Source organism: Ictidomys tridecemlineatus, chromosome 1 (assembly GCF_052094955.1).
Source record: "Ictidomys tridecemlineatus isolate mIctTri1 chromosome 1, mIctTri1.hap1, whole genome shotgun sequence".
Lineage (NCBI taxonomy): Eukaryota > Metazoa > Chordata > Mammalia > Rodentia > Sciuridae > Ictidomys > Ictidomys tridecemlineatus.
In genome coordinates, this window is record NC_135477.1 from 129,880,361 (window position 1) to 129,931,084 (window position 50,724).

Consider the following 50,724-nt stretch of genomic DNA (forward strand, 5'->3'; position numbering starts at 1 on the left):
ATTAAGTGCCCCTCCTTCGTCCTCCCCTGGGGTGCGCCTGTCCCGACTGCACACACCAGGCATTGAACTGTATAGTTGCTTGGTAACTGTCTTTAGCCCCGCAAGCTGTGCGGGCAATCACCACATCTAACTCCTCCTTTTATGCCCCCACCTAGCCAGATGCTAGCCTAAAGTATGGGGCTCAGCAAGGATTTGTTCAATCCGTGAATGATTGAATGAATAAACCAATGACAACTCATGCCAGGTTCATGGGTCCTAAAAAAAAAAATGTGTGAAGTGAATGAGTAGATAACTGGAAGTTCGGGTGCAGCCAGAGATGTAGATTAGGGAATTCAGAGAGGAGTCAACCCTGTCGCAGGCTCTAAGAGAATTACCATGGAGGGCAAATCTCTTCAAGAAGCCGCCTAAAGGATTAAGAGGGTCACTCCTACAATGGCCGGCCCTGGGGGTACGTCCATGACCTGACACGCCCCCTCACCAATGGGAGGGCTTGTTGCCCAGGAAGTCTCCGCCCCCTCGCCTGCCTGAGCGGGACCCGTCACTGCAGGGAGTGAGACTACACTTCCCGGCGCGCCGCGCGGTGGGGACGAACGAGGAGCCGGAAGTGGGACGCGCGAGGTCTAAGGGCAAGAGGGAAGTGGCGGGCGGGGATCGTGGGGGCGGGGCGTGCAGGTGAGCCGGCTGGCCCGGGTCGCGGGCATGGCTGAAGCCAGGAAGCGGCAGGAGCTGCTTCCCCTGATCTACCAGCATCTGGTGCAGGCCGGATACGTGCGCGCGGCGCGGGCAGTGAAGGAGCAGAGCAGCCAGGTGAGCTTTCGAGGCCGCGTGCAAGATCTAGAGCAGCAGTCCGCGCCTCCTCCCCGGGAGACCTGGTGGACGGCGGGTCCCTGCAGGGCTCGGGGTCGAGGGCCAGGGGTGGGAGAGAGGTAGCCTCTGTCTCCCCTCTGCGACTTCCAACCCACTCGGGCCTCAGTTTCCCCATCTGAGCAGTGGGCGGGCCAGGACGTGTGATCCCACGCTCAGGACTTTGTAATTCCCGCGCCCTTTCCCTCCACCCCCTTTCTGGTAGCGGCGGTTTTAAGTTTCCCGAGTCTTTGGCCACGTGGCTCAGCGCGGCCCCCCCTAGGGCGCGGTGGTTGGTGCTGGTCTCGGAAAGGATTGCGATCAGCCCCGTGTTAAGCACCAAGAGGAGGGAGTCCTTACCTCTTGTTCTAGAACTCAGACCCTTGGCCATCCTGGGTACTGATCACTGACGGACAACTTTGGATCACCAACTCCTAGTGCAGTCATTTCTCACTTCATTCATTGGGCAATTTAATCTTGTGCTCAGAAGATAGAGTGGTGAACACGTTTCCCCGACCTCCTGGAGCTTGCAGTCTGGCACAGGAGACCAATCAAATAATCACAAAAGTAACTGCACTTAACACTAGGTAGTAAGAATGAGAGATACTGTGCTAAAACCGGGGTTGCAGAGTGCCTTGTTAGAAATATCCAGGACTGCTTCCCTGAGGAAGTGGCAGTTAACTTGAGAGCTGAAGGAAGAGAGATGGGTATTCCAGGCAGAGGAGCAAATACCCTGGAGTATGTGTGTGTGGCAGGGAGGGTAGGAATTTGCAGATGCCTTGGCCTCTGGAAAATCAGCTGTGGCCTATGTATGAAATCCTGTCGCAGGGGATGGAGGCATAGATTGGCTGGAGCTGTTCATAGACCTGAAGAGTAAATTGTTGGAGAGTTTTAAACTGATGAGAGGGATATTGACCTGATGGGTCAACATCACTTTGGTTACAGTAAAATCTTTGGTCCTAATGCTTGCTTGCTGGACCTCCTGGAGGGACCAAAGGGTGATGGGCCTAAGACATTATTTGTGATTTTCCCAACCCTCCTTGGACCTCATTTGCCCTTCTTACTCTGGTTATATTACTTACCAGATAAGAGAAGCAAGATACAGTACCATTTTCATTGGAGTGTGTGCCTAAGTAAAAGTATCCAGCCCTTATGAAACATATGTTCTAGCAGGAACAGATAGTGACAAAGACAAAACAGATGCTTATGATGTAGGGTATCCAGCTGATGGTAGGTGCTGGCTATCACAATGAGGCAGCCAAGGGGCATAAGAAATGTCAGGGTTCCACTATAAGTAGCACAATCAGGAAAACCTCATTGAGAAGGTAGCATTTGGGGCAGACAACTAAAGAAAAGGAAGGAGTGAACAATGTAGTTAGCAGGGGAAAGAGAGCACTCTTCCAGAAGGCAAAGCTCTACTGGGGGCTGTTCACCTGACACTTGAGGGCAGTGAGGAAGCTGCTATGCTTAGAGCTAGGAGGCAGGGGGAGCAGAGTGAGGCTGATCCTTGAATATCAGGGTTACCAGCTCATTGTGCTGTGCCAGCACCTGTTGTCCCCTTCATACCTGATGCCTTCCTAGATGGTGAGTTTTATTATCCCCATGTTAAAGAAGGATTCTGAAGTTTGAAGAAATAGTGTATCCAGCTAACTGAAGAGTTCTGCCCGACTCAAGTGTGCCTCTTGGCCACTCTGTTCAGATTGCCGATACTCTGTGTCCTTGTCTCATTGCTCGTTCACCCTCCTTAGAACACATGACAGTTTGGGTTCTTGACATTCACAGAGAAAGCAGACCCTCTGGCCTTTGTTCCAAGGGTTTAGATTCTACCTGCTTCCCTCTTCTTCTTCCAGAACCCAATACCACATGGGCTCAGTCTCTTCCCAGCAGACCAGTGGGCTACACTCATGCCCTGTGGATGCCTGAGTTTCTGGGCTGTGGTTTGTGCTTTGGGAATTGACTGGCTAGGCCTTTGAAGGCCTTCTAAAAGGTCAGGGGCAGGAAAAACCCTGTCTTGTGGCATCTAAAAATGGCTAGTACCAGGGAGGCTGAATAAATGCTAGCTTGGAATAGTTTAGCTTTAGCCTCACAAAGGTGCCTCTTACCATCACATTGTATCAAAAAGGTTTCCCACTGGAATTACTTGCACTTCTCATCTCTGGAAGATTGGCAAGGCCAAGCAGACATTTGTCCTAGGGCAAAGGACAAATGTCTGAATCACCTGTCTATGTAAGCCCTAAGGTTAAGGAGAGGATATTTCAGCCTAAGGAGAATTCTTACTGTGTCAGGGGATAATTGTGGGTCTCTTTTTTCTTCTCTGTAGAAAAAATTCCCGGTTCAGCCTTTCACACTTCTGGACATCTATACACACTGGCAACTGTAAGTTTTGTGGAGCTAAAGGTTTAAATAGGGATACCTCCAAGCTATCATTTTGGAATAAACAAGGTTATTAATCTTGTCTAAGACAGCTCACTGTGGACACTGTTAATTGCTCCCAGGAAACCAGATCATATCACATGTGTGGGTATCTGGCCACTAGTGGGGTGGGCATTAGGTAAGAGCTTTAATCTGTTAAGACAAAATGTCTCACAAGTTTGTTATCCACTTGATCAACAAATTTTGTTTGTTTGTTTGTTGTTGTTGTTGTTTTTTGGTTTTTTTTTTGGTACTGGGGATTGAATCCATTGACACTTAACCACTGAGCCACATCCCCAGCCTTTATTTTTATTTGTTTGTTTATTTATTTATTTAGAGTCAGTGTCTCTCTAAATTGCTGAGGCTGGCCTGGAATTTACGATCCTTCTGCCTCAGCCTCCTAAGCTGCTGGGATTACAGGCATGCACCACTGTGTACAGGTCAACAGACATCTATTGCGCCAGGCACAATGGCTTATACCTGTAAGTTCAACAACAGGAGTCTGAGGCCAGAGGATCGTAAGTTAGAGGCCAGCCTCAGCAACTTAGCAAGACCATGTCTCAAAATGAAATAAAAGAGGCTGGGGATGTAGCTCAGTGGTAGAGCACCCCTGGCTTTAATCTCCAGTACTCAGCAGCTCAGGAGACTGAGGTAAGAGGATCATGAATTCAAAGCCAGCCTCAGCAACTTTGAGAGGACTTAAGAAACTCAGCAAGACCCTATCTCAGAACAAAATATGAAAAAGGGCTAGGGAAGAGGCCAGTGGTTAAGCACCCCTGGATTCAATCGCTGGTACCAAAAAAAAAAAAAAAATTGGGTGGAGGAGGGGATGGTTGTGTTCTGTCCCTGCACTGGCCTGACCATGGCTGACTGGGGAGAGGGGTGCTATGACAGTCCCATGAGGAATGATAGGAGTATTAGGAGAGAACTGAGGAACCATTGTCTGCACATCTTTGAGGACAAAGGGAGTGGGTGTAGTGGTCCCACATGCATACCTGTGCAGGAAGAAGATAGGTTTCATTTCTGAAGACAAACACTTGAATATCCGGGAAGTCCAAAAATTAACTAAGTGATAGAGTAGTGAGCTTCCTATCCTCAGAGGTGTGTGAGCAAAGGCAGGAACGGTCTGGGAGAAATCACAGCCTCCCAGGAAGAGCTAAGGTCATTGAAAACCCTGCCTGCCCTCAGGTCTTGGTTCCCCTCTGCTGCTAAATTGAGCTCAGAGCTCAGATCACACCCCATACTTCCTCACCCTGTTTGTCTGAGCCAGGTGTGTGGGTGTTGCTGATAGGACTTCCTTCCCTAGAACACCACATCAGTGAGCAGCTGTAAGCCCTTCCCTGCCTTGGGCCCCTCTGTGGGTGAGGAGTACTACTAAGACTCCTGTCCTTTAGGCAAACTAGCCCAATAATTCCCTGCAAATTTCAAACCCAGCCACCAGCCATTTGGCCTTGAGTAAGTTTCTGCCCTCCCTGAGTCTGTCTTCATGTGTAAAATGAAAACATAATTATCTCATTGCAGTTTGAGGATTAAATCCAATAGTCCTTAGTAAAGTGCTAAAGCTGACAATTGGAGGGGTCCCCGCCTACCTTGGTGCTTATTGGACACCCACTATAAGTCAGGCACTATTGATATAATAGGGAACAAACCAGAGAGACTCCTTAGTGTTTCAGAACTCACATTCTGTTGGGGGGAGAGAGGCAGAACAAGTGGATAAATGTAGTCAGTGAAGCCTCTTAGCAGGAGATTCCTGAAAAGTGCTCCCCCTGGGAAACAAGGGACCTGTGCCACACATCTCGAACTGGCAGAGCAGTGTCCACCCCAGCTGGAAGACATGGGGCATAGGTAGACTCCCTGGAGGTGGGAAGGTGGGTCAAAAGAGGTGATAACAAAGTTCAGGAGACTCAGGCATCTGGGTGCTTCTTCTATCAGTGCCCCAAACTTACTCCTCGACCTGGACAAGTTACTTAGTGTGCAAGGCACTGAGGGGACTATAGTGAGCTGCCAGTCTTCCCACACCCCCAGCCCTTTCTGTGTAGTTGGGGGGTCAGGCCAGAAGCAAGTAAAATCATAGAGAAAGGTGCTCAGAAGGAAAGGAAATAGGATGACAGGGCAGAGAATGCCTCAGGGGAGGGGACATCAGTGCAGGCTGCTCTGAGGAGGCTGGATTAGAGCTCAGGTAGAAGGGACAAGGACCCTGGTTCAAGAAGAGGTAACAGCTCGTGCATTAAGGGCTTGCAGTGGAGGAGCGCTGTTAGTTCTGCAAAGTGCCTACATGGGACAGCACCTGTCACTGACAGTTAGCTGCTCCTGTTCTGAAACATTACCGATCATTCATGGTTATTTTCAAGACTGACTGAGAACTGGAAAGGCACTTTACAAAAGGAGTGAAAAGGCAGAATACAAATTGTATCTACGCTGTGTTCTCATCGCTGTTTAAACCTGGTACACATTTCCTTTGAGGGCTAGGAGGATGTGGTAAGGACTCTCTTCCCAAATCTTATGGAGGTGTGCTGTCATCATGTTGGTATAGCCAATCATCCTTGTCCTGCAGGACTTCAGAGCTTGGCCGGAAGCAGAAGGCAGAGAAAGATGCAGCCCTGCAAGCCAAGAAGACCCGAGTGTCAGACCCTGTCAGTAGTTCAGAGAGCTCAGAAGAGGAAGAAGATGAGGCAGAAGCTGAAACTGTCAAAGCCAGTAAGAGCCCTGCATGTGGGGTGCTGCTAGGGGACTTGGGCCTCCCAGTCGAGTCCCCATCCCTGGTGCCGGTGAGGGTCCAGCTGGGGGCCTGTACCATAGGGAAGGGCCAGTGGGATAGCAGATTGCTCCAGGGTGGAGCCTTCCTCCAGTTTCTCCCCTAGTGTGAGCCCTGGGAAGACAGAACCTTTTAGTGGGGAGATTGGAAAGCCATCACAGATCTGTTTGAGCCTTTTAGCTGTGCCAAATGTTGTGTCCCCAATCTTGGGGATCCAAGGGTAAACCCCAAAACCCAAGTGGGTCCGTGCAGCACATAGTCCTTCAGAGGGACCCAAGAAGCTGCATTTTTACAAGCTCCGAAGTGATTCTGATGGGGTGGAAAGAAGACCACATTTTCAGAAGCGCTGCTGGAAATGCTTTAGAAGGCTGCTAACAGACCCCTCTACTCTGTGTGTCCCTGGGCGCTGCTTCAGGAGTGCTTGTCCCCCACTCATTTTGGCAGTGTGCACATTGGTGCTAAGGGCTGTGCCAGGCACTGGTTTCCGAGCATTAGCAGAGTGATCTGTGCAGGTTGCTGTTGCCCCTTCTCACTTCAAGCCTCCCTGTACTTTCTCAGCAGCAGCCATAACCCTCCGCTGTGTCTCCTAGGCATTGTGTTACTTTTTTTTTTTTGCTTACATAAAAGACAGTTTCTTAAATTTTTTTTCAGTTTCTTGACTTTTTAAATATAATTTTTGATTGTAAAAGAAATGCAAGATTTATTATAAAGTATTCATTATACTCTTCAGGAGGCTGAGGTAGGAGGATCACAAGTTCAAGGCTAGCCTGGGTAAGACCCTGTCTCAGAATTTACAAAAAAAAAAAAATGGACTGGGGATATATAGCTCAATAGTAGAGCACTTGCCTGGCAACCCTCAGTACAGAGGAGGAGGGGTATAATATTGAGAAGGTTCTTTGAAAAAGAAAAGGAAAAAAAAACACTCATTCTTGCTACCTATAATTCAGCAAATTATTCTTTCATTTATTTTTCCTGAGCCTACTTTGAGAGATGTTTGAGATCACACTGGATATATATTTTATGTCTTGCTTAATCTTCTTAAATTATAAATGCAAAACAAATTCACTTTGAACTAGACAAACTATATAGAAGAAAACTGGAAGGTTTCCTGTTCTCCTCCCCTGCTTCCTTTCATTCCTTGCATGTGTCTATTGGTGGGTGGCCTGTAAAACTTCCTGCCTTGCATGCAAGGTCAAACAAATATCCACCCTTACATGCATATGTGCACACCTATACACCAAACAGAAATGGTCAAATTTCAAAGTGACTGGTTATGCAACTTTTTTGTGTGTGTTGGGGATTGAACCCTGGGGCGCTTAACCACTAAGCCACATCCCTAGCCCTTTTTTATATATTTTATTTAGAGACAAGAGTCTCTCTAAGTTGCTGAAGCTGACTTTGAACTTGCAACCTTCCTGCTTCAGCCTCCGGAGCTGCTGGGATTACAGGCATGTGCCACAGTGCCTGGCTTGGCTGTGCAATTTTTAAAGCTGTGATAATGGAATTGTAATTATACTTTTTAAAAGAGTCCTCATTGAGGAAAACAAGTTGAAGTATTTGTGGGCAACATGACAGAATGTCTGGCATTTTCTTCAAAACAAGGCATGATGGGGAAGAGTGGATGAGACAAAAGATGAAATAAGATTGGCTACAAGCTGATAATGGTTGGAGCTGGGTGGTTCAGTATCCTTCCCCTGTACTTATGAATATGTTTAAAATGTTCCATCATTACAGAAAGGAGAGAGATGGAACTAAGTGCCAGAAAAAGAATTAGATCATGCATTCATCTCAGTAACATTCTTTTTAATAACTTAGAAATCTTTTCCTGTCTGAGATCTGAGGAGGCTATACCTTTGTTCAAAGCACTAAGAATCTATAAATCTCAACATCTGACTGGGCCTATGTCTCATGGTTCAGCCACTTCTCCATTAAAAAGACATTTGAATTCCAAGTAGCTTTCCCTGTGGACCCAGGGCTGACCTTCTGTCTATTGTGCCTTTTTTCTTTTCCTGGATGTGTGGTGGGGGGCTGTAGGGAAGCTGAGGTGGAACCCCAGGGCCTCAAGAATGCTAGGTAAGTGCCCCCTGACAAAAACTGCATTCCCAGCCCCCACTGCTGCTTCAGAGGCGACTTTCAGGCCTGTAGTATGGTGGCCTGTGTGAATGGTACCCACCAGAGTTGTGCAGTGCTTGTGGTAGTGGGTGGCAGGGACATGAGCCAGTCCTTTCCTTCTGGGGCCTTGCTGTTTTGTGCCACACAGGAGCTGGGAGAGCCTCAGGATGTGGATACAGAGCTTCCATGTTCCTTGATAGACATGGCTAATGGATCGTAGCTCTTTCCCACTTTTGAAGTCAGTGTCAGCTTCTCGCAGCAGCCCCAGGCAGTCAGTACCAACTGAGTTGTTAGTTGAGATGAAACCCGCCTCCCATTCTTCTAGGGGAGGCCCATCTGGTTCATCCAGCAGTGTGGTGTTTGTGTCTTGCAGCACCTAGACTTGCATCTACCAATGTCTCTGCTGTGGGAGCGCATTTGCCATCAAGCATGAAAGAGAAGGCCAAGGTGAGTGGACCGCTTTCCACACTGTGCCTGTGGGAGTTGAAGTGTCCTGTAGGGAACAGTCCCCTATGTCTAAAAGTTGGGGTTGAAATAGCCCAACCTGGATTCAAATTTTAACTTGTGTTAGTGGCTGTATGATCTTGGTGAGTCCCTTCACCTCTCTGGGCCTGTTTTCCTTTCCTGTAATTGGGAGTGATGCCTACTACAGAGAGGCATCACAGAGCTCCCCATGTACCTGCAATGGCCTTCATTCCTGTACTCACCTATTCACTGAGGAGCTCTTTGCCAACACCTGGTGTGTCCCAAGTACTGTGCTGGGCAGGGGAGACGCCATAGTGAGCAAGATTCCAATGCTTCTGAAACTAATGGCATTTTTAAAATCAGAAACTGCTTAGAAAGTCGGATATCATTTTCTGATAACCCATAAAATGCGGTTATAGACCTATAAAGGGTTATGTTCCTGAAACTGGAACAGTAGCAACAATATGTAAAAGTAATTGTGAAATAAGCAGCAGTTTGGTACAAACGTTTGGTACACTTGACAAGGAACCCTTTTGGCCCCAGGATTGTACTGTAATTCTTTCAATGCCCCGGGGAAGGCAATTTCAGCCCCACTGTAGGAAAGAAGAAGTAAAGGTCATGGATAGGGGACAGTTTGCTTAAACTTGCGCACTTCAGAAGTGGCAGTGGTAGGTTCAGTAGTAGGCGGGCTATGCTCCTCACACATCCTGCCTCCCATACCAGGTGTTCCTGACCTTCTTGTTCTCTGTAGGCAAAGACCAAGAAAGCAGGCAAGACTGTGAACTCTGTGCCACATCCTCCCTCAGCAAAGGCAGTGGTCCATCTCCTCTCTGGAAAGTCACCCAAGAAGTCAACAGAGCCCTCAGCAAATGCCACTTTGGTCTCAGAAACAGAGGAGGAGAGCAGTGTCCCTGGCCACAGAGCCACTGCCAAGCCTGGTGAGAATCCCCACCTCTAGTAGCCCAGCACCAGGTTTGGGCTGGGGAGACCAGCCTGGGCACTGCTTTGTTAAAGCTCTGGGACATTTGGAATTCAAAGGTTTGTCTCCATGATAGCAAGCGTAGATTAGCTGGGGGATGTCACTGTCGCTTTCTGTAAACACCCAAACAACCTGGGTGGTGGTCGGAGCATTTTTTTGTTTTATCACTCTGGTGGATTGGAGACTCAATAGAAAGGCCTGGGTTTGACTGTTTCTTAAGTAAAGTGGGTATTTGCCCTTCCTGCCTCCGAGGGCATCGTGGTGAAGGGAGATACATGAACTCTCAGGTGCTGGTGCATGTTTGTGGGGTCCTGTTCTGGCCCTTACCATATCTGTGCAGGAAAACAGTTAATGATGGTTCCCATTTCAGAATAGGAGAGATTTTTGTGCAGATGAGGAACTAATCAGTGCTTAGCAGCCAGCATGGGGGCAGGCGAGTAGATAGATGATGTTCATTTCTACGTTCTTCTCTCAGGGACAGTGTCAGCCGGTCCAGCTGATAGCTCCAGTGAGGACACCTCCAGCTCCAGCGATGAGACAGATATGGAGGTAATTGCTACTCATCCACAGGAGTCACCCTCTCCAAGCCTCTGACCTTCCCAGGGGCCTGACTGGGACTTCAAATACCAATGGGCCCAGATCAGTTCAACAACTGGGCCAGGATCTGGCGAGGCTTTTTGGTGCATGGGGATTATAGGGATCCCAGTATTGATCATAGCTCAGGGTTCACGTAACTAGGGTTAGGGAAGGAGATGGGGTGAGCTTCCTGGGAGATGTGGCCTTGGAGCACAGTGGAAAGGGGGGGCATATTCCAAACAGGAAGAGAGGTAGGACCAAGGCCCCTGGGCAGAAGTGTCACTGTCATGTGTGGCCATGGGTGAGGCTGCTGAGAGTATTCCAGACCACTGGTGAATGCCCACCTAGGGCAGGACTCTGTGGCCTTGTCTCTTCTCTGAACTTTGACCTGGGAGAAGTCCTCAGAGGTCATTCCCTATATACTAAGTGTCAGGCCTTGGGAACACCTGGTGAGCCTGCCTCCACCAGGAAAGAGAAGGTTCCCAGATGTTTAGGCATAATGGGATCCATCCGTTACTTGAAGGGGAAGTGGAGAGCCATGAGAGCAGAAGCAGGAACCTGACCCTGATGAATAAACATGGGCAGAAGGGCAGCACATGCAGAGATGGAGGCAGAGAAAGCTCATGCTTTAAAGAATGTTGACCTGCAGCTTTGTGAGTGGGGGCCAGAATGTTACAAGATGCGGTCACACACAGGTGGGCAGGCCAGATCCACTATATGACCTGGAAGACCACCATGGGAGTTTAGGTTTTATTGCAGGGACTATGAGAGTCCATTACAGTGTTTTGGGAACAGAGGTTAAGGTGGCCTGAGTTATGTCTGCTCTCACAGGAAGACAGCCAAGGGTTCCAGCTGGGGCCTTTGTATAGACAAGCTGGGGGGCTGTTGGAATAACAGTAGCAGAGGATGCTAATGACTGGGATCAAGGTATCTAGTTTGAAAGCTGTTTTAGAGGGAGGACCAGCAGGAGTTAGGGGTGTTTTGTTGTTGTTGTTGTTGTCCAGGGTGCCATCCTCCATGAAGATTGAGGCCACTCCCATCAGCCCCAGGCCTGACCCCAAATTCCATCCTCACCAGGCCCTAGATATAGTCAGCTATAAGGATGCTCCTGATCCCATCACCCCAGGCTGGTCAAGGGAAAGGGGACTGCTAGTATTGGCAAACCAGTGCTGAGACAGGCAGCCTAAGTGGTCCAGGACCAGTGCAGAAATCAGTGGCAGTGAGGCAGAGTTTGAGACTGAGGACATGAATGACCCAGGGTCAGGTGGGGTCTTACAGAGCATAGTGGGGGCACTCCTGTAATCCCAGCAGCTTGGGAGGCAGACTGAGGATTATAAATTCAAGGTCAGCCTTGGCAACTTAGTGAGGTCCTAAACAACTCAGCAAGACCCTGTCTCTAAATAAAATATTTTTAAAAGGGCTGGGGATGTGGCTCAGTGGTTAAGCTTCCCTGGATTCAATCCCCAAAAAAATTTCTATCAGAATTTTAGAAATTAGAATTTTTAAGCTCACAGAAGGAATGTGCCCCAGCTGTAAGCCAGTGGCAAAACTGGCATTCAGATCCTGGCCCTCAGCAAGACCATGTCATCAGCAACATTAGATTAAGGGGCTGACGAAGATCAGCTCTCCTGAGAGGCTGGCTGCCCCTGTCCAAGCTGGAGCCTACGCATGCCATGTGCAGGACAAGCGTGGTGCTTGAGAGTTTGCCCTGGTTGGACACCAACCAGGAAAGACCCCTCCAGATGGGATTCCATCCAAGGCCTTTGTATTGACCTTGAGTGATTTGTATCTACCTGGAAAATGGGAGTCAAGATAATATCTGCCTCAAGGTACTGTTTGAAATTCAAATGAAGCACCTTCTGCACCTAAAGGGAAATGAAAGGGTTATTATGTATTTCCTCAGCCTCTGGGCTTTGGCCTAAAGGCATCACCAGAGGATTCTGTGTGTTCCAGGTGGAAACCTCTGGAAAACCAGCCCAGGTCAAAGCCTCACCAGCTGCCCCCAAGGAGTCTCCAGCAAAAAGGGCAGCCCCAAGGCCTGGGAAGATGGGGGATGTGACACCCCAGGTCAGAGAAAGTGCCCTGACCCCAGCCCAGGGGGCCAAGAAGCCAAAAGAGGAGTTGGAGAGCAGCGAGGAGTCATCTGAGAGTGATGAAGAGGTCCCTGCAGGGACACCCAACCAGGTGAGGCCCTGATGCCCACGGCCCCCAGTTTCTGGCAGAGCCACTGGGTGATGAACACCTCTGCCAGAAAAGACCCATGTGGAGCTGGGGAGAGGGAAGATAGCAGGGTGTTTGAGTTGACGGTCAAGGACAGCTGGGTAGCAGGCTTCAGCACCTGTGGACATTGCCCTTCTGGCCCATGCAGCACCCTAGAATGGCTAGTTCCCATAGATTGGGTCCTGCATCCTACTTCTGCCAGTGACCACACCACTTGCCTCAGTTTCCCTGTCTGGAAATGGGCTGTTGTCCTCATCTTAGCTAGTCCTGCTAAGAATGGTCTCTTTTGTAAAAATATTTATTTATAGACTAGTTGGACATAATACCTTTATTTTATTCATATATTTTTATGTGGTGCTGAGGATTGAACCCAGGGTCTCACATGTGCAAGGTGAGCGTTCTACCGCTGAGCCATAACCCCAGCCCAAGAACGGTCTTGAGCCCTTTTCAATTACCTTGTCCTCTGGCTCAGGTCAGAGTAGACAAATACCATGTTAGCTAACGGAATCCAGGTACCTTCCTCTGCTGCTGGGACCTTTCCCCTAAGGAATGGCCAGACCTACAGCCCCCAAGGCTCTGGACACATCCCAGGGGCAAGGTGGAGGGTTTGCAAAGCCCTTGGAATCAGAGCAAGAGGAAGACAGGAGAGCAAGTTATGTTAGTGAAAGGAGGCTGAGGCTAAGAGATTGCCTTGCAGACAAAGCCCTGGGTTCAGTCCCCAGCTCTGAAAAGAAAGGAAAGGAAGGCAGGGCACATAAGAATGACAAAATCAAATTAAATGGCTCCCAGGAGGAGAGATCTGAGTCAAGACCTAGCTTGAAGAAGGACATCTTCAGGAAGGAAGGTCATTCTAGGCAGGAAGCAGAGCCTGTGCCCAGGCCTCGAGGTGGGATTAGGAGTAGGAAGAGACCGGTCTGAGTGTGCCTGCTGCTGCTTCCCAGCTCAGGGCCCTTCCTCTGTGCCCAAAGACTAGTGAGGACCACATGGCTATCCACTTTTCAGAAGGAGCCCAGGTGTGTCTTTTTTACAGAAACTACATTCTCCTTGTTGGTTCAAAAAATTGAAAGGAAGTGATCCAAACAAAGGCCACCTGGAATAACTGGTTCTTAGATCAGAGCCACCTATTTTCGGGGGTGGGCTGGGGGGTTGACCCAGGGCTGCGTGGCCTGGACATTTCATGGGGAGACAGAAAAGCCACCAGGCAACACAGAGAGAGCCCGAGAGCAGAGAGAAGAGCAAAGATAGAGGAGCCACAGATGGGGAGGCAGGCTGGGGGTCTCAGCAACCACTGGGGCCTCTGGGCTTTGGCCTAAAGGCATCGTCAGAGGATCTTTAGAAGAAGGAGAGTCACCTGCCCCATCTTGTTCACTAGGTAAAGGCCACTGAGAAAACCCTCCAGGCTAGAGCTGCCCCAGCCTCTGCCAAGGGGATCCCCGGGAAAGGGGCCACTACAGTAACCCCAGGGAAGGCAGGGCCTGTTGCTACCCAGACTAAGGTGGGAAAACCGAAGGAGGAGTCGGAGAGCAGCAGTGAGGAAGAGTCTGACAGCGAGGAGGACAACCCAGCCGCCACTGCCCTGCTTCAGGTACAGCCGAGGAGGGACACCTGGCAATCTGGGCTCTCCCGAAGGTCTCCATGGACTTATTCTCCTACCCTATGCTGGGCTTCAGCCACTTACCATCTTGCCCTGTGGTGTCACTGGCCTGTCAGTTCTTCCATGTACACACCCACACCCTGACTCTCCCCACCACTGTCTCACTGCAGGCAAAGCCCTCAGAGAAGAGTCCTCAGGTCAGGGCTGTCTCAACCCCTGCCAAGGAGTCTCCCAGGAAAGGGGCCCCTCCAGTGCCTCCTGGGAAAACAGGGCCTGCTGCCATCAAGGCTTCGGCAGGGAAGCCAGAGGAGGACTCGGACAGCAGCAGTGAGGACTCAGACAGTGAGAGGACACCAGTAGCCATGACCCTCACTGTGAACCCTGCTCAGGTGAGGCTGAAGGACACCCTGCCTAGAAAGATCTCCTGTAGACTTGTGCATCCCCCTCAGAGCACCTTTCCCTGATCTTGTCCTTTGTCACTCCCAGGCAAAGTCCCTGGGGAAAAACCTCCAGATGAAACCTGCCTCAACTGTGGTTCAGGGACCTCTAGGGAAAGGCATAAGCCCGGTAGTCCCTGCAGCCCAGGTGAAGAAGGTGGAGAAGGCTTCGGAGAGCAGCAGTGAGGAGTCGGACAGTGAGGAGGAAGCCCCACCAGCGACTTTGGCCCAGGTGAGGTCCATCTGCCAGGCCTTTCCATTCTCAGTGTGGGAGCCTGCATGGCCTGCCATCCCCTGTCCCCTGTCCCCTCTGCTACGACTCTGCTTGCTGTCTTTGTCTTTGCACACATCACCCCTTGGGCTCCCTCTCCTGATCCCATGTGTCTCACTCAGGCCAAGCTCTCCGGGAAAACCACCCCGGTCAGACCTGCCTCAGGTTCTGCCAAGGGACACTTGGGGAAAGTAGCTGCCCCAGCACCCCCACAGAAGGCAGGGCCTGGGGTCAGCCAGGTCAAGGCTGAAAGGTCCAAGGAAGACTCCGAGAGCAGCGAGACATCTTCTGACAGTGAGGAAGAGGCATCGGCAGCTGTGACTCCAGCCCAGGTAAGGCTGGGCGCTGAGGCAGCTATTCATCCTGACTGGATCGCCCTGACCTCCAGCCTGCAAGTCGGCATATGGGTTCTGGCTGGCGCAGGGAAGAGCAATGGGGCTGTACCTCAGAATCCAGGAACCTTCTCTAATTTATCTTCATTATCATTGTCCCCACAGGCAAAACCAGCTTTGAAAACTCCTCAGACCAAGGCTTCCCCCAAGAAAGGCACTCCCATTACCCCTGTATCTTCCAAGATCCCCCCAGTGCACGTGGGCACCCCAGCTCCCTGGAAAGCAGGAACCATGACTTCCTCCTCGTCCCCAGCTGTGGCCTGGAGTACCCAGAAGCCAGAGGAGGATTCCTCTTCGAGCAGTGAAGAGGAGTCGGAGGAGGAGGGGAAGTCTGCTTGTGTAGCAGCCGTGGCACAGGTGAGACCCGTGTAGGCCTGCCAGCTCAGGGCTGGCCCCGTGGTGCTCTCTGGGCTCCTGCGAGACCCCTCTTCCTTCCTTCATTCCAGGTGAAGTCTGTGGGGAAAGGCCTCCAAGCGAGAGCTGCATTGGTACCCACCAAAGCGCCCTCCGGGCAAGGAACTGCCCCAGCACCCCCTCGGAAGACAGGGCCTTCAGTTTCCCAGGTTAGAGCTCAGGATTCTGAAGACTCTGAGAGCAGTGAGGAGGAGGCTGCCACTCCAGCACCGGTGAGGCCTAGGAGGAGCCAGTGGCACCACCTGCCCTAGGCCCAGGCCAGGTCTAAGGGTGGGCTCGCCTGGGGCCACTCTTGCTCGCTTCTCGCAATAGCCCCAGGATGGCCTCCACCAGTCCCACTCCCCACCAGGCTCTCCAAAGCTTTTCTGCCCAGCAGAACTCCAGGGTCTCTGTGGCCCTGTGAGCTCCCATAAGGTTCCAATGCTTTTCCACGTGCTATGTCGAGTACCCACCCTGCCAGGAGCACTCCTGGGCTGGGGTTGCTGAGGCCCTGGCCCTGAAAGAGGTCTCCCCCACCAGCAGGGTGTGGACATACATAGGCACGTGTCCTTCCAGCAGGGTGAGGCAAGGTTACAGTAGAGGATGTGTGCCTGGACTAGCAGAGTAAGGAAGTTACATCCGGGGGTTTTCAGAAATGGCATCTAAGCCAGGGGCTAGAAGTCGCCCTTGAAGTGTCGGGTAGAGGATTCTGGACAGAGAAAGCAGCCTGTTCAAAGACCAGATGGGGAGGTTAGGGGAGCACACCTGGCTTGGGTACTGCACATCTGTCTGGTGGCAGGGGTAGATGGCAAGGGTTTGGAGCCACACTTCCTGGTTCAAGTTCCAGCTCCTGTCCTAGCATGTGTTTTAGTCTATGGGGCCTCTCATTGGACTACTGTGTGTCACCACCAGCCCTCCCGGATGGGTGAGACGGGGTGGATCTCACCTGCTGCACCCAGCAGAGCCCCTGCATCTGGCAAGTTCTCACCTGGGTTATGTGCAGGTGGCCAGGCTGATGTGCAGCAGAATTCAGTGTGGCCTCCCGCCCCAAAGAGTGGGAAGCAGTAAAGAGTTCCTACCCCCTCTACACCCCCACTTTTATTATTTTTCATTGTCGCTCTTGGTGTTTTTCAATAATCACTCAGATATTAGTCATTTCTTCTTTTTCTGTACTAGATACATTTATTTAATCTTCTGTCCCCTGCTTACTGTTGACTTGTGGCACCCAAGGTCCCGGGATTCCTCCACCGTGGTTTCAGGCTCTGCAGGGGTCCCTTCCAGGGCCAGCAGGCTCCTCCCCTTCCTCCTAGCTGCAGACACGTTGCAGATCCAGTGCCTCCGGGTTTCATTGTGCAGATCGCTTAAGTATTTGTCTTCCCATTTGAGCCTCCCACCTGTACCATGAGGTGGGCGTTTTATTTTTATTCTTTGAACCATGGGTTATTTAGAAGTGGGTTGTTGAATTTCCAAATATCTGGGATTACCCAGGTTTCTTTCTGTTGTTGATTTCTAATTTGATCGCACTGTGGTTGGAGAACAGATTTTGTATGATTTCAGTCCCTTTTTTTATGTGTTGAGACTTGTCGGGTCAGGGTGGCCCTTGCAGCTTCTGTCCTTTTTCTCATGTCTGTATAAAAGCCAAGACCCTCTTAGGTGACAGGAGCTCTGTGCTGGTGAACTCTCAGCCTGAGGAGCTGGCAAGCTCTCACCTGGGTTATGTGCAGGTAGCCTTCTCCTTTCTGAAGTCCTGACTCTTCATTCCACTCACTTTCATGCACATGAGGGGCACTGGGGTAGGGTATCTTCTGACACTGACCAGATGACATCTCTGAATGAGCCAGGGCTTTGAGATGCTGACAATGCCAGGCCTACTGCTATACTTCTGGCAAGGATCTCTGGAAATTTCCTTTATCACTCTCTGTAAGATCTGCATTTGCCCAAGACCCAGACAGACATTTTGGAAATGGTTTCTGCCTTGTTCTATTATCCTCAGTACCTGGCTCCCTCCTCATAGATTAATATGGCTGCTCAAACTCCGTTTATTACTTCAGCATTCCAGCCAGCAGGGAGGCAGAGAAATGTTACCTACCCTTTATGGTCCTCAACTTTTACCTAACTGAAAGGGAATCTAGAAGGCACCTTGGTTCTAGATAGGCTTATGCTTAGTTCCCACAAAGAAAAATGCTTATGGTAATGAATTTGAGTGTTTCACATGTGCCAGGCACTATGTCAAACAAACACAGAATTTCCTACTTAATCTCACAATAACCCTATAGGTGGGGTTATTTTCCTCATTTTACAGAAGAGGAAATTGGGGCCCAGTGAGATCAAGTGCTTTCACATTCACACAGCTATTAAATGAAAGAACCCAAATCTGAGCTCAGGATCTGACTACAGAATGCACATTCTGCCTGCGCATGTCACCTGCTCCTGTAACTTCCTCTTCTCCTTCCAGGTGAAGGCCTTGGGGAACACCGTTCAGGCCAAAGCCAGCCCAGCTCCCATTAGAGCGTCTTCAGCCAAAGGCACATCAGCCCCCGGGAAAGTGCTTACTGCAGTTGCTCCAGCCAAACAGGGGTCCCCGGCCAAGGCAAGTGGGGCCAGGAGCCACAAGAAGTATCAGGAGTTAGGGCAGAAAGGACAACCAAGCAGTGGCCCCAGCCTGCACAAGGCCCTGCCTGGGCAGGGGTGACCTTGGGAGTCATACCATGGGGAACTGAAAGGAGCTATGCTGTTCCCCTGTGTCTCCAGTACCATAATCTCCTCCCAATTCAGGGGAAGCCATCAGCGAGAACCCCCCAGAACAGCACCGTCACAATGAAGGGCCAGGCATCGGTGGTCACCACGGGAAAGGCAGTGGCCGGAGCAGCCCAGACCCAGAAGGGGTCCGTTGGCAGGGCAGAGGAGGAGGACTCAGAGAGCAGCGAGGAGGAGTCAGACAGTGAGGAGGAGGAGGTGGCACCAGCACAGGTGGGCCAGGGTGCTGGGTGGGGAGCACCCCTGTGCTTTACTGTCTGTGCCAGGAGCCACAGGCATGCTCCAAGCCCAGCCCCTGCAAGGGCCACAGCCCCTCTTTGCCCATCCACCTCCTCATCTTCACACATTCCCTGTCTCTCTGCCCTCCATCGCTCTCTCACTGCAGGCGAAGCCCTTGGAAAATAAACTCCAACAAGTCAGGAATGCCTCAGGCCCTGCCAAGGGTTCCCCCATGAAAGGGGCTCCTTCAGCTCCCCCTAAGTCTGCATCCGCCCAGGCCCCACCGGGGAAGCAGGAGGATGATTCAGACAGCAGCAGCGAGGAGTCCGATAGTGAGGGAGAGACACCAGCAGCCGTGACCCCGGCCCAGGTAAGACCTGCAGGCCTCCAAGGCACCGCCATCCACTCCTCAGTTGGAACTCAAGTTCAGGGCCAGGTGGAGAAAGAAGAGCACAGTAAGGCTCTGGCTCTAGGGTCCCTTCCTTTACTGCTGTCCTCCATGTCCTTTAGATGTCATCTGCTGTAAATCCCTCAAACCAAGGTCTCCCCAATGAAGGGTGTCCGAGGCTCGAGCAGATATCTGTGCAAGTTCAGTTCAGCAGCTGCTTTTAAGGCACAGAGGTTTGGACTGTGGTGCAGGGATCATGAGGTCTGGCGGGGTAGAGGAAGTCATATCCTAGGCCTCAGAGGCAGGTGCGTCTCCCAAGGGAAGTCCCAGCTAGCTTAGTGTGGAGCCTTGGTCCTGGGGAGTTGGGAGAGAGGAAATGAGAAATGACCTTTTATCAGGACAATTTTCTCTGATTATAGAAGGCAGCAGGACTAGCTATGTCCTACAGAAACTTAAGGTGACAGATTCTAGTTAGGGCTCAGGCACGTTATGGAAGTGGTTGACACTGGCCTGACAGAAGTGTAAACGATGGCAACTGACGCTGAGCCTTGGGAATAGGAGAGACCATAGGTATGTAGCAAAATTAGAACCAACTGGAGGGACGGCCCTATTATAAAACTACCAGTTGTGACCTTGTAGAAATGTACCCTCATTATGGCCAAATCTTCCTTTTCTTGAAGGAAGCCAGAAATCACTCCTGGCCAAGTTTCATCTCTTAGATTTCCATTTTCTTCATAAGTAAAACAAACATCAAGAACTGTGTTAGATGCTCCTAGGTTTGACCTCTGCCTTTGTGAATGGAAGGCATTGGCCCTCCCCTCAAGGAGCCTGTAGTATGTAGGGCGAGACAGGTGACTGGATCATGGAAGAATGTTCTGGTAGTGCTCTTATCTTCTGGAGTGAGGAAACAGGTCTGTGAGAGGCCAGAGGCAAGTATGGTTGAACTGAGCTAAAAGGAAGATCAGACATGCCCAGGCACAGGTGGAGATGTGAACTTCACAAAGCAGTGTGTGCAGCCGATGGACCCAAGGGCAGGTGGTCAGTAAAGGCACTGTCTCACAGGCAGCATCCTTCCTGTTGCTTGCCACTGGTAACATACATGGAGGGTCTAGATCCCAGGCGAAGACATGGATCCCAGTCATATACTGACCTGTGCAGCTTTTTGATTCATAAGTTTTTGGTGAGTTGCTGTGTCAGTCATGGTGTCCCAGGCTGCAGGAGAAAACCCAGTTCAGAAGGGCTTTAGCACTAAGGGACCAGTTCTTCAGCTTCCCTGATGACCCACTAGCCTCTTGGTCATAGCAGGGCTGAAGCATCTCCTGAAGAGCTGCAAACATTCCTAGCAGACCCCTTCTCAGGTCTCCTTATCCAGATTTCAGGCTGGTGGTGCCCAAGCCCTCTCCCTGATCATTGATGAGGGGCCTGTAGTTCTCATGAGCGCCACCAGAGCAGAGTCAGAATCCGTAAGGAAGATTGATAGGCATCGCTGCTGGGGAAGCAGCGTGTTGTAGTTGCCCCATTTAAAAATTGGGAAGCTGGAGCCAGAGCTGTTAGTACATACCCATAATCCTAGCAGTTTCTGAGGCTGAGGCTGGAAGATAACAAATTCAAAGCCAGCCTCAGCACAGTGAGACCCTAGCAACTTAGAGAAATCCTTAAAAAGGAGTAGGAATATTGCACAGTGGTTAAGGACCCCTGGGTTCAATCCCAGGTACCCCCCCCCAAAAAAAAAAATTGGGAAGCTGGGTGCGGTGGCACATGCCTGTAATTCCAACAAAGGAGGCTGAGGCAGGAGGATGGCAAGTTCTAGGCCAGACTTGGCAACTTAAATGGCAATTCAAAGATGAAAAGGCCTAAGGACAAGGCTCAGTGATAAAGCTCCCCTGGGTTCAATCCCTAGTACTGAAAAAGACAAAAATAAGAAAAGTTAAAATTGGGAAATGCTTCATACAAATCAGGTTCTTTTAGCTCCTCCTGAGGAATCAAGGGCTCAGGCACACCCAATGCTTCTTGTGGCTGAACTGAGTAATGACAGATAGAGTCTCTATCCTGGTAGGTAGCATGGAGCTGCCCTCTGGCCTAACTGCAGGGCCCCTTCAGACAGCCCCTCATGCCTGGCCTGGCCGGGAGGGATGGCGGCCAGCAGGCCACTTTTAGCTGGGGGTGTTAGAACCACATATGAGCTGTGCTGAGACCACTGACCTACAACCTCGCCCCAGGCTACAGGCCACCAGCACCACAGCCCCCAGGTTTTAGCTGTGACTAAGTCATACACACCTTTCCAGTTCAGAGTCAGGTCTGGAAGAAGGTAAGTAGATGGAGATATATGTCCAGTGGCTGTGGGGCATGCCTGGCCAGCAGGTGTCCCCTTTGTGTGGGTATGCAGAATGGAGTTGTGCCATCTTCCCCAGAGAGCCAGAACACAAGAGAGGCATTGTCACTAGCTGTGTTCCCCCTCAGCTCATACCCCTTCCCCATCATGTTCTTGCCTCCTCAGAAGGATGGTACCTCCAAGACTGCCAGAGGCAAGGCCCTGACCTCAGGACCCACTGAGAATGCAGAGGTGTCCTCAGACAGCAGTGGCGAAGAGCTGCCATCAAGCCAGGTAGGCAGCACCTGGTCCGAAGACACGCCAGGCCCAGCTCAGCAGGGGTGGTGAACTGGGGGTGGGGTGCAGATCTTGCCACAGGGAAAACTTGCCACTTTTAAACGGCACTTCACAGTTTCCAGAGCTCTCTCTGACACATTCATCTGGACAGTAACCCCATGAGGCAGGCGGCAGAGAAAGTTGAACACACAGGCTTCCAAGCAGGTTAGCGGAGGGTAGAGGCCAGGTCCACTCCTACAAGCCCTAGGCCCCAGCAAATGCTTTGACCTTCCTGAGGCTTGGCTTTTCAGTAGTAAAATGGATGGGGTCATTAACGGTGCCTGTCTCCTCATCTATACTGATGCAAGTACCTCAAGTCCTTGGCACAATCCTCTGCCTGTGCCAGAATGCCTGTGATTGTCAGGAGAGCAGGTGGCATTGCCCCATTTGACACTTCAGGAATGGAGGCCCTGAGAGTTGAAGCAATTTCCCCAGAGTCTCAGGAAGACGGCTGAGAAGGGCACAAACACTGGCTCCTGGCCCCTGTGTGTTCTTGTCCTGGCTTGGGACCTGAGCTTCTCAGGGCTCATCAGAATTCCATGGCCTCGCCCAAGACCCCAACCTGAGCAACTGTGGCACCTTAGCATGCTCTGCTGCACCCCTGGTGTTCCTTAGACAACATCCCCAAGGGAGGGACCAAACCCATCTTCTCTCTGACTTCAGAGGCCAAGGGAGCTTGACTGCTGGGGCCTAAATTTTCACATGAACCCAGGCCTTTCTAGCAGCCTCGCCAGAGCTGCTGGAATCCTGCAGCCCCCACACCAGTGGGCCTGCTTCACCACTGTCCTTCTGTATCAGGTGTCAGTCTGTCACTGAGGTTCTCCTGACGGCTGCTTGCACACCTTCACCAAAACCATGGTGAAAAATTAATGTTTTTGGTCCCTCCCTGTGTGCCAGGGATTGTACTGAACCCCATTTTGAGTTATTCTGTTTAATCCCCACAAGAACTCTGAGGGAAATTCCTTTTGTTATTTGTATTTTAAGGAGGGGAATGAGACTCAGAGTTGAGCAGCCTATCCCATCCATTTGAACCCAGGCCATGCTCCCTGGCCCTGTCTGGACATTTCTCTGGGGCTTGGGCTGTGCCCCTGGCTCGCTGTGGAGCTTTGTGAAGTCTCCTTCTTGGGGGCTCAGAACAGCTGGGAGGGAGGGGCCCCTCTGCGTTTCCCTGCGGGGGCTGGCTAACACAATTAAAATGAACATCATGCTTAAACTGAACCATTTAATTGGTACGTTAGTCCTGAAGATTCTGGAGCCCCTGTTTGAAAAGCAGAAGGGAAAATAGTCGGCAGTTTGTGCATTCCCCAGGGAAGATTGGGAAGACAGGCACTTCCTGGGGAAGCTATGGCCTCCGCCTAGCTGGGGGACGTTAAGCTTCTCAGTCCTCAGTCCCTTAATTATGATTACTATCATTATTAAGCATTTATCAAACATTTTGCTATTGGCAGTTTTTGCTGTTTTTCTTATTAGCCCACCAACCTAGCAAGAGCTTGATACCAGGGTTGTGGGCTGAGCCCCAGGCTCCAATCCCAGTCCCCTGGCTGCACCTCTGCCATGTTGTGTAGAGCAGGGGCCTCGGCTAGGGCCTTCGCTGCAGCCTGGCTTGGGTGCTGATTAGAAGGAAAGTGGTAGGTGTGTGAGGCAATGCATGCATTAAATAGCTCAAGGGAGCCATTCCACGACACATGTGTGTCACGGCATGGATGTGCACCAAGAGCATATGTGGTTTTTACCTACCAGCTTAATTAATTTTTTTGAAAGTGTCACTTTATTATTGTGCCAAAACAACAAAAGACATAAGTCCTGCCCTCAGAGTTTCAGAGAGGAGAAACCTGTCAGAAACTAAGGGTGTTAAATTAAAGCCTGGCATGCTGGGTACTAGGAGGAGCTCCTGGCTGGTCCCTAGAGAACTAACTTCCAATTCTGCATTTTAGAGCATTTTGCTGGTCACCCTGAGCAAAGTCTTTGGACCTCAGCCTTTTCAACCTCTGGGGCAAGGCTCAAAACTCAAAATTCTCAGCCCCAAATAGTGGCATTTCTTAGTCCCCTAGGGTAGGACTGGCCCAGATTCTGCTACCTGATCCATGGACAGGTTTTTGTGTTGTTTTTGAGGTGCTGGGGATGAGCCCAGGGACTCCTGTGCTCAGTACTCCTCTTACCAATGAGCTACACTTCCACTCCACAGGCAGTTTTGGCAGGGACTCCTGGAGCAATCATGCCTTTGTGACTGTGTCCCATGCTGGGGTCTGCAGCCTGAGCCACCAGCCCCACCTGGCCCCAGACTTGCTGAGTGAGGACACAAGCTGTGACCTCCACTTTAACAGGCCACAGGTGCTGCCCAGGAAGCCTCTGGCTTCTTCCCACGGGCACCAGAGCATGAGTGGGAAGGGAGCCCCTGGACTCCTTCTGGTCCTTAGTATGCTGCACCTATAGGTGCAGCCATGGGCTCGAGCAGGACAATGACTCTCAAGGAGCTTCTCTAACCAGAACAGGAGCCCCTGCCTGAGCTGATGTGCAGTGCCCCCATCCCAGTGAGTGACCGACAGGGATTACTATTTGTTCTTTCAACAGGTGAGAAACTAGGTCTCCGGGCTTCTGTGGCTTGACCACACAGGGTTGTCATGGCAAAGGCAGGCACAGAAAGGGGTGTCCCCTGCACCCTTGGTGATATAGCCCTCCTCTTTGAACTCTCCAGACCTGATTCTTGCTCTCCTGCTTAGAATAGTACCGGGCTGTGGGCCCCTTGTGGCCCAGCCGCCCTCTGCATCCGGGCCCCTGCACCACCTCCCTCCCACAGCCCAGCGGCCGGGCCGGGCCAGGCCGGGGTGGCGTGGGCCGGTGGAGCTGGGAGGAGGCTCTGCTGCTGCGCTGCTTTTAACATCCCGAGACGCTATTGTTTGCCTCAGTGGGTTCGTTGCCTCTCTTGGTCCCCGACAATCTGTTCTTCTGTCTTCTCACATATATATAGAACCCCCTCCCTCCACTGCAAGCCTTCTCCCACTTTGCATCCTTCTCTTTTTCATCACGTGGGAAGGAAGGCTCTGGAAGTGGCAGATCAGAGCAGCCGTGGGGGAGGCTGTTTGGCAGGGGTAGGAAGGGCCTAAGCCCAGCAGAGCTTCCACCCTCGGGCAGGCACCTTTCTGCTTACTTTTTACTTTACCTCTCTCAGCACAGCACCTTGAGGGATACAGAATGACAAGTCAGGCCCACGAGGTGGGCAGCGTGGTGTGTCAAACAGAGACCCAACCCAGCCCCAGGTCTAACTGCCCCTCACCCAGGCCTCAGGCACCTCCCCCTCCTGTCCTGAATTGCCCCACTAGCCAGAGCAGGAACAGACCTTAGGTTAGTGCTGACATTTCCAAAGTGGAAAGTAGGTGTCCCCGTCCTTGGCTCATGGCTCTCCCTGCTCTCCTTAGTTGGGGGCTTTTAGGAGGAAGCAGACCTGGATTCCCCTGGTGTACGGGTGGCATATTCTAGGAGCTGCAGTTCCTAGCCAGACTGGCCTGCACAATACCAGTGAGCTGCTGTTGCTACCTGCTTTTCCTGTCACTCTCTCATTGGGACATTGAGAGCCCACCCAAAGGTGAGGCAGTGTAAAGAACTCCACAGCCAGCCCAGTCTCTGCAGTCACACCCACTGGTCAGGCTGGCTCCGAGCACATCCCCGCTCACCTCCCAGCACCCTGGCCACTTTGAAGCTGGTCTCAGGCCTGTCATCTCATCCACTAGGATTTCAGTGTGCCGGTCTGAATGAGGTCTCTTTTTTCTTCCTTTTAAGCACAACCATGATTGTATATCACAGCTAAAAAAACTGACCTATCCAGACAAGCGTTCTCATTTCCCCAATTATCTCATGAATGGTATTTTTTATATTTGATGTGTTCAGATAAGATTCCAAATAAGGGCCACACGCTGCATTAGGTTATTAATCCCTTTAAATCTTAATCCCGTCGTTCTTTCCCACCCAACCACCCTTGTTTTCCTCATGTATTTTATGTATTGAAACTAGGTCAGTGTAGCTGGGGCTGTAGCCTGGGCCACATCTCAAGGACGTGTCAGAGTTGCTGCAATGGGGAGAGCTAGACTCTAAGCACCTTCCTGGGGAACCTTACATTATGGCCAGGTCACTGTGGAAAAGACTTTAGGGCTCCCCCTCACCAGGTCTCTAAAGTCAGCCAGGGAAAAGAAGGCTCAGTTGAACACTGTGGCCCTGGCTTTGCTTCTAGCAGGCTATGATGGTGGGCACTCCTTCCCTTTCTGGACTTGTAGCTTGTAGACCTCCCACCTGTGAGTGTAACTGATACTGCTGTCCTCGGGGGTTCACTGTCAGGGTCAGGTGGGCTCCTGTGAACTGTGAAGTGTTGTGCTGGGTCTTGGAAGGTGCCCTGGGATGGGTGTGGGCTGGGAGTGCCCTAGGCAGCTAGAGTGGCCTCTGTGCCCAGCTGCGCCTGCGCTTCTTGGACCCCTTTGCCTTACAAAGTTCCTGTCTTCCTCTTTCCCTGGCCAAGCCTTTAATCACCGGGGGGTGTGTTCTGTTTTTGTTTTTCAAGGTGATTAAACCCCCTCTGATTTTTGTCGACCCTAATCGTAGTCCAGCTGGCCCACCTGCTACTCCTGCACAGGCCCAAGCTGCGAACACCCTGAGGAAGGCCCGGGTCTCAGATGGCACTGCCCGGCACTCCTCCTCCGAGAGCGAGGATGAAGACCTGATCCCCGCCACACAGTCCTCCACTCCTGGTGAGTGCCCCGCACCCAGTGCCGAGTGCCCTGCTTCACCTGCCAGGCTCAGCTGGGTGGAGCTGCTGGCAATGACCCCATTGAGGCGAAAGGGGACAGAACTCTGGTCGAGTTGCATGGCCAGGGATTGGTCAGGGACCAGGTGTCTAGGCCCTGCATTGTCACTCTGATGAAGGGCTAACTCACTATCAACAGAAGGTAGGACCAGATCTGGGGTGTCCTTGATTTAAAAGAATCTGTGATTTTATCAATAACAATAAAAAATGGCTGTTACTCTTTTTTTTTTTTTTTTTTAAGAGAGTGAGAGAGGAGAGGGAGAGAGAGAGAGAGAGAATTTCTAATATTTATTTTTTAGTTCTCGGCGGACACAACATCTTTGTTGGTATGTGGTGCTGAGGATCGAACCCGGGCCGCACGCATGCCAGGCGAGCACGCTACCACTTGAGCCACATCCCCATTACTCTTATTGTTATTATAACACTTTAATGAGGAAATCATACCTAATTCTGGAAAGGTAATTAAGAAATGATATAATGAGCTGGGGTTGTGGCTCAGTGGTAGAGTGCTTGCCTAGCATGTGTGAGGCCCTGAGATCGATTCTTAGCACCGCATATAAATAAAAATAAAGGTCCATTGGCAACTAAAAAATATATTTTTTAAAAAACCATAATATATTTAGCACAAAAGAAAAACTACCAGCTAGGCACCTGGTACCCACCTATAATCCCCACTATAGAGACTGAGGCAGGAGAATTGCAGTTCAAGGCCAATTTGGGCAACTTAGTAAAACCCTGTCTCAAAATTTAGAAGTCTGGGGATGTAGCTCATTGGTAGAGCTCTTGTCTAGCATATGTGAGGCTCTAGGTTTAACTCAGTACCACAAAAAAAAAGGAAGAAGAAAAAATATCACCTATAACCCCACTGCCTGCATCTCAAATATTATTACTTCTAACGTTTCTCTGCTGCTGACTTGACTGAAGCCTAAGACACACCTGTGTTTCTAAAGTAGACCATACTGTACATAGTGCTTATCATCTCCAGTGGGTATGTTGTGACATTGAAGGTTTGTCAGTACATATTTATGGTGTGGTTCCTACTGGTTACAAGACAGTACCACATTCCACTCTGCCAGCACCATGTCAGAAGAGACAGGGGTTTGTCTTGGGCTCTGACAAGCTGCTCTCCGGTGAACTCTAGAACAGCCTGTGCAAATATCTGGGTGACTCTCAGGAGAGACCATTTTACATGAGGAGTCTCTGGTACCAGTGTTCTAGCACATGGCTCAGTTGTAGCAGCCTGACTGGCCGAGAGGAGAGGACATGAGGAAAAAGTGGGGGTCACTGCCATAGCAGCCATTGGATGTCCCTGAGCTGTGTCAGATGACAGGCCCCTGCCTGGAATGCTTGGAGTATGGAGTGAAACCTCTTTCTGTGGAAGGCCTACGCACAGCACTGGGTCCCCAGATGGGCTGGTGACTGGGTTGTGCCACCACTGAGGAGGCCATGGGGTTTCTGTATCCTAATATGCTCCTGTCCTGTATTTCAGCTATTAAGACCAATGTGATTGTGCCCACTGCCCATGCACGGACGACTCCCAGAGCCAACAGCAGGGAGGAGTCCAGTCGGACATCAGAAAGCAAGAAACAGGAGGCAGCAGCCACTCAGGTACCTGATGGACCGGGAGGAAGGGCAGCTGGATTCCACTGCAGTGGCTATCTCCCACCCCCAATAGCATTGGCCTCATAGCCAGAGGCCTTCCTGGCCTTCAGACTATAGACCTGATGCCAGATTCCCTGGCAAGTCATTTTTGTATTGTTAGGAATTGCTTTTATAGGGTATGGTGGCACACACTGTAATCCCAATGAATCAGAAGGCTGAGGCAGGAGGATCACAAATTTGAGGCCAACCTCAGCAACTTAGCAAGCCTCTAAGCAGCTTAGGGAGACTCTGTCTCTAAATAAAAATGAAAGGGGCTGGGGATGTATCTCAGTGGTAAAGCAGCCCTGGGTTCAATCACGAGTACCCCAAACAGAAAACAGAATCAGAAATGCTTTCAGGGAACCCACAGCTGAACAGGGCCAACTTCACTCTGGAGTCCTTCGTCAGCTTTTTCAGCATGGTGAAGCTTCTGATTTATTTTCTTTCTCCCACCTTTGAAATGCCATGAACAAAAGTTGCCCTTCACAATGTGTAGAACAATCCCTTTAGCATTCTTCCCAGCCTTCACCATTTTTAGTGCATTGTTATTTGACCCTTGCCTGAATCTAAAAATGCAGTGACCCACTGTTCAGAAGATAAAACTGAGCACACATCCCCACCTGGGCTGTGGTTTGATCAGAATTAGGCAGGGCCAAAACCCAGATATCCTTTCAGCCTTATTGATTTGTTATCCCATTGAGAAGGAGCTGTTCACTGCACCCCACCCAGTTCTTCTTGAGAGGGTGAGAGAAAGTTGCCATGCACCTAGGGGGCAGTGCCAACTTGGAGGGGCTGATGTGCCACCCACCCACTGGGTACACACAAGCTATACCTCAAGAATGGCCTCTGGAAGGAGAGGGTGTGTGCTGGCTCGGTGGGTAACCAGCCCGTGATCACTACACCCCCAAAGCCCATACCTGTTTGGCCACTCAGCCAGTAGATGGTGCTGACCATCTGCCCTTGCCAGACACGGCGATAGCAGGAACAAGACAGGGAGGGCCCCTGTCCTCATGGAGTTCTCAAGCCAGTCGGGAAGCAACCATTAGACAAGGAAATCAAATAGAAACAAGTTCCCCACCAACTGTTTGATGCTATGAAGGAAACAGAACATAAACTAGGGAATAGTGAGTGATCTGCTTTAGGAAGGATGGGCAGGGAAGCCCCCCTGAGGAGGTGAGCTGGGGGCACCCTGCAGATTGGGAAGTTGAAGTTCTTGCTCCCTGCCTGTTGGTGGGTGCAGAAAGTAGGGGGACCCCCAGCTAGAGGTATATCCTGAAGAGGGTGCGAGTTAGAGTGGGCATCAGGTGGGACCAAGCTACTTCCCTTTCTTGCTGGGAACTCTCTCTCTACTGTAAGAACAAGGTGATTTTCTCATAACCTTAAACCTGCCACCCATCTTTCTACCCAAATGGTGACATTGCCCCTCTAATTGCTGCTCGTCCCCAACTCTAGCCCCATGATTCTTGGTACTTGGGTCCCTTCTTACCCCAGCCAGACAGGGTCTGACTAGGCATGACCTAGATGGCATCCCAGTTACCCATTGGTCTCAGAGCTGCCCCTCACTGTCCATAGGTGGCAAAGCGGAACTCAGCTTCCCTCCCGCTGACACAGGCCGCCCTGAAAGTCCTCGCCCACAAAGCAAATGAAGCCCAGCCTCCTGCCAGGACCCAGTCTTCAAGTGAGGTGAGCTGGGAAGCAGAGTTACCAGACCTACCACAAGGAGGGCCCAACCCTGAGTCCCAGGACTTACCTCCCTGGATCTCCGTGGGCTGGTGTGTAAGGAGGAACTACAGTGTTCACCCTGGAGAGCTGCGGGAAGGATCCAGGAGGCCACCTGTGTGGCCCTGATACAGTGCCCAGCCCGTTGTTGTGCTAAGCAGGCACCATACTGCTCCGCGTGACCTTCCACTCTTTCTTTCACCAAATTAGGTTGACAGTGCTGTGGGAGCACTCACTGTGACTCATCCCCAGAGCTCCCCTGTCCAGAACAGAGTGAACAACAAGCTCAAACAACCCAAGCCTCCTGCAGGCCAGCAGGCCACAGCCACACCCTCGGGCCACTCCAAAGCCAAAGCCCCTGGGGGCTCAGACGACAGCGAGGACAGCAGCGACAGCTCTTCAGGGAGCGAGGACACTAGGGGACCTCAGACAGCCAAGTCAATCCCCAGGCTAGGTGAGGGTGCTAGGAGGGCAGGTCCAGCGCAGGGGTGGGATGCAGCCTGGTAGAACCCTGGGCTTTGGCCTCAGCTCTGTGTCCCAGCTTAATCTGAGACCTTGGCCATGTTATCCCATGTTGGGCCTCGGTTTACCCATTTATCCAGCCCCCTGAGGAAATCTGTCCAAATGATTTCAAAACCCTGACTCTTGTTGAACTGCTGGTAGCTTCTTGGTATCAGACTCCTCTTATTGACTCCCCTAACTCCCAAGACCAGGCTTCCCCACAAGGGAAAGCAGGGGATATAAGTGGGGCCTTGGGAGCTGGAGATGAAGGCCGTGAATAACATAATGTAGCAGGACCTTCCACAGGGAGGGCCCAACCCTGAGTCCTTGGGTGGAGGGATGGGGGGACTTAGACCTGGCATCTCAGGCCTCTGAAGGGTTCACTCTGCCTAACTGACAAGGACCACCAGGGCCCTAAACAGGATACCTTTGCTTTTCTAGTAGGTCCAACCCCTTCTAAGAAGGAGACTTTGGTGGAGGAGACTACAGAAGGGTCCAGCGAGGATGAAGTGGTGGCCCCTTCCCAGGTAACTGCCAGGAAGAGGGCAGGCTGCTCATAGGGTCGGGCTGGACTCTTAGACCAGTTAAACCAGGTGTCCTTCAGGTCAGACATCTGGCCCCCTCCTCTTGCCCTGGGCAAAATCCTGCCTGCAAAGGAACCAGGCGACTGGGCATGATGGTGCACACCTGTTTTCCCAGTGATTTGAGAAGGTGAGGCAGGAGGTCCGTAAGTTCAAAGCCAGCCTTAGCAACTTTGTGAAACCCTGTTTCTAAATAAAACATAAAAAAGCACTGGGGATGTGGCTCAGTGGTTAAGCGCCCCTAGGTTCAATCCCCCAAAAAAAGAAAGAGCCAGGCAAGCTCCTACCCCAATCCCTAGGAGCCCAAGCAGTTAACCTCTGGGTCTGTGATTCTAGGTGATTCCCAGACAAAAAACATTTCTTAACCAGGTTTCTTCAAGGTTCCTCTCTCTGTACATGGCAAGTGCTGATGACTTTTGTGTTTGCATTCATAATAAGAAATTTCCTTTTTGGATGTACTTGTCTAACATGTGTATTGATCAAGGAGTTCACAAAGTGCACTGAAGCACCCCGGGGCTCAGTGCCCACTCAGTCTGCCTCAGCAGGGTAGGCCTGAGCGCCTTGGCTGGTACCCTCACAGCAGGTCATGCTTCTGGGCGGGGTGGGTGGGCTTGCAGCCTCTTTCACACTGGGCTTCTTCAGTCTCTCCTCTCAGGTTATGTGACCCCGGGGCTGACCCTGGCCAATTCCCAGGCTTCAAAGGTGACTCCAAAGCCAGACTCCAGCCCCTTGGTTTCCTCTGCTCTGGCAAAAAAAGATGACCCAGACGGCAAACTGGAGTCTCAGCAGGCAGACACTGTTTCCCTTAAAACAGGTAAGTCAAGGGACATTAGGACATGGAAGGACATGGCAGTGGGCCTCCTTTTGTCCTCCTGCAGCAACGGTGCCACTAACATGGTCCTGTCTGCCACCAGGGCTCTCCAAATGAGGGGCTTTGGTCTCCAGTGAAACCTTCTCATAGTGCAAGTGGGGCCCACCCTGAGGTATCTGGCTCCATGGGCAGCCCAGGAGCCAGGTGTGTCTAGCTAGAGGAAGCAGCACTCTTTTTTTTTTTTTTTTGGAGTGCTGGGGATGGAACCCAGGGCCTTATGTGTGTGAGGCAAGCACTCTATTAACTGAGCTATGTCCCCAGTCTGGAAGCAGCTCCTTGACTTGTGAAATAGACCTTGCTCTTTCCAGCCATCCCCGTTGACTATTCTTCCCAACACAGGATTATGATGTGGGGTATAGGCACTGAGGATGATTCAGACAGAAGACTGGAAGCCTGTTTGCAGGAATTGGCAATGGACCAGCCCAGAGCCACTCTAAAGCACTGACAATCCCCAGACCACCCTGGGTTTTGTTTCTTTTCTTTTTTTTTTGGTGCTGGTGATTGAACCCAGGGCCTCATGCTTTCCAGGCAAGCGCTCTACCACTGAGCCACATCTCTAGCCCACCCTGGGTTTCTAAACATGTCTAAAACAGGCCCTGTAGAGGGTGGTGCTCCAGGGCATGTCAAGGTATGGCTGCAGAAAATAGTCACATGGACTTTGGAGGGCAGACTGGAGGGAATTATGGGCACAGTCAGGCCCACTGCATGCTGCAGGGAGTAGCCCCCAACCCAGTGTGACATGGATGTTTGCCTTTATCCCTCCTCAAAGCAGTCACCTCCAGAGCCAAACCACTGAGCCCTCTTCCAGAGCACAGCAGGTAAGAGCTTTATGCCTGCTTAGCCCAGAATGGAGTAGAGCCCTGTCCAGGCCAGAGGCAGTGGCAAGGCCCAGTCTTTGGGCTTTAAGTAGCAGTTTCGCATGCTGGGTCAGAAGCGGAGTCGTTGCTCACTTTCCTCCCCAGTGTTCTCTTTGTGAGAGGCGGGTGTGACAAGGAGACATTTTAGAGGGGGCTGTGGAAGGTTTTTTTTACACGTGTAGTCAGCACACAATTATCAAAGGCAAGCAGAGGCGTGGAAAATTCTAAACAAAGGCTGCACCAGAAGTCACTCTGGCAGGCAGTAAACCTACTTAGTCAGCCACCACTTGTGCACCCAGTGCCCCCACCAGCAGCCTAGAATCCTGGCCTAGAAGGGCCAAGGGCCCCCTGTGTCGATGGATTATGAATTGAGCGTCTACAAGCCCTTTGCTTTTATTTAAATCTATAGCTTATAATAGAGAGACTTCATTATTCATCCATTTCCTCATTTTACAAGCAGGGAAATAGCCCTTGAGAGGAGCTGGGTCCTGGCTAGAGTCACTGAGGTTGGTGGTCAAGTCAGACTCGGAGACCAGATCTGACCCAGCTCTGGACTCCTGGCTACACGATACCGTCTCCCTTCTGTTTGCTCTTTTATCTCATGGTAGATTTCAGGGCCTCACATCAACATCTGGGTTCATTGTCCATCCCTCACCCTAATTTGAGTTGAGTTTTGTATGAAAAGACAAAAGAGCTCTAAGTTGAAAGCAAGGTCCAGGTATGGGGAACGCAAGGACTCTGGAGACGAGATGGGACAGAGTGACCACTGGACCTTGCCTTCCCGTCTATACCCCTGCAAGAGGAGGAGCTGTCTTTCCTTGCATCCTCTCAGCGCTCACCATAGATATTTGTCCTCAGCTTCCCCAGATCCGTGACTCCAACTCCTCTCTCCACAGGTAAAAAGGAAGCCACCTCAGGTACCACCTCTGAAAAGCCCAGGAAGGAAGCCCCGAGCTCCACAGACTCCACACAGGGACTGCAGAGCAACATTGCCCAGCACTTCCAGGGGGCGCCCTGGCCCCTGAGTGAGGCCCAGGTGCAGGCCTCAGTGATGAAGGTCCTGAAGGAGCTACTGGAGCAGGAAAGGAAGAAGGCCACAGATGCCGCCAAGGACAGTAGCCGGAAAGGCCGGAAACGGAAGCTGTCAGGAGACCAGTCAGCCACCAGAGCCCCCAAGAGCAAAAAGAAGAAGCAGCTAGTGTCCGAGGAAGGCGGGGAGAGCGTTGTTTCTTCAGAAAAGGCCTCCAGGACTTCCAAAGGGAAAAAGAGAGACAGAGCAAGTGGCAACACAAAGGAGAAGAAGGGGAAAGGACCTTCCGGCTCCCATGGGGCCAGGGACCAGCCAGAAGGGGAGCTGGGGATGGTGAAGGTTGAGGGTAGAGATCAAAGTGACCCAAAAAGCAAAAAAGAGAAGAAGAAATCTGATAAAAGTAAGTAAGATCTTGCTTCCCTAGGCCCATGCTGAGGGCGGCAACTCTTGGTCTCTTCCCCATGCACAAGGAGATCCCTGGATGGATCTTCCAGGGTCTTGGGGGCAAAGCCGGAAAAGATTCCAGAGCACCTGGGCCAGAGCTGCGAGCCAGCTCCCCAAAGCCCAGAATGTTCCCTTAGTATCTGACAGTCACATTCATTTTCAGCTTCAGGCTTCTAGAAGATCCAGGCTCAGGCTGCAGCCTGACAAGGGCAGAGAATGGTGTCCTGTGCCTCTTTGGCCCATGTCAGATTTTGGAAGAGCCTGTTTCTCCCACCAGCTCTGGGGTGCAAAATGGACCATAACACCTGAGCCCTCATCATCTCTCTAGAACTCGGTTTCCTATTCATTGAGACCTGTGCTAGAGTCTGCACTCATAGGTCCTCGTCAGTCCTTGTGCCAGCACAAGAGGTATTTCATTCCCATTTTGCAGATGGAGAACTGAGGCTCGGAGAAGGAGGATGCTCAGGGTCAGGGGGTTTCACCGCAGCAAACAAGCAACCCTCTTGTGCTGCACCAGTGGTGGTAGAGGAATACAGGAGACGGGTAGATGCCTAATGCCTCCAGGGCAAAGGCAGGGTGGCCCTCAGAGCAGGACGCTTGACCCTTTGGTGCTCAGTACTGTATTAGGTTCCCACTTTCCTGTCAAAATAACTGGGAGGTTTTGTTGTTTTTTCTTTCTTTCCTTCTTTTTTTTTTTTTTTTTTTGTGTGTGTGTGTGTGGCGGGGGGTGGTTGGGGATGAAACCCAGGGCTTCATGCATGCTAGGCAAGCATCCTACTACAGAATCACGTCCCCAGCCCTGTGAGGGAATTTTTTAAATGAGTTAATTTAGGGCCAGGGATATAGCTCAGTGGTAGAGCATTTACCTAGCATGCGTGAGGCCTTGGGTTTCATCCCCAGCACTGCCCGCCCACCCCCCCAAAAAATAGTAATAATGATAATAATAATTGAGTTAATTTAAAGAAAATTAGTCTTAGTCCAAGTGGTCCATGGATGAAGAAGGCATGAGGCTGGTTTTGAAGGACAGGTGTCCTGGCCCCACCCTGGCTGTGTTGATGGCTTGCTGGGCTGTGGGGAGAGCTGAGCACCAGCCAGGAGGAGCAGGCCCTGGAACCCTGGAGTCCTGCCCGCCCCTATACCTCCAGCATGGCCCAGCACTCAGGATTAAAATCTGTTGTTCAAGAAACTTCCTTTCTTCCTTCAGGTAAAAAAGACAAGGACAAAAAGGAAAAAAAGAAGAAAGCAAAAAAGGCCTCAACCAAAGACCCTGACTCACTGCTTCAGAAGAAAAAGAAGAAAAAGGTAAAATGAGTTCCTGCAGCGTCTCAGACCGAAAAAGGGACCCAAACCCAGTTCCCAGGGTGAATGTTAGCCCTTTGCACACCCAGACACGTCCCTGCCCTCTCCATTCTTGACTCTAAAGGGGGATCTTGTGAGAAAGAGCCAGAAGGGACTATTCCTAGCCTCTGGAAGCCACAGAAGTGGTCCTGTCTCATCTATGAGGTGGAGAATGAGGGGGGATAGGGATGAAGGAAAGGGATACCCCCAGAGGTCAGGGAGACCCACATGGGCTGTCACAGACTTTCAGGTGAGAAGAAACAGGACTTGGGCTACATGTACCCAGCTGGCAGGCTTTCCCTACTGAGGAAATTCTCATAGCCATCTGCTCTACTTGTGGAGCAGCAGGGTTCGAGGGCTGATGGCCTGAGCGGGGTCTATGCTATGGCCAGAGCCTCAGCCCCTCAGGCAGGATGGGTCCCCACTGTGCCCAGTAGGCCTCTATTTGTCTGGAAAGCCCTGGGCTCCTTCCTGGAGGGCACATGAGGCACTGCCCCATCCCCAGGGATCCCTATAGACCTGGCATTTGTCCTGGGGGAATTGCCAGTCCCCGGCAGGTGTGGCAGTGGGATACACCTCAGGGATAAGAGCCCTGACACTTTTCTCCTTACAGAAGAAGACCGCAGAGCAGACTGTGTGAGAGGCCAGGCACAGACAGGTATGCTTTCTGGCCCTTCCCAGTCATGGGAGGACCAAAGGAAGTGGGGCTGGGGAAGGTTCCAATCCTCAAGAGTTGGTGGGGCCATGTGACAACACCAGGGGCTGGAGGGAGCTGCAGTGTCGGAAGGGTCCAGCATAGAGCAACCAGCATCAGCACGTGGGGGATAGTCAGTCCCCCTCTCCTGAAGCAAGAAGGCCAGGTTTTATCCTCTTTGATGGAGGGAAAGGTCAGGAGATCTTATGTCTGGATGTGCTTCCTTCCCCCAGGGAGTTCTTAACAGAGTGTTGACCATCTCCAGGCCTCTGACCTCTGCCTACCCTGGCTTGAGACTGGATTTTTAACTTCTCCCTCTGCAGAAGATGGCCAGTGCAGGGTCCCCATGCTGGCCAAGCCTGTGAGCCTGCTGGAAGCCTGGTCTGAGGAGGAGGGAGCCCAGTTCCTGGGACCTTGCCCCACTGATCCCAGCACAGAGCGCTTCACATAGATGTGTACAGTATATATATTTTTTTAAGTGACCTGTCTTCCCCTTTAAATCTAACATGCCCAAGGGATGGACTTTCCACCACTTCTCTCTGCAGACCCAGTGAGGCCAAGTGTGTGCTCATCCATGCACTTGTTCTCTGGCTGATCCCAAGCCTTTGTCCTCTTTTTGTCTATTCTTCTGGTTGTGGCTTCTGTGTTTTTTTTTTTTCTCTTTTTTTTAAGAACTCAAAATAAAAGACTTAAAAGAAAGATGCAAATTCCTGGTGTACCTGGGACAGACTATGTAGTTGGCTACTTGGGAAAGACGGTCTGACACCTGGCAGTGAGCAAGCCAGCACTTGGGATTCCTTCTTGATGGAGTAGATCTCTGGGATTCTGTGAGTGGGACAGTTTGCCAGAGAAATAGCCTGAGCCCGGGGCTGAGTCAATGGGGAAAGACTCAGCTGCAGCAAAGCTCATGTGGAACTGCAGGGTGGTTGTGGCTGGTTTCCCATAAACACCCAAAGAGGGGAAATGGGAAGGGTCCTCAGGAACTGATGTGAGTGGGGATAGGCTCTTGGTAGAACGGCTGTGGCCGGCGCAGTAGTAACCAGAACACCAGTTAGGAGTGATGGCCCTCAGTCAAGGTAGCTGTGATTTTGTGGTGATGAAGGCAAGACACAATGAAGTCAAGGCTGCGTGGGGCAGTGTGTGCGGGACTCAGTGGTGGTGTGAGTGTGGATGGAGGGAGGGGGAGGTAGCCAAGTCGCCTCCTGCTGCTCCATTCTAGACCTCCTGAGAAAGTCCACTTCCACCCCAAGCAGGTGGAGCTCCAGAAGTCCAGAGGTTATGGAGAATGCTGAGGCTCTCAGCCTCCTGCCAGAGGCAGACAGACAGTGGCAGTGCCCAGAAAACCTGCGGCTGAAGGTCTCGGAGACTCAGGTTGGCATTTGCCTGCACTCGGGGCTTTAGACCACCTCCTCACCCCAGTGACTTGTCTCCCCTCTAGATCCAGTGTGTTGGTCTAGATCAGACTTCAGGAAAGCTTTGTCCTTCGGCACATTGGCCCACAATTCTTTTTCTTTTGTTTTTTAGTGAGACAAAAGATAGCTTGCCTCACATGTGCTAGGCAAGCACTGGTACAGTGCTTAGTGGTACACTAAGCCATATTCCCGGCCCTTTTTATTTAAGTAGATTTGTAAATTTTTATTATTATTTTTAGTTGTAGTTGGACATAATACCTTTATTTTATTTACTTATTTTTATATGGTGCTGAGAATCAAACCCAGCACCTTGCACATGCTAGGTGAGCCCTCTACTGCTGATCCACAACTCCAGCCCTCCATGGAAATCTTTAATCTTAAGGGTATGGAGTGATTTTACTAATTGATGTCTGATTCTTCTTCAACTTAAATGTCAACAAACCTAGCCACGGGGGTCCTGGGCCTTCTCTTGGTAATAAGTAGCTGGAGCTGAGTAGTGTTCGGCCCAGTTAGTTCAGCCTGGGCACCCCATTCTTCACAGCCCCCGCTTCCTGTCCATTCCTGACACTGAGGCCCTGTGTTGGTTGCCATCTGTCATCATACTTGTGCTGTTCTTAGTATAGAAATGAAATTGGGGACATGGGGAAATGGAAGCTGAACCAAGAGGAGTTTGTGCTTAAAAAACTGTATGCAAAAATCTCTTTGGGCTGGGGATGTAGCTTAGCAGTAGAGTGCTCGCCTAGCATGCACAAAGTCCTGGGCTCAGTTTCCAGCACTGCACAAAAAGAACGAACTTGTTTTGGAAGTGAAGAGTCTTCACATGTCCATGTGTGTCTCTGTTCAAAGACGTAATCCCTAGATCACCAGCCTCAGTGCTTTGGTTCCTTAGGCTGCGTTCTCACACCTAGATGACTGTATTTAGGTCTTCACTGACCTCCTTATGGTAAATTAATTGGATTCCAACAAAAAAGCCGGGAGCCAGAATGTTCTACTTACTACCTTTTATTCTTATGTGAACCATGGCCCTGAGGCTGATGACAAGCTTGGCTGAGCAGCAGAGTTGGGTTGGCATAAGTGAGGAGGGCTAGTTGGTGGGTGAGGCTGGGTTCTTTGGGGATTGATTTAAAAAAGGGGACAGAAGGGGAGAGGACAACGAATATGTTCATCCTAGGGCTTGGGGGTGAGGTGTTCCGTTCCCCGTCCGTGGGCCTAGATCTCTGAGCCCCATGTTGATGACTACTATGATGTTGGAAATGGGGGTTCTCATAGTTGGGGTCCACCTCCCAGTTTTGCTTCCCTGCTGATGGCTAGGAGTTGGGCAGCAGGGCCCTCTTGTGTCATCTGTGCTATTTTGATCTGTCATGCTCCAGGATGATGGAGAGCCAGTCGCCAGAATCTCATGGGACGAGGTGTAGGGTATGAGAGAATGGAGTCTGGGGGGACTGGGGAAGGCTGGAGGCAGGAGGAGCAGGAAAGCTGTGACCACCCAGAGCTGGCTGGTGCTGGAGACGGCTTCTTGTTTTCACATGATGACTATGGAAAGGAGCATCAGAGTGAGGCTGGTCCCCCCTTTGTTGTCCCTGCCCTTCCCAGCATCCTGAGGCTTCAGAGTAGTCAAGGACTCTCCACCCTCCGCTGCCCCCTGCTGAGCTACAAGCCCTGCCCATCAGAGACTCCTGTCCTCCCGCCCCTAGCAACCCCCAGCCCTGTTCCTCAGTTGGAAACAGTCATCCCAGGCTGTCAGAATAGTTCAGGATCCTCTGGGAATGAGCTATGGGACCAGGTCCCCTTGCACAGGGCTCTCACCTTGGCCCAGGTCCTGCTTGGTCACACCCAGTCCAGAAGACACATCCTCCAGTTCCAGTGGCTCTGTTGGGAGCATCAGATGGTTTGTTCTCTGTAATGCCAGCCACCCCAACTCTGGGCAAAGTGCCTGAAGACCTTCCCTGGAGGTGGAGCAGGCTCCACAATGGGGTGGGGGGGCTGAGTGAAAGCCCAGGAAGGAGTGGCGCGACACAGTGGGAGTCCATAGGACTCCTGGATGCAGGAGGACAGCGCATGGTCAGATGTGTGGATGTCAGAGGAGACAAGTGACAAAGGGACAGAGAGGAGTGCCCAGATGGGTGGATGGATCAAGGGCTAGATGTGTGGCTGACAGTGGCTGTCCCCAAGAGCTGCCATCCCACGTCCTGGTCCCATGTGCCAGGAGGGACCTCTTGCCCCTCAGCTTTCCTAGTCCTTGCTAGTCCTTCACACTGCTGGCATGGTGGCCCCTGCTTACCACTGCAGTCATGGCGCCCGCGGCTCCTGGTGTGAGGGACCTCAGTGCCGTTGGGGAAGACGCACCAGCAGTAGCCGATGCTCCCATGGCACTGGAGCGGCATATAGTTACCGTTCTCATCACACTTGGGACGGAATGCGCCCGGGTGGACAGCAGGGATGTGGCTGACCTCTTCCTGGCATTTGGTCAATACTGAAGCGACAGGTGTGATGAAGACAGTGAGTGAGCAAGCTCTGGGCTGGGGTCTCAGCAGAGCCGGACTTGCACACCCTGCCGTGGGCCTAATGCCTTGCGCCCTCATGTCCCTGTCTCCTCCACTCACTGCATAGGAGCGAAAACTGAGGCCCGAGGCCTAGACCAACAAGTCCAAAATCAAAGAGGAAGTGGGTGGTTGTGTGTCCTTCACCCCAGAACTGGATGACCCCTTCTGACAGCCAAAGCCGTAAAGTTTGGAATTGACCCATGATTGTGATTTCAAGAGGAAAGCAAAAATCAGCCTTCAGTTACTGGAGTACCCAAATACAAGTGAGGTTACCCTTTGTTGGGGGTGCTTAACGACATGGAAGCCCAGAAGGAAGAGACAGCATGAGGATGAGATTGTAGCACTCATAAAGGCTTCAGGCAAAAAAAAAAAAATAAAAAATGGGTGTAATACTGGGGTTCCTGCCTGGTATGTTTGATGTTGGGTTTGCCCCAGGCCCTCTTGGGCAGTGTTGTCTTCTGTGACGGAGGTGATGTCATGACAGGAGGCCTTTGGACCCCAAGAGCAGTTAATGGTGTGAAAGCACAGACCAGACAAGAGGGTCCAGGGCAGCCAAGCCCAGAGAGAAACAGGCAGGAGAGGTGGTGAGAGGCGGAAGAGTGACACATGATCATGGAATTGGCAAGTGCTACAGGCCCTCTCTTTCCAGAGAGCCCTGAGGGAGCCCCAGATCCCTGGTACCCCAAAGTTCCTATTCCCTGTACCTCTTGTTGGGGCCTCAGTGGGCTTCTCCTCCAGGGAGTTCTTGCTCATTTCAAACAGAAGCCACTGGTGCAGCCAGTTCTCGAAGACCTAATGTGGGTAGAGGTTAGAGGTCAGAGGTCACATTCAGTAGACATCACCAAGCTGCTACCCTACCTGGGAACAGAAACATGGAGGATCATACAGGGCCCTGATACCAGGGTCCAGTTAAAGACCAGTGGATTCCTCAACTCTACGCATTCTCCAGCGTTCTGGGCTTTGTGAGTGTTCATGGACCCAGAGCAGCTTCCAGAGAATGGCTCCCCTAGCCCAGCCCTCCCCACCCCACCTCTTTCCAGCTCTACCAGAGACACCAGAAAAAAGGGCTCCAGTGCAGGGAAACTACTGACCTTCCAGTCCAGGTTGTCCATGGTGCTCTTGAGGTGTTTCAGGTTCTCTGGGAAGCTCCCCTTCAGCTGTGGGTACACCTTCAGGGGATTGGATTTCTGCAGAGTGGCAAGGCAAGAAGGAAGGTTAAAAAGAGCTCCCTGTCAGGCAAGGTGAAAATGTGCAGCCTATGTTCCCCTTCCATTCTGAGATGTGGACCTGAGCTGCACTAAGCCTGGAAGAAATAAGGGCTGTTCACCTTGTCACTACAAGGGCCCAGGGCTAGGAGTCAGGCTTCAGGTTCTAGACCAGCTCTACCAATACCTACCCCTAGTCTCGTCCCTATAGACACCTACTTGTGTTCGAGGTCTTACCTTCTTCCAGGAAAACTGACCATCCCCAGCTTAGTTTGGTCCTCTGCCTGTTACTTGAAAGCCACCTATACTTGCTTTGTAACCTTGTCACTTGCCTGGGATCACCCACTTGCCTACGATCCCTTTGGCCTTGGGAGCTTGGGAGCTCCTACTTTGGCCTCTGAGTCTTGCACAGAAGGTAGGAATTTTGAAAAAAAAAAAATGAAAGGAAAAAATAGCTGGAGCAAGTCACTTCAGAGCTTTTGGCCCTTTTCTGCATCTCACAGATGAGGGCAGGATGAACTACACGTCATTTAAGGGCCCCCTTGGGTTCCTTCAGTGAGCATGGGAGTTTACAGTGAGGTGTGGGCGCGACCTCCTGTGGGCATGGGCTGCCAGGCCCCTCGCACTCACCAGAAGCAGGTGCATCACGTGGTCCTGCGTCATGTTGCCGTACTTGGTGGCATTCTGCTTGGGCTGTGGAAGGAGGAAAGAGAGGGTCACTCATCGCTGTGGCCCTAAAAGTGGGGACCTGCAGCAGGAGCCAGCAGCCAGGGTCTGGGGAAGAGTCAAATTCCAGGCACTGAGTAGGCCTGTCCCGGCCACTTCCAAACAGGAAAGTTGTTGTGCCACTTGAGACTCCAGCCTCAGGGTCTTCATTGGTCACAGCTGGCATAAGCTTCCCTGCGCAAGGCCTTACCAAGAGCAGTTTTGTGAACAGAAACCTTTAATCATACATAATATTAAGAGAAGGGGAGGGGCCGCCAGGCCTGTGTAACATACGGGGCGGGCCTCCTCCCCGCATGGCCCCAAGACTCTTGCCCCACCTCCATGGGGAGCCCCTTCCTGAGGCGGCCTCCTGCTCTCAGTCAGGACACTCCCCACTGGGCCTTTTCTGGTCCCTTCTCCCTGTCCCTCTCCTTGGCACCTGTCCCTAGATCACATTTCCCTCCCACCACCATGGGCTGTCCTTACCCTCTGGTGCAGGCCTTCCATGGGCAGTGCCTGCATGAGCAGGGGGGTGGCCATCCGCAGCTGGCTCACAGGCTTGGGAGCTGTGGGGAAAGCAGGCAGCGTGAGTGTGGGCCCAGTGCCCAGAGAGGAGGGCACTCAGGGAAGGACAGTGGGTCCAGCCAGGTGCAGGAATAGGGGGAGGTGGGAGGGCAGGATGGAGGAGGGGCACGCACGCTTGGGAAGCTTCATGCGCAGGTTCTCCAGCTGTAGGTTCTGTGAGGTGACCGTCAGCTTGTCCAGCCGGCCCTGCTGCTGGTACAGGAAGTAGGCAGTGGTGGCCTGGCCGGCCAGGAGCAAAGCCACCAGGACGGAGAAGCCTGTGTACAGGGTTCCACGGCTGCATTTGCTGTGGGGAGGGACAAGGGGATGGGTTAGAGGAGACTCCAGAGAGCTGCCCCAGTGGCGGGGTGGGAGGGGACCGACAACACCCATCGGCCCCTAAGCCACCCACCCATCCACATTATACGCTGGCTACGGAGATGCAGCTTGGAGACATCCACAGCCTCCTTCCAACCATGGTTCCCCTAGGGGCCTCCCAAGCAGGAGTTGACCCTGGCCTTGGTCAAGTGGAAAAGAGCCAAGAGACAAGTTTTTTGTCCTTTCTGGGTTGTGGTGTCCCACGTGTGCAGTGACAGGTTGGAGCAGAGGGTCTCCCCATGTTCTCTCTGCCATGGGACAAACAAAACAGGGCTGTCCTCAAGAGGAAAGGATTTTGCTTTATTATTTTGTAACTGACCAAAAAAAAAAGAAAAAGATGTGTGCATTTACCATGTAAGGGGAAGAAGGTATGCTTCCCCAGTGAAGTCATATTTAAGGAGAAAATGGAAGGAAATGGGACTGGGACCGCAGAGAATGTGGCCCACATGGAAAGCAGAAGTGTGGCCTTGACATTTAGGGTACGGGGAGCACTGATCAGTGTCACACTAGAGCATGGCCAGGCATCACCCACTCCAGGGATACATCCTCTGCCCCCTTTGGCACATCCCCACCAGTCTCTGGATCTCAAAGCCCTCATCTGTCACATGGGTACTCCTCACCTCAGCAGCAATTCCAGGATTTGGTTTTCTTTTTTGAAACAAGATCTGTCTGTGACCATAAGTATCTCATGGTAATACCTAGCTGGGGAGAGGGGTGACAGAGTGGGTGCCTGAGCCTGTGTGACCTGGGTGAATTTCTCACACCCTCTGGACTGGCCATTGCACAATGAGGTATGGCCAGACCCTCATACCTCAGGGAGCCCTTGCAGTTGTGGGTCTTGGATGCAGTTTTGGGGTGTAAGTGCATGGGGGATATAAGGATCCTGTTTCCAAGACCCTGAGAGTTCCTGGCCTATTCTCAGAGCTGCACCCACCCCTGGGGTGGAGAGCGACTACCCGGACTCTGCTGTGGTTTGATGGGTGCCATCTGAATTCAGGTTTGCAAGTGTGCTGGTGTTGGCAGGTGAATGGGATTGGGACTCTTGTAAGAGGACTTGACAGAGAGACTTGTGTTCTCTTGCCCTTCCGCCTACTGCTATGTGAAGATGCAACAAGGATGTCACCAGATTGCAGCACCTTGATCTTGGACTTCCAGCCTCCAGAATTGTGGGAAATAAATCTGTTTTTCTTTTTTTTTTTTTTAATGAATTATTCAATCCATGATATTCTGTTATAGCAGCAAAATAGACGAAGACAGCCCACTGGAAATGTCAGCATGAGTCTGCACCCAGCTCACTCCAACCCCTGGCAAGGATGGTTTAGGAAACGCCAGCCAGGAGACCCTTCTGCCTAGTAACTCATGACATCACAGGCATAGCTCCTTCTCATTGGCTCTCTGTTTGCCAGCTCTCTGCTTTCTAAGCCAAGAGTCAGCCCAAGGGAAGAGTTATTCTAGAAGGAAAAAGCAAAAACTCTGTGGGGGGGAAAGGAAGAAAACAAATAGGAGGGGGAAACAAAATCCACTTAGTGACCTTCCCAAGGAAGGTCTGGACTGGGCTCCAAAGACAGTGAAAAGTTCCCTGTCTTCACTCTTGCCTGGGTCCTAGCTCCAGCTGCATTATTTATTCTTTTTTTTAACTTTATTTTTTATTTATTCATTTACTTATTTATTTAGCAGTACTTGGGATTGAATTCAGGGGCACTCTACCACTGAATCACATCCCAAGCCCTTTTCATTTTTATTTTGAGATGGTGTCTCACTAAATTGCTGAGGCTGATCTCGAACTTGAAATCCTTCTGCCGTAGCTGTCCAAGTAGCTAGATTACAGGCATGAGCCACCATGCCTGGCTCATTACCTTCTTCTTCTTCTTTTATTTTATTTTGTTTGTTTGTTTGTTTGTTTTTGTAGTTGTAGGTGGACAGCATGCTTTTATTTTATTTGCTTATTTTTGTATACAGATCTATATATGCTAAGGATCAAACCCAGTGCCTCACCCATGCTAGACAAGAGCTCTGACACTCAGCCCCAGCCCCAGCCCCAGCCCCAGCCCCTCATTATCTTCTTATCACTACCCAGAGCACCCAAAACCCACCCCCCTTTTTTGTACTGGGGATTGAACCCCAGGGGCACTTAACCACTGAGCCACATCCCCAGCCCATTTTTTTTTTTTTTTGAGACAGGATCTCACTGAGTTGCTTAGGGTTTTGCTAATTTACTGAGGCTAGTTTTGAAATTGAGATCCTCCTGCCTCAGCCTCCTGAGCTGCTGGGAATTACAGGCATGTGCCACCTTGCCCAGCACCCCGAACCCCTTTTCAATCCCACACCCTATTCTAATCCCAACTCTACCTCCCACCATATGAGTTTGAGGAAGTCCTATCCCTTCTCCTTTCTGGATCTCAGCTTCTCAGAAGACCTAAGAATTGAGATTCATATTGAATATAAGACCATGTAATTGAATTGGAATCCCAGCTCTGTCACTCACAGCTCTGGTCGTGGGCAGGTCACTTTACCCCTCTGCATGAGTAAAATTAAATAAGAGCATTGCCTCAAAGTGTTGTGTCAAGCCAGATGCATGTGTTAATCTCAGTGATTCAGTAGGCGGAAGCAGGAGGATCACAAGTTCAAAGCCAGCCTTAGCAACTTAGTGAGACCCTGTCTCAACATGAAAAAAAAAAAAAAAAAGAAAAGGACTGAGGATATAGCTCTGTGGTAAAGAGCCCTTGGGCTCAATCCCCAGTACCCCTGACAAAAATGTTATGTTAAATAAGGTGATGAGATTAGGGCTGGGGTGTGGCTCAGTGGTAGTGTTTGCCTGACATCTGTGAGACTCTGGGTTCAATTCCCAGCAACACATACATAATAGTGATGAGGGTAAAACTCTTGCTCTTTGCCTAGCACATTGTTAGCTCTCTATAAATAAATACACTAATCTCAAGGGAGTTAATAGTTAACTTTAGTATTTGACTTCCTTCCTCCTTATACCTCTTGAAGGCCTGTCCCCTGGTTCTGGTATAGGGCCAACTCTTGTCACCCCCTCTTTTTACTTCCTCCTTTGCACTGCCTCCTTGAAGAATAAAAATAAAAAAAAAGTAATTAGCTGACATCAGGAGCCAACCAGAACTAGCAGGAATCGTGTTGCGGATGTTGCCAGGCAGAAGTGTTCACACAAGGGTAGGAATCAGGGTCCTGACTGGAATGGCCAGCTTCAGAAGCAGTAACTGAACTAAAGTGAAAACCAGACAAGGATTCGATGAGCCTGAGTTCAGAGGCCCACCTCCCTCTCCTCGCAAATCCTGCTTGTAGAAGGGGCCAGAAAGAAGAATGGGCTCAAACTGAAATCAGGGGCTGGGGATGTAGCTGAGTGGGGTTGTAGCTTAGCCTAGCATGTATGAGGCACTGGGTTCAATCCTCAGAACAACACCAAAATAAATAAAACAAAGGCATTGTGTCCATCTACAACTAAAAAAATTTTTTAAAAAACTGAAATCAGACTTGTCCTAGTTTAAATTCTGTCTTTTACACTCAGCTGCTGTGAGAACTTGGCTACGTGACTTACCAATAAGAGACACAATTTTCTTTTGTGAAAATCGGGGGAAAGAAATATTCCAGAGGGCTAGGGATATAGCTCAGAGTGCTTGCCTCACATGCACAAGGCCCTGGGTTCAATCCCCAGCACCATGAAAAGAAAAAAAAAAGAAATATACCCGACTCATAGGGAACTCCAACTGTGAGAAATAAGCAGAGGGGAACTGGTATCATGGCTATTGTCTATTATTATTGAGAGCCAGAGGGAAGCAGTGATTTACCTGAGGTCACACATAACAATAGGAGAACTCTGACCAAAATTCAGCCCTCAGTGAAGGGGGGAACTCCTTGCCGTGGGACACCCTGGGATTTTCACAGGCTGCTGCTCTAATGGTCTGTATCTGGTTACCTTTTCCTCAGAACACAGTTCCTCATGACAACTCTCTAGTGTTTCTCCCAAGACCCTTTCTGCCAGCAACAGCTGACGTCAATGTAGCTGTAAGTAAGTCCCCATAGTGAGCAAATTACATTTTGGGGGATGGGAGAAGCAGGAGCATTAGGATGCTACATTCTAACCCCTTTTGTTTTTTGGGGGGAGAGGGTGAGGGAAGGTACATGGGGGAGGCCATTTCTGGTCCAGGAGAGGGACCTGGAATGGTTGTGCTGGCTCTTGCTATAAGGGAGAAGGCACAGACGGAATATGACGCACGTCAAACCTGGGGACCCTCAGAAACCTATCTGGCACTCCTCCCTCCACTTGGAATCACTGCTGCAACAGCAGACATCTCTGGGTCCCCTACAGACACCTGCAAGTCTCATTCCCTTGATACAGACCCCTTTGCCCACTGATGGTAACCAGGAAACTCCTCAACCAGGAGCTGCTTCTACCATCCTCTTTTAGCAACTCTGTTTCTCTACTGGGATCCAGAACATTTTCAAAATCTGGTCCAAGTTTTCTAACCCAGGATTCATGGCCCAGCTTAAGGCAGGTCTGTGAAGCCCCCGATATCGTATGGAACTCTAGAGAAAGAACCTAGGCGGTCTTCTGATTTTGTGCATCACGCAATGACAGTAACAAACCCTGCTCTAAAAGAACCCCTCAGCCAGGCATGATGACGCACACCTGTAATTCCAGTGGCTCAGGAGGCTGAGGCAGGAGGATCAGAGTTCAAAGCCAACCTCAGCAAAAGTGAGGCACTAAGCAACTCCGTGAGACCTGTCTCTAAATAAAATACAAAATAAGGCTGGGGATGTGGCTCAGTGGTTGAGTGCTCTTGAGTTCAATCCCCAGTACCAAAAAACTAACAAACCAACAAACAAAACCCTTCACTTTACAGAAGGGGAAATCAAAGCCCAGAACTGGCCAAAGACTTGCTCAAAAGCACTCAGAAAGTGTTCAAGTCATTGCGTCCATGACGCCTCCCTGCAACTCTTGGTGCGTGCTCCTTCTGGGCACCTGCACATATCTGTGTGGCCCAGGGTTTGCGTGGTCTCCTCTGATCCTTACACATACCTCTCCTGCTCTCTGGGGCGCTGGCCCAGTATGGGCAGCTGCTCGTGGTTAGAGATGAGGTCGCGCTGGTCTTCCATGGCTCTGGCCTCTGGTCTTTTGCTCAGCTCTTGCTGCTGCTGCTGCTGCTTGCTGCTGCTGCTGCTGCTGAGTATCTGGGACCCTGAGTCCCTGGCTCACCTCTTGAAGTTAGTGCTGAGAGGAATCTGATTCGTCCAGAGGAGTTCACTCCTCCCACCTGGTAGATGTGGAAGTGAAAGCCACAAAGCTGGAAATACCCCACTCAGGCCAAGCTGCCTTTTGAGGGCCAGGATGAGGAGGGGGAGTCCCCAGGCAGGTAGAAAGGCCAGCGCAATCCCATTGGCTGCCCAGGGCCCTCATCACTTGTTTCTGGGCAGACTTTTGGATTCATAAGGCTCTTAGGATGTTTCCAGAAACAGACAAATGTGTTCACTGCCTAGACAGGAAATCACTTTGAAGCAGAAAATGACTATATCTGACTCCCCTCTCCTTCATGCATAAGTGGGTGCAGGAAGGGGCTGTGTATCTTCGATGAGCTTAAACAAATTCTCTCTGGCCTCAGTTTTGTCCTTTCAAAATGGGGAAGGAAGGTTGGACTTGGTGTCCCCTCTGCTCCACCTGAGAGTCGGTGTTGTTAAGGCCCTGGCAACAAATGCTTGCCACCACTTATGAAGCCTCTGTGCCAGGCACTGTGCTAATCATTCCTCTATTGAGACCCCGAGACTTTTCAGGTGAGGACCCCAAGACTTGCAGAGGCCAGGTGTTTGCCTGTGGTTTAAGTCTGGAAAGTGATGGAACCCACACTCTTGACCACTCTCCCCTTCTGCTTCCTGATGCTCAAATTGTGGGGTTCAAATGCAGGAGAATGGAGCCTCTGGAGGGAGAGGAAAAGGATGCGAGGGCTGGGAAGTGGCCTAGGGAGAGTCAACAGAGCCCGCAGGGCCTTACCGCCTCCTACCTGTGGCTCATGCAGACTTGGTCTCCCTCCAGCTTCCTGACAGAAGAACACCTAAGAGCCTTGGACCCTCTAGAGTGGTAAGTCTTTTTGTTGGCTAATGAGACGTCTTGTGGCTAAAAGCTCCCCTTCCCAGTAGTTCCAGGATGGGCAATGGCTGCCAGATGAACAAACCAGCGATGAGGGGGCTGGGGCTTCCAGATCTCCATGGAAAGGAGAGAGGCTAGAGATTGAGTCCAAACACCAATGACCAATGATTGAATCAATCGTGTGTATCTAATGGAACTTCCATAAAAACTTTAACCAATAGGGCTTAGAAAGCTTCTTTGTCCACGTACCAATAAGATGGTGTACCTCAACTCCACAGCAGAAGCTCCTGTGCCAGGGACACTTTCATACCTTACCCCCATGTACCTCTTTGGCTGTTCCTTTTTAATAAATTGTGTATTTTATAATAAACTGGTAAATAAAGTTTCCCTGAGTTTCCCTCCTTCCAGAGAACAGACTGGAAACTTACTCTCCAGACTCAGAAAGAGCATGACCCTGCACTGAAGCTGGCCAGTCTTCTCTCCTGGCCAGAATGCTAGAAGCCAGGCTTTCGCCCTCTATGAAAAGAAGGAACCTTCTCTGGGGGGCCTGACCATGCCAGGAGGATGTACTTGAGATTCTGACATTGGGGATTCCCTGATGAAACAATGCAGCCAGGTAGCCCTATAGGAAGCCATTATCGAATAAGTCTGCTCATGGGCCACAGCTTCCACTTAATGTTTAGAAAATCATGGATTAAGGGCTGGGGTTGTGGCTCAGTGATAGAGAGCTTGCCTGGTGTGTGTGAGGCCCCGGCCTTGATCCCTAGTACTGGGGAAAAAAAAAAAAAAAAGCAAGGGCTGGGGATGTGGCTCAAGCGGTAGCGCGCTCGCCTGGCATGTGTGCAGCCCGGGTTCAGTCCTCAGCACCACATACCAACAAAGATGTTGTGTCCACCAAAAACTAAAATAAATAAATAAATAAATATTAAAAAAAAAAAAAAACAAGAGGATCACTTAACCCTAGCATTTCAAGACCAGCTTGGGCAATATAGCAAGATCCATCTAAAACAAAGAACAGGATGTGATAAGGCATAAGTACTACAGAAGAACAAGAAAAAGAGCTCTTCAAGACGAAAGATACAGGCTGGGGCTGGGGTTGTGGCTCAGTGGTAGAGTGCTCACCTAGCACAGGTAAAGCACTGGGTTCGATCCTCAGAACCACATGAAAATAAATAAATTAAAGGAAAGAAAGAAAAATACAGCTGGGTGTGGGGCACACACCTGTAATCCCAGTAGTTCAAGAGGCTGAGATAGGATTGAAAGTTCAAAGTCAGCCTCAGCAAAAACGAGGTGTTAGGGCTGGGGTTGCAGCTCAGTGGTAGAGCACTTGCCTAGCATGTGCGAGGTGCTGGGTTCGATCCTCAGCACCGCATAACATAAATAAATAAAACAAAAGTATTGTTTTCAACTACAACTAATATATATATATATATATATATATATATATATATATATATATATATTTATTTATTTATTTTTTTAAAGCGAGGCGCTAAGCAACTCAGTGAGATCCTATCTCTCAATAAAATACAAAATAGGCCTGGATATGGCTCAGTGTTCGAATTTCCCTGTGTTTAATTCCCAGTACCAAAAAAAAAAAAAGATTAAAAATAAATTATAGGTGCCTGAGCCATGGTGGAGCACCATGGCTCAGGCACCTATAATCCCAGCTACTTGGGAGGCTGAGGCAAGAGCTTTGCAAGCTAAGGCCAGCCAGCTTTGACAACTCAGTGAGAACCTGTCTCAAAAATTTTAAAAAAAAAATTAAAAAAGAAGAAGAAGAAAGAAAGAAAGTGACCAGAGGACCAGGGATGTAGCTCAGTAGTAAATCACTCCTGGTTTCGATACACAATACCACACCAAAAAAAGGCAGATCTAAACAGTTG

The 50,724-nt window shown here is 50.8% G+C and overlaps 2 protein-coding genes across 5 annotated transcripts; one reads left to right on the forward strand and one right to left on the reverse strand.

Annotated features, from left to right (window-relative positions):
* The first annotated feature begins 639 nt into the window (after nucleotides 1-639).
* Nucleotides 640-36,627, forward strand: Tcof1 (treacle ribosome biogenesis factor 1). 3 transcript variants are annotated; one of them, XM_021725675.3, is made up of 27 exons: nucleotides 640-807; nucleotides 3,164-3,219; nucleotides 5,810-5,952; nucleotides 8,496-8,569; nucleotides 9,339-9,525; nucleotides 10,042-10,115; nucleotides 12,096-12,326; nucleotides 13,735-13,947; nucleotides 14,127-14,345; nucleotides 14,443-14,625; nucleotides 14,787-14,996; nucleotides 15,162-15,413; nucleotides 15,503-15,682; nucleotides 17,905-18,039; nucleotides 18,225-18,419; nucleotides 18,592-18,795; nucleotides 21,311-21,418; nucleotides 26,010-26,196; nucleotides 27,742-27,860; nucleotides 29,466-29,576; nucleotides 29,823-30,066; nucleotides 30,555-30,640; nucleotides 31,337-31,508; nucleotides 33,319-33,852; nucleotides 35,101-35,198; nucleotides 35,848-35,892; nucleotides 36,162-36,627. In XM_021725675.3, exons 1-26 carry the CDS (start codon nucleotides 700-702, stop codon nucleotides 35,872-35,874), a joined length of 4,350 nt encoding a protein of 1,449 aa, XP_021581350.2. In that variant the 5' UTR covers nucleotides 640-699; the 3' UTR covers nucleotides 35,875-35,892; nucleotides 36,162-36,627. The 3 variants fall into 3 exon arrangements, with proteins under 3 accessions (XP_021581350.2, XP_005324217.3, XP_021581351.2); XM_005324160.5 differs by having other exon boundaries at nucleotides 30,558-30,640; XM_021725676.3 differs by lacking the exon at nucleotides 13,735-13,947.
* Nucleotides 36,628-38,326: 1,699 nt separating this feature from the next.
* Cd74 (CD74 molecule) lies at nucleotides 38,327-48,047 on the reverse strand. Of its 2 annotated transcripts, XM_005324159.5 has the most exons (9): nucleotides 47,777-48,047; nucleotides 42,492-42,664; nucleotides 42,280-42,359; nucleotides 41,719-41,781; nucleotides 40,975-41,070; nucleotides 40,588-40,675; nucleotides 39,622-39,813; nucleotides 39,147-39,209; nucleotides 38,327-38,873 (listed from the first exon to the last, which is right to left on the reverse strand). In XM_005324159.5, exons 1-9 carry the CDS (start codon nucleotides 47,851-47,853, stop codon nucleotides 38,863-38,865), a joined length of 843 nt encoding a protein of 280 aa, XP_005324216.2. In that variant the 5' UTR covers nucleotides 47,854-48,047; the 3' UTR covers nucleotides 38,327-38,862. The 2 variants fall into 2 exon arrangements, with proteins under 2 accessions (XP_005324216.2, XP_013213635.2); XM_013358181.4 differs by lacking the exon at nucleotides 39,622-39,813 and having other exon boundaries at nucleotides 47,777-48,043.
* Nucleotides 48,048-50,724: the final 2,677 nt, after the last annotated feature.

Coding starts and splice junctions, on each gene's coding strand:
- Tcof1 (XM_021725675.3), top strand. CDS start 700: ATGGCTGAAGCCAGGAAGCGGCAGGAGCTGCTTCCCCTGATCTACCAG. Junction 10,116..12,095: donor GCGATGAGACAGATATGGAG/GTAATTGCTACT, acceptor TGTGTGTTCCAG/GTGGAAACCTCTGGAAAACC. Junction 18,420..18,591: donor AGGAGGTGGCACCAGCACAG/GTGGGCCAGGGT, acceptor CTCTCACTGCAG/GCGAAGCCCTTGGAAAATAA.
- Cd74 (XM_005324159.5), bottom strand. CDS start 47,853: ATGGAAGACCAGCGCGACCTCATCTCTAACCACGAGCAGCTGCCCATA. Junction 42,360..42,491: donor GCGCATGAAGCTTCCCAAGC/GTGCGTGCCCCT, acceptor CTTTCCCCACAG/CTCCCAAGCCTGTGAGCCAG. Junction 41,071..41,718: donor ACGTGATGCACCTGCTTCTG/GTGAGTGCGAGG, acceptor GCCACTCTGCAG/AAATCCAATCCCCTGAAGGT.